Source organism: Micropterus dolomieu, unplaced genomic scaffold, assembly GCF_021292245.1.
Source record: "Micropterus dolomieu isolate WLL.071019.BEF.003 ecotype Adirondacks unplaced genomic scaffold, ASM2129224v1 scaffold_200, whole genome shotgun sequence".
Classification (NCBI taxonomy): domain Eukaryota; kingdom Metazoa; phylum Chordata; class Actinopteri; order Centrarchiformes; family Centrarchidae; genus Micropterus; species Micropterus dolomieu.
The window spans coordinates 13251-72278 of NW_025744192.1; the positions used below are offsets into that span (position 1 = coordinate 13251).

The 59028-nt window shown below is 45.0% G+C and overlaps 3 protein-coding genes and 2 long non-coding RNA genes across 9 annotated transcripts in view; 4 read left to right on the forward strand and 1 right to left on the reverse strand.

Annotated features, from left to right (window-relative positions):
- The window catches only part of lmbrd2b (LMBR1 domain containing 2b), a 13189-nt gene extending 2803 nt beyond the window's left edge, over window positions 1-10386 (reverse strand). Inside the window, exons 1-15 of one of the 5 annotated variants that reach the window (XM_046043326.1) lie at window positions 10227-10386; window positions 7789-8091; window positions 7595-7707; window positions 6815-6913; window positions 6571-6738; window positions 5374-5584; window positions 5224-5298; window positions 5033-5146; window positions 3013-3196; window positions 2695-2876; window positions 2199-2332; window positions 1552-1657; window positions 1362-1459; window positions 1181-1284; window positions 1057-1103 (exon numbers count right to left, since the gene is read on the reverse strand). In XM_046043326.1, coding sequence (XP_045899282.1) covers window positions 1057-1103; window positions 1181-1284; window positions 1362-1459; window positions 1552-1657; window positions 2199-2332; window positions 2695-2876; window positions 3013-3196; window positions 5033-5146; window positions 5224-5298; window positions 5374-5584; window positions 6571-6738; window positions 6815-6913; window positions 7595-7707; window positions 7789-7962 — 1809 coding nt within the window. In that variant the 5' untranslated portion in view covers window positions 7963-8091; window positions 10227-10386. Of the gene's footprint in view, window positions 1-1056; window positions 1104-1180; window positions 1285-1361; window positions 1460-1551; window positions 1658-2198; window positions 2333-2694; window positions 2877-3012; window positions 3197-5032; window positions 5147-5223; window positions 5299-5373; window positions 5585-6570; window positions 6739-6814; window positions 6917-7594; window positions 7708-7788; window positions 8092-9300; window positions 9730-10226 lie in introns of those variants that run through there. The other 4 variants (XM_046043323.1, XM_046043321.1, XM_046043325.1 and 1 more) reach the window with 4 other exon arrangements.
- LOC123967265 lies at window positions 9354-13410 on the forward strand. The gene is made up of 4 exons (XR_006824221.1): window positions 9354-10100; window positions 11977-12162; window positions 12539-12663; window positions 13338-13410. It is a non-coding gene; the product is annotated as an uncharacterized LOC123967265 (long non-coding RNA).
- Window positions 13411-17067: 3657 nt separating this feature from the next.
- Window positions 17068-20470, forward strand: ppp1r3b (protein phosphatase 1, regulatory subunit 3B). Its single transcript, XM_046043328.1, has 2 exons — window positions 17068-17225; window positions 18849-20470. The coding sequence occupies exon 2, from the start codon at window positions 18878-18880 to the stop codon at window positions 19718-19720; it is 843 nt and encodes a 280-aa protein (XP_045899284.1). The 5' UTR covers window positions 17068-17225; window positions 18849-18877; the 3' UTR covers window positions 19721-20470.
- A 3721-nt stretch (window positions 20471-24191) lies between these two features.
- On the forward strand, window positions 24192-49000 carry mfhas1 (multifunctional ROCO family signaling regulator 1). The gene is made up of 3 exons (XM_046043320.1): window positions 24192-27628; window positions 45831-46098; window positions 47083-49000. The coding sequence occupies exons 1-2, from the start codon at window positions 24637-24639 to the stop codon at window positions 45959-45961; spliced, it is 3123 nt and encodes a 1040-aa protein (XP_045899276.1). The 5' UTR covers window positions 24192-24636; the 3' UTR covers window positions 45962-46098; window positions 47083-49000.
- A 7030-nt stretch (window positions 49001-56030) lies between these two features.
- On the forward strand, window positions 56031-56993 carry LOC123967261. The gene is made up of 3 exons (XR_006824220.1): window positions 56031-56455; window positions 56553-56708; window positions 56830-56993. It is a non-coding gene; the product is annotated as an uncharacterized LOC123967261 (long non-coding RNA).
- The last annotated feature ends 2035 nt before the right edge of the window (window positions 56994-59028 follow it).

The following is a 59028-nucleotide window of genomic DNA, read 5'->3' on the forward strand; positions in this document are numbered from 1 at the left end:
GGGGGGGGGGGGGGGGGGGGGGGGGGGGGGGGGGGGGGGGCGTGTTTCTGATTGGTCGAGTAGAGGCTACTCGCCGTAAGTCGAGCGTTTCGGGTGTTTTGCTTCTCCGGCTCGTCTCTTTTCAACATTTACAGACCAATAAAATATTCACCACACCTGCATTAGACTTGTAGCTCGGACACAGCAGCCGGTGGGTTTCCAGCTGGAACTGGGTCCAGAGCTCTTCTGTTTCCATCAGGTCTGTGTTGCTTTCTCTGTGCAGGAGTCTGTTATTGCATTTGTTTGGACTCGTGTGTCTCTTCATTGTTTTTCTTTATATCCCAATCAAACCTGAGGTTCATGCGTACATTTAGCTCACGGATGGTGACGTTACTAACTAACGATGCCCGTCCTCTGGTCTTTATGTCAGCTGCTTCATTTGGCTTCAGACCGCCGTGGAAACAAACACAACAACGGGCTGAAGAGCCTTTTAGTTCCTTGAAAAGTAGATCCTGGGACTAAAAGTCACGGCTACTTTTGGTGGAAACGCGGCTGAAGTGTCCAAATAAAGTCGTTGTTCTTCCCTCAGAACATGAGCTCTATTCAGCGTTTCCACGTGACGTCACGCTCCAATGAAAACGCTTGAGAACACCGAGTGAAGCTAAAGTCACGCTGCGTGCCGGAACTAAGTCAGTCGGTCCGTCTGAAACTAGAAGATAAAGTGGACCCGGGTTACGTAGGAGACCAGCGAGTTCATCTTTATCCAGACGGCTGCGTCAGAGAGCAGAGACAGAGTCTGACCCGCTGTGTTGGAGACTCACCTTTAGCTCACTTTAGCTCAGTGACCCTGACGTGACCCGAGGAGCCCGACAGGACCGCTAAACTACCTCACACTGATCCTGAATCCTGTCTGGAGCTCGTTCAGGAGAAACATCCTGCATTTATACTTCTCAGTGTTGCTGAGCAGAAAAGAACACAGCTGAAGTTTAGCTCAGAAAGGTTTTAAGGACCTTTGGTTGGATGTGGACGGAGTTAAAAACTCTGTGTAGCCTGGAGGAGCTCTGAGTTTTTACTCACCCTGCGTCTGTTCTCTCCGTCTTCAACCCGCTGCCGCTTCCTTTTCTCTGTAACAACATTGATCCTTGAGGTTAGAGTTTAACCTGCAGCGTTTAACAGGCCGTTCTTTACTAATCAGTCTTACCCCGTCGGATCAGCTCCTTGCCCTCGTCGATCAGGTCAGAGGTCATTTCACTGTCGCCCACAAACTGCTGGAAGCCCAGAAGGTTCAGGCAGCGAGTCCCCAGACTGAGGAGAGAGTTATTATTATTATTAGTGCTGCGGTGAGCAGCAGGCCTGAACTCTAACAGTCTGTGTGGTCTCACCTGAAGTAGGTGGCGATGCAGAGGATCACGATCAGCATGGGGTAGTAGATGTAGAAGCCGTTAGCGATGAAAGAGAGAACACGCATCGATCCCATGATCTGGAAAAGAAAAGGCGGTCAGAGAAGCAGCAGCTTCACAGCTGAGCCCGCAGCCTGCGTCAGACTGCGCGCGAGTGACGGAGGAGGCTCACCGAGGTGTAGGCCGTCGGCTCCTTCTGCTGGTGGGAGATGGCAGAGTCCATGTGGATCAGACCCAGGAAGTTCAGACACAGAGGAGGCGTTAAACGGCAGAACAGCCTGCGGAGAACAGAGTCACAGTCTGTAACAGAAACGTGGTTCTTTGACCTTGTTACACGAGTACAGAAAGGTTTGACAGACCCAGCATGCACTCATACTTCCTACATGAGTAAAGCCTGCTGCTGCTCGCTTTATCTGATGACGGTCGGCTTTCCTGACTTTCATCGAGACGTTTGTTTGTCCTGAGGAACAGCTGCTGAATTCAAACGACATTATTTCTCATAATGTTCTTTTTCTAATTTACCATTCTAGTTCAATTTTATGGAGTTTTATATATTATTGTAGTATTTATGTCGCTTGTCTTCTTCTCTTTTGTGACGCTTTGTTTTGAGCATCGAGGAAAACAGAGGACTTCTCTCCACTCTGCTCCCTGTTAGATATCCTGAAAGGTGCCTCATAAATAAAGATTAATTCTGTGGATCTCTGTACTGTATGTGTATATTTAGCTGGTTAGGTTTCATTTGTCACATTACGGATCACATCGCAGTCCTGAAACTAAAGTAAAGAGGCCGAGCGGAGACAGTCAGAGTCCGTCACTCACATGCCGCTGAACTGGAGGCTGTAGGCGTCGGTCTGGTGATGGGAGGCCAGGTAGTAGTAGTTGAAAACCCGGATGCGGAACACAGTGGAGTAAACGCAGGTACACAGGAAGAAGATGGTGATGAAGCACGCCATCTGGTGGAGAGAGGGGTCATCACAAAGCAGTTAGATTAAGTGGACACGTCCCTCAGTGTCCACTGCGCATCACAGGTTACTCTTAAACTGAGACTTCTGCTTTTTTCAGCCAATTTATTTAAAGATCACTGTGAGCTGCAAACCGTGTGGTGGGAAACTACAGCTCAGGACTCCCACGGTAACTAGATTTAGTCCTGGTTCCTCCGGTTGTTCCTGAATTCAGTGACAGCTTCTTGGTAAAGCTGCTGCAGAGGAAACACCCTCACAGCCTGCTGAGGTTTCTGAACAGACCTGAGTTCAGGTCAGCTGACTTTAACTCTGCGCTCTAATCTGCACCCTCTCATGCCGTCTGCGTGTCCCACCTCGATGTACAGGTAGTTGTAGTCTCGCTCAGCCAGCTGGATGAACACAGCGAACAGGGACAGGACGGGCCGGGTGCTGAAGAAGGTGCACTCGGACCAGACCACGGCCACGCTGAACAGAGTCAGGATCACCGACAGCAGCCGGTAGAACCAGCGCTTCAGGAGACACTCCCAGTACCACTCTGTCAACCACACACACACAGAGGACATCAGAGTTCTGTGGACGTCTCATTCGTAGTTACAGGTTCTGAGAACTCGTGAAAACGACGGTACACGTAGGAAAGGTGCGCCGGCACCGGCGTGCGCGCTCAGACCCACCTACAGTCTGCGTGTACACGTATCTGCTGAACCGGCCGGCCGGCTCGGAGGACGGGAAGCTGTGGACGAACTGGTGGGTCGAACTGGTCTCGTTCTTGGCGACGTCCTCCAGATGGATGGCCTGCTGCAGGAGGATCTGCCACTGGACCCGAGTCCTGTTGTGTCTCTGGACCGCGTAGATCACCTGCTCACAAACACAGAAGAAAATACAGCCGGGATGAACTTTACAACCATGGACAACTTTGAGATTTATTCACCATGGTGGCAGATTAAACGCCCTCGGAGGGTTCCAGATCGGGGTGTGACGATTCACTCTGTTTATTGTTTCCACTCAGGAGCCCAACATGCTGCCACACAAAATCTTCTACGCCAATTTCACCCTCAGTCTCCGTCATGCTGATATCGTGGCTTCAGATCTCCTCACAGCTCAAGTTAAAGAAGATCCTGCGTTTGTGTCTGATGTCGGTGACCTTTCTGGCTTTACTGGACCTCAGTGCTGCATTTTGTTTTATCGTCTCAAGAGGACGGCAGGCATCTCAGATCTGCCTACTCTGGTTCGATTATCAACCACAGAACGCTGTCTGTTGGTCCGACATGATGACTCGGTCCTCCAAACAGCTGATCTGACCTGTTGGAGTCCTGTTCCACTTCCTCCCCTTCACAAACACTCCTACTGTAACTCCGTCTGTTCCTGTTTAGGCCACAGTTCTCTTTCTCAGCTGCACTTGGTCTAAACGTTTTCTAGGGTCGCAACTCGTGACCATTTACCACAGAGAGCCAAAGTCCCTCCCACTTCGGTGGACCACCAGGGGACCTTACTTTGGAAAAAAATATGTGCAGAAGTCTTTTTGACTTCTTTTTGGACAGTAACACGAATAAATGCATAAAAAATGTCATCTACAGTGATAATATACATCAGAAGAGTCGAGGACAACACAAGAAAGTTACACACTTATTTCCACTGTGGTCCTGAGACAACTAATGTTTTAATCCCGTTTCAATTGTGCCCTGAATCACACCCGTGATGATGATGCTCGATTTCAAATATACATTCAAAAATCAAGAAAGTCACAGTTTGATGTAAAACCTTTGAAGTGTAAGACTGTGAAAATAAAATTACCAAGAGCACAAACCCAAAAGTCGTGCACACGGGGCTGGGCAATAAATCAATAATCAATTATCGCAATATAATTTTCCTCAATAAGAATATAGCAAATGTTCAACATATTGTTAATTAATGTTTGATTTGATTCATTTGTATCACAAACGAATTAGCACTTGTTTTTTATATTAAGATTTTTATTTTGTTGAGGGAAAAGGGACTGAAATGTTCTAACTCAGATGTGTGAAGTGATCCGCTGTTTGGCATCAAGTGTTTGTCTCATTCTGACCATAAAGAAAAGTTTAACAACATAATTAACCATCTGGTTTCTTCAATTTTCACTCAGGAGCAAAGATCAGCCTTTAAACTTGAAAGAAATAATAACTTAACATTTATGGCGATAATTACGGATATGGAATGATATGATATGTGTTTAGCGTGGTGACATTTTTGGCATGTCGCCCAGCACTACGCGCACGTGACGTAGTAACTTTTCTCTTAATGACTGAAGCTAACTTCCACGTGCAGATGATGTGATGAAAGGACCAGGAGTCGCTGGATTAAACACACCAGTGAGAAACATCTGTACATGGAGCAGAGCTCAGTTACCGAGCTGGTTTCAAGCAAGCAGTGAACGTTAGCTTAGCATTACAGCGTTAACATGTTGGTTCATTGAGCGGCTTTCTTTACCGTTTTTATGACAAACTGCGACTTTCTTAACGGACAAAATAATCTTTTAAATTAACAAACGTGTGTAACTCAAGGCAGTTGTCTCTGCCGTGGAGTATAGAACATATTTTTCCAGAAACCACAAGCAAGAAAGCAAGAACACTGTTCAAGGTGACGTCCTTAAATCAGGACTTCAGTCTGGCCTGCAGACCCCTGATGTACAGGTGGACCCCCCTCCCTCACGCTCACCTGCTTGTGGAGCTTCACCAGGCTCTTCTCGCTGGGATACGTGTTCTGTTTGTCATCAAAGTCCTCGTAGTCGTCCATGTTCCTGCCCATCTTCTCCTGGTAGTCCACGGGGCACTGAGGGGACGGGTCAGATCAGTCCACCTGATCTATCGGTCATGAGGCTGTTTGTCATTAAAGATGCGTTCACTGACCTTTCTGAGAATGGTATCGATGTACTTCCTCAGTGGATGGTTGTACTTGATGGATTCACTGACCTTCCTCACCTCCTGCAGTGAAACCAGACGTCACAGTAAGAACAGTGAGTTGAGCTCCACAGATCACAGTAACCTCCTGATGCCCACCTCCATCACGTCCTCCAGGTTCTCCTCCGCGTCCGCCTTCTCCGTCATCAGCTTGGACGCCTTGAAGTACGTCTTGATGAGCAGGTGTCCGTGTCGCGAAGCGTTCCAGTAGGACCGGGGGATTTCCACCAACCCGTACCCGAGCAGCAGCACCAGCAGGAACAGGCCCCAGGTGTTGGCCGCCGTGATCCCGATGGTCTGGAGCTCGTACCTGAACCACACGGGGAGGATTAAACCGAGCTGCTGTCACACAGAGAGACGCCGTGTCCTTTTTCTAAACGCTGTTTTTGCGTTTTCATGTACACAGAGGTTTTATAACTATGTTTATAAAAATACCCGTGTACGTGCGGACTAGGCCTATAAGGGGACCCTCTGTTGGAGCTGCCACTCAGGCTACTTTGATGACCCTGTTCAAACAGCTGCATAACAATCATCCAGAAAAAAAGTTCATTTTCTTCTGTAATTTAATTCAAAAAGTCAAACTTTAACAGATTCTAGATTCATTTCACATAAAGCTAAATATTTCAGGTCCAAAATATATTCAAAATTTATAATATGGAAAAGTTGACCAGAGATCAGCTCTAATCAGCTGATTATCTGGTGCTTTTTTGAGGTGCACCTGTCTACCTGGATGGACATGAGTAACCAGCTTACTGTCCATGCAGACACATCATACCGTGATCCAGCACTACTACTAATCCCCAGCAGGTGTCTCCTCAACTTGAGTCACACAGTATAAAATAAAGAAAGGTGTAATTATCTACACACTACACATCATGTGATTCACTTTACGGCTCACTCGCTCACAGCTCTGTCCTGTCAGCGAGCGACGTGAGCAGAGCAGAGTTTCAAACTGTGGCTTTGTGTCTCTTTCTGAGACGTTTTGCAGCAGAACCTCTAAACAGCTGCTGCTGGTTGAAAACATCAGAAGAAGAGATTACCACTGACCTGCTCTGTGGATATCAGTCAAAACATTAGAGGAACCGTCGGGAGAGCTGTGGTGCAGATAATAAACCCTCCCAGCAGAGCTGCTTCAGGGGCTGAGGGCGCACTATGAGCTGCGTACCGTCACATATTCTAAATAAATACTGGATCCTAAACGTGGGCAGGACGTCGGTAAGAGACGATCGGTCACCTGACCGTCTGAATCACGCAGAGATATGAATATATCAGACGTTACGCCGTCAGTCGACTCACCAGGAGAGGTGCCACTCAGGATGAACGGCCACGTAAATGAGCAGAGAGCCGAAGATGAGCAGGTAGGTCCCGTAGTAAATAGCATTCTCTATCAGCGCCGTCTTGATTTTCCCAGTGATGGAGAAGCCTCCAGAGCGAGCGTACGACTGCATGAAGGGCAGCAGCAGCCTGGAAACACAAGAGCAACCTGTAAGAGCTCCACGCTGGTAACAACAACAACATGTTGAGGGTTTATCGTACGGACCATGTGAGACACTGGGACGTCCAGTACACCACCCTCCAGAACACCGGCATGATGCCATCGGGGATGTAGCTCCAGGGCTTGTAGCAGGGCTTCGGAGCGCTGCTACAGAGAGGACAGAGAGGAGGTCAGACACGGCTCAGAGACTGAAGCTTCCCGTCTTCGTGTTTCTGCCTGTAAATGCCGGCTCTTTATTCTCACAGCAGCCTGACACACTCAGAGAACTTCCCCTCGCCACTTTCATTATTGATTAGGAAGCTCTGCTGCTGTTTCATAACATGTAGCAGTGACTGAGCAGAGGATGACGCGACATTTAAGTTCTTCCTGTTCGCTCTCACGCTGCATGAAAACACTTCTGCTGGATATTCATTTATTCAACGTAAGCAGAAAATATACAGTCGGGTTATTATAGTTTCCCCGGTCTGAAGGAAAAGACTGAAGTGGATCAGTCAGTGTCTCCTGTTTTATTAAACTGCGTTATATTCTGCGTCCTTGAGAGGCCAAGCAGATTTTTATCTGGTGTTTTACCGTCTGCAGCTAATCTAACAGCTGTGTCAGGGCATCCTGCAGTGTTTTATAGAGGAGGAGCCTCCTCGCCTGAAATAACGAGCACCTCCTCTGACGTTACAACATGTTCAGGAATTATGATATTTAGCTTGTTAAGCTTCAGGGGGACGAGCAGCGGTGCTACATCACACAGCAGAAGGACGAGACTGTCGGTAATCTGGGATCTGCATTGATAACGAGACCTACATCAGCTCCTCGGCCGAGAGACGCACTCACCTTTTAGTGGGCGCGACTGAGGCGTTTGCTGCTGTGTGATTGGACGGCAGCGGGGTGACGGTGGGAACAGCGGCGTGCTCCTTGTGGTCTACCTTACACTGGTTGTAGATGGTCTGTAAGGAGAGAGAACACACGGGTTCAGGTCTTTGCAGAGTCCGGTGAACCTGAGCGGCGTGTGGCCGTGGCGTACTGACCGTGCTGACGTCCAGAGGTAAGATGAAGACGATGAGGAAGCACAGGTACCAGGCCAGCAGCGTGCCGAACAGCACCATGCGCTGCTGCTTCTTGAAGTCTCCATACCGGTGCAGCAGGAACAGCGCCAGGAAAAACACCACCACGATCTCGATACCCAGAGCGGCCCCGCTCATCCCGCTGCGCTCCTCTCAGGGGCCCGACACAAACCTGCGAGACGAGCAAGTCCAGGTCAACTCCTGTCAGGTTCTGTTCGTGTCCGGGATCAGGTGACTCAAGGACACAACTGGAGCTGCACGAAAAAACTGACATAGCAATATTTTTACAAGGAAGTTTGACCAGATGACTTTAAATCCTGTTTGAAAAGGTGATTTTATCGGGAAAAGGAACAGAACATAAAAATAAATGAGTGCAAACCATCCGTCCTCGAGCTTTAATGCAGTGAGTGATGTTACATCCCACAAACTTCTCTTGTAGAAAATGAGAACTGTGCAAGTTTTCATTTTGTGTCCAGCAGCAAAAAAAAGTTATCGCACAAGGGCACGTAGTGATGACGATGCTGAAACGAGTAAGGCTGCACAATATAACACCGGTCTTGTGCGATAGTCTTATTGCAGAACAAAGCAATGCCAAACAAGTCAAATTAACTCAAATAACTCAACTTATTTTGCAGCTGGATACAAAATGAAAACTTGGACAGTTCTCATTTCACGTTTGTCAGATGTGACATCATTTACTCTGATTTAAGAGTTCCTGGATACACAGTTTGTAACTAGTGAGTGACGAGCAGCCTCTGCAGCCTCTGCAAACCAGCAAGCCCAATATTATTCTTGGTCATGTGATCAATTCTTTTAGGATTATTTTCCAATAGAGCAACTGAAGTAATCTGGTGAAACTTCCTGTATTTTTTCATATCGCAATACATCGCAGAAAAGAAAAGTATCGCAATGTTGTGCAGCTTCAGACACAACGCGCTGACTTTCTGCTAAAGAACCCAGACGAGTACACATGAAGTTGTACAGACCGAACTAACTGGACCATCAGGACGTGGGGACATTAAATTCTGCTGACTGACAGGAGCCGAACCCCCCAAACAAATATAGATGATTAAAATCGTTAGTTGAGCCGCTGCTGTGAGCTTTAGTTGGCAGGATATGACCTTTACAAACAGATGTCAGGTCACTGAACTACAAACTAACGGTGATGGAAACAGAGAGCAGAGCGGCTGCTTTCTGTCAGCTGCTGGTTTCACAGCTGATGCACGCTTTTTAATTCTCTGCGTTTGTGGAAATCTGATGTTTTCACGTCTCAGATGATCATAAAAACATAAAGCCATGAAGCTAACACATCTGCGCAGCTTTAACTCATAACAAAACATTTAAATGAAAATATCAGCGTACGGCCACAGCAGCATTCAGCGTTACAGCTTGGGAAGCCGTGACTGATGCGCTGATGATGATGATGATGAAGAAACAAGCTGCTGCTCTTCATCCAATTACTGCAGCTACACATACCGAGAAGAACCTCGACGTCACCGATTCATTAAGAACGGGACGGGACTGTCCAACTGAAGCATGCGGACCTGTGAACCATGAAAGGGTCTTTTGTGTTGTTCCACGGGGAGGAGGGGGGGGGCACCACTCAAATCACTGCGGTGACCCTGGGAATCAGGACTTTGATTAGATCTCAGCGAGGGACTGAAGTTACAGAACAAAGGTTGCGATTCATTCAAGGAGGAAAGTAATTGGATTCTGGAGACTTGGCGTCGTGAAGGAAAATCTGTTGACGATGAATTTCATCATTTAAAAACGGCTCAAGAGAAAAATAAATAACGATTCTTTAAATTGTTGGTTCTGTCCAGGCGAGGTGGGGCAGGTGGAACCGGCAGGAGAGGCTGCCTCCAGGTGCACAGGTAAGACCGGCAGGACAGCTCACTCTGAATCACACTTCTCCTCAGGTGAGGCAACCCTGATGACGTCACACTGACATCACCAGGGTTATGGTTAAATGATCGATTAGCTCTCCTCGTGACGCGTTAACCCTTTAAAACCAGCCTCCTGTAGTCCCGAAACCCTGTCCCTGGTCCCACAGAGGGGGGGTCTGTTACTGATCCAGTCCAACTATACTCCCTGTAGTAATAATAATAATAATGTGTGGATTGGTCACGTGCCGCGATGTGGGAGCCGCCTGGTCAGCTGGGTCATGCTGTCACCATGGAAATGAGACGGAACCGGGCTGTGTTAACGTAAAGCAGCCTTTCGGACCGTTAAAGCATTATTACGCGTTTAAATACTGCGTCAGGTGCGAGTTTCAGGTGAGTAAACACACCCAGCTGTTCTTCGTCAGCTTTAGCTCCGCTGCGTCAACATGACAGCTATTAGCTACTGTTGGCTAACTTAGCGGCCGACGGCGGAAACGCCGCCGGCTCGTTGAGTCTTACCGTGATTTATTTCTTACTCCTCAGCCGTGAGCGGCAGAACGAACCGTCCACGAGTCTCTCGGGTTATATTCCGCCGTGTTAACCATAAAATCAGCGCCCGTTTCCTGCCCGCTTCAGCAGCATCGCTCACATCCTGGTCTCTGCGCCGGGAGGAGCTCGCGGGAGAGGACGGTGACGTCAGATCAGGCGAACCGGAGGCAGGGCGCATGCGCGGCAGGACGTGTGGTCCAGACCTTTTATTTATTTATTTATTTATTTATTTTACTGCAGCGGTCAAAAGTGATTAAAAACTGTCCACACGGTCTGTATTACCAGCATGCATCTCGGCCAAACAGTTAATCTCACCTCCTAAAGTCTCTCAAACCACCAAACACTTCATACACGTCTCACAATAAAAAACTATTCTCTGTCAGAGAGCTTTCATAACACCTGCAAAACACGTCACAGCACGGCTGCGCAGCACAAACAGGAGTAGTGCACATGTAAATATCTGCCACCTTGTTCTTTCTCTGCAAACAGTTGGATTATGTTTCTCTGCTCTTCTGTTATTCTTATAAACTTGCATTTGGTCACTCCGTATTTACATATTTCCACATTTATTTATGTTGACTGTATGTTTGTCTGCCTGTAGCACCTCATCACCACAGCAAATTCCTCGTAAAACACTACTTGGCAATAAAGCTCCTTCTGATTCTGATCCCGATCCTGATCTTGATTCTGATTCTGATCTTGATTCTGATTCTGATCCTGATCCTGGTTCTGATCTTGATCTTGATTCTGATTCTGATCCTTATCTTGATTCTGATTCTGATCCTTATTCTGATTCTGATCCTGATTCTGATCCTGATTCTGATTCTGGTTCTGATCTTGATCCTGATTCTGATTCTGATTCTGATTCTGATCCTGATCCTGATTCTGATTCTGATCCTGATCCTGATTCTGATGTCCCCACCACTTTTTGAATGAGCTGATTTTGTCCCCAACATTATTTGAAAGCATGTGGGAAAAATGAAACAGAAAGGAAACATGCAGTGTAAATATGGAGGAACATAAATGTGTATTGGCAAAAAAAAGTGACTCAAGCTAAAAAGCTGATTATTTCATTATATTTTGAATTGCCACCTGAATTTTGTGTTTCCCTTTAAAGCCTAGAAATAAACCCGACCCTGCTATTGTGCATCTTGTGAGCTGAGTGTATCATCATGTCCCCACCACCTTGATTTCATTATAGAAGAACAAAATATTTTCACTGTACTGACTGCACTAAAATATATCTGACAAGAAAACATCAGAAATCTGCTTCACTACCCTCAGTGCTGCAATACAGTTTTATTTCACTTGTTTCCAGTTTATGTAAACATGACATGTATGTAAATATTCTGCTAAGATGTTCTATATATTCCAGTCTGCTTGCTGCAGAAATGCAGGACATTTGCCATCACTCTGTTCTGCATGTGTCTTTAACAGTTTTGGACTCAGTGCTGCAGATATCTAATGTTTTGCAGGTGGTTTAAAAGCAGAGTTCATGGATTCTGGAGAAAGTGGTCACTGAATGCATTTTGAGTGAAAGCAAAGAGAAATGGTTCAGAGTTTAGTCCACGTACAGTTGTTTTGTTAGCAAAGCTGCCTCAGCCCAGGAGCAGCCTCTGAGTACAGAATCTTTTATTAGCCAAAGGTCTGAAAGGCTTTAATCGCTCCATATTTAACAGAACACAAAGCTCTTCATGCTCTAACAACTTTCCCTTATCAGCCCTTTAGATCTCCACTCCTCTGTTATTCCTCACTGGAGCGTTTGTACATTAACCTCCAGCAGAGAAGGACGTGCTGATGATGTGTACTGCAGACCTGCTTCTTCTCTCGGCAGTTTCAACCGCTGCCGCCCCCCGCAGGATCAAACATACATCACCAGTCCACTGGTTCATATTCTGGATATACAGTCAGTATATCATTTACCCAAGTACTGCACTCACATATGTACACATTTAAAGTACTAAAACTAAAGTACTTGGCAATAAAGCTGTTTCTGACTTGAGGGACCATTTAATGCTGCTTTATACTTCCACAAATCCCTCAGAGGTGAATACTGCACAGCCTACACGCTGATCAGCACTAATTGATTAAGGAATTAATAAACAGATTAATTAACAATAAAACTGTTAGTTGCAGCCCTGCCTGCCTGTAAAAGTGACTGTTGTGAGTAATGTACTGTAAATATTATACTATATATAATCTAATATTTTTGATGTTCTTGTCTTGCTGTCTACAAATGTTGTTGTTTTTGTTGTGAGTTTTTCTTTTTTTGTACACTGTAGTTTGTCTACTGAGAGAAATGTAAAACCAGATTATTCATATTCTGAAGCTGAAGTCCTTCAGTTGTGTCCGTTAGATGGAAGGTGAGTGAACCTGAAGGTGTCCTGGAGTCTGCAGATCCTCACAGGTAAAATGGCACATTTAAAGGCATTCAACTGCAAATTAATAACAAAAATAATAATAATAATAATGTACTTATTTTGTGTTTTGTGCTCATTTATTTTTTCCCCAAAGATAGTGATATATTTTTAAAGTTTTTCTGAACAAGTGAAATTGTTGTCTCATGATCCAGCCCGTCCTCACCAGAGAAACAGCAGCTTATAAGGGGACGCTGGGGACACGTCTCCATTATATGTGTCCAAAAAAAGTAACTTAAGCTAAACAACAAGCTGCTGATTGCTGCGTCATGATCTGTTTGATTTTTATATTTTGAATCGTCACCTGCCAGCTGAATGTTGTGTTTCCCTTTATAAAGACATTTCCACCATAAGTTGGTGCAGAAAATGTCTGAAATTAAGTGTTTAATGCTCAAAATCTTCTGGGGGGGGAGGGGGCTCAGACCCCCAGATCATAAATCACAGTGGTGAATATTAATTCTAATATCTTCTTTTTTGTTCACGTTTCGGGAGCGAGTGTATCGCCGCACTAATCTGAGCCCTTAAATTTCGATGCCTTTATCCAAAGCGAGCTGTCGATGTCAGAGGTCTGGTCTCTGGAGCAGAACAGTCACATGTTGTTTTGTCGTTCAGGTGTGACGACGTGCTGCCTGATCTGAATGTGTCCTCTTTATCATCATTACAGTAATAGAGATCTGCACACAGCACCTCTGACTGCTGGATTTCTTTATCTGCTGGCGTTAGAAGCTCAATCGGTCAGTATTTCAGAAGGCGCAGATGAGGTAAACACGACAGAGATTAACCTGAGATTAATGTTTGACTGCTGCCGGGACGCTTTCACCACAGAGCCGCCTGGTTTCATGAGGAAAGACCTATTTTCAGGTCAAACATGAGGCGGCTCAGTCAGGGACGCAGGCCTTATCACACCTGAACTTTCTCCTGCTGAACTTCATTGTTTGGTTTTGCTCCTGAACAAATATTTACTCAATCAGATTATTTACTGACTTTGCTCCAAATGATTTGCAGGTCAACAGAGTCCAAAGCCTTTTTATATTTATACGCCTCTTACCCATAAGAGCTGTTACATAACTTGGTGTCATGCTGCTACGGGTCTTTCTGTCCACGTCACTTCATTTACTGTCCGCCGGGGAAATTAAAAGACAACTTCAGGAATCTGCTGAGAAACCAAGACACCTGAAGGCACCACGGCAGCTCTGCAAACGGCTGCTGCTCGTCTATAAATATCTCAGTGGCCGACGACCAAAATACATGTGGGACTGCCGTCTCTCAGGATCTGAACCCTGTGGGACTCTGAGGCCGTCAGGTCATCATCGGGCCGCTAACTGTTCCCACAGTCCAAACATTTAGTTACCGAACAAACCTTCAGAGATTACACAACTTTATAATCTCATAAACACTCATCCTGAACCACCTCCTGTCCTCTGTTTCAATAAATCGTCCTGAGTGTAGACGTGTGGACCAAGACCAGTTCCCCACATTACATGACACACAATAAAATGTGGAACTAGATCAGAGGTGCTTTTCAAACTGATCTGAAAGATCCACATTCCCATTAAAAACACCCACATACAAACACTAAGAGCTGAAATCAACGTAAGCGTCTTTATTCAACACTGCTCGTTAACGGTAACAACACATTATTGGTTCCATTTGAGGAAAAAACTTTTACATCCAATCAAAGTTTGGATGTTAACAAATAAATCAGACGATGCAAAAGCAATTTATTGATATTCCCAAAGTTCTGGTCTTGACTGGTCCTGAAATAAAACTTCCTCAATGTCCGAGTTCTACAACACTAGAACTGATGCAACAATTAGAAAAAACACAGGATTAAAAGTAAAAGTCGTGGATGTGCTGCAGCAGGTGGGTCAGCTAAGAAGAAATATGTTAATGCCTGAAATTAATTATTAAAAATGTCTTCGTCTGTTTGTTTTCCCTCCTACAAACTGTGTGTACTGTCTGTAACAGAAAGCCACATTAATTAATCATTTAACTGTTTATTAAATTAAATGTCCAAAGGGGGCGATTGTTTCCTCTGGGCCCCCGGCTGAGGTGCCTGTCCCAGATTACATAGATTACATCTCCACAACAACAGGCGCTGTAGACATAACCTTGGTAGCAAAGGAAACATAACATGTTTGAAAACTGAACTGCGTCACGGTGTCAGATTGAGGGAGGAGGACTTCAGAAACCAGGTTAGCTTACAGTCTTTAAGACCCACAAACCCAGATCCTGGGAAAGACGACTGATCAGAGGTCAGTTGTTGTGTATTTCTCAGCGCTCTCACTGCCATCTTTCAGCTTTCAGCTTTAAGGGCACTTTGCTTGTGGGAGGAGATCCTTCAGGAAGTGAAAGCCTCCCTCACGTTCTCACAGACGGAGCTGGAGCTTCGAACCTCTCCTGCTTCAACAAGAGAAGATCTGGTTCCACGTAGACTGGACTATGTGCAGGGTCTCAGTCTGCTTCCCTGATGTCACACAGCCTGGCAGATAATCTCAGGGTGAAACATGTTGGGATTAAAGACGCTCACATCTGTCCACCCCTTCAGTCTAAAGGTTCCGTGCTTTTATTTTGTCGTACGCACCTCGTTCTGCTGCAGCTGGTCCTGAACTCTGCAGCCAAACAACAAACTTTCAGCTTCCTGTCGCTGTTAGAGCACACGAGGCGTCACATGGTCGGGGCTCTCTGTATTTAAAGGGTTGGGATTAGGTTATCTTTGACCTCTGACCTCTGAGAGCAGGCTGCGGTCAGCTCAGGGTGTTATCTCTTCTGTCTGACCCAAAGCCCCCGAGAAGACGCTTTCAGGAAAAAGTCACGATCATTTCACCAACGTGCGAGGCCCCTGCAGCTCAACCTCAGGGGCCCTGCAGATCAACCTCAGGGGCCCTGCAGAACTACTAAGACACTATGGATTAAACTGAGTACCTTTTAAAACATTTGCTGATCCTGCGGCGGCCTTGATTGTAGGAGTTGCCCCCGTATCGGACTCCTGAAGGAGAGGAGTCAACTACGACTCCCAGGATGCACTTCTCTAACAAACATCCAATCGTAGAGCTTCATCTAAAAGATTACCCCTTTAAATATCTGCAGCTTAAATCAGTTAATTCTTTAAATTCTGTTTTGATGCTGGAGGGGTTCGATAACCATCCCCCGGTGTTCTGTTGCACAAATTCACCTACTAAACATTTTAAATTCACTTGGATTCACAACCTTTGACTGCCCTCTCTCCACGCTGACCTGAAACTACATGTAAATCATTCATACGGGTGCTCGGAGCAGGAAACCCGAGGTCACATCATGCTGAGTCCGTGTCCCCTTTCTTTTTTACTTTCTTACCGGGTCTCTCAGCTGAACCGGGTCAGGTTCCTCTTCAGATGCAAGTGTGGAGAGGCTGGAATCTGAAATGTGAGATGGCAGGAACAGTAATAATAGAAGCTGTAGTGGCCCAGCAGCTGGTCCTGATAGTGAAAACAGACACTCTGCAGCAGCTCCAGTCTGCTCTGCCACCAGCCGTTCATTCATTCATTCATTCATTCATTCATTCATGTCGAAAAGTTGATACAATGGAGGCCGGAAGGAAGAGACAAGCATGCTGTAAAAGTTACGCATGATGAAAATAAAAATACAAAGATATAAAGTCAAAAGTAGGTTTGAGAATTGAAAATGAAATAAGTCACGTGTTTGTTTAGAATTATTAGTAGAAATCAAAGTTGAAATGAGATAGTTTGTTGTTGCTGAAAGTGATTTTTTTTAATCCGTATTTCATAATTTAGAGTTACTAAATCAAAATTAGCCGATGGCATTATAAGTAAAAATGTAATAATTCTGGACCTTATTTTCCCATGTGACGAAATGGGGCAACATTTTTTGAAACTGGTCCAGTGTTGAGCGAGTGTGCTGATATAAAGTGAGTCCACTAAAGGGTTTGTTTTGTTCTTATCAGCATTATAGAAAGGATCTCTGCCGAGAGAGACCTTCTTTTAAAGACTGAGATCCTTTTTGTTTAACCAGGAGCAGTTGCTGTGTCGCTCTGTTCAACGCCACCAGACTCCATTCATAAAAGCAGCAATTGTTTGAAAGATACAAAAGTTCCACTTTAAATCAGACTCAAATTAATGTAATTGATTAATTGATTTTCTATCTAAGAATTCGGGGTGAAAATAAGACACGTGATCGGGCTGGAAAGCTTCTTTTGACTCAAACACTGAGGACACATGTCCCCCGCAGCGGAGGGAGGTTGACTCCCCAGGGGGTTCATCCATAGGGTTCACCTCGGACACGACGACGCTGCGTGCCCCACGTCGATCACTCCCTCACGGCTCTCTCTGATTGGCTGCGTCCAAGTGTTCACGTGAACCGTTTGTGGGCCTTTAAGGTCCACAGAGGCCACGCGCGGATTATGTGCAACAGTTTTCTGGGGGGATGAGAGGAGAGGAGCGCGCGGCCACGGCTGTCAGAACAAAGCTTGGATGCGTCACGGTGGATCCGCCGCGAGCGTTGTAGAACCGCTGCGTCACGTCGAAGGTTGCTGCTCCAGGTGTCTCTGCGCCAGGTGAGTCCTGCACGGTGGACGCCGCTGGGCTCGGGTTCGGAGGCGGCGGTGCGGGTTCGGGTTCTGCGGGTCCTGGTTTCTGCTTGGAACATCTGGGCCAACTGCATATCGATATGAATTTGCGGGGCTGCGTGACCTGTCACAGCGGTGTGTGGAGGCCGCGCGTGCACAGGTACCAGGACCCTGCCGAGATGTCTTACAGTGGCTTCACCTGTGTAGAGAGTACTGCAGGACCCTCCAGGATCCCGAGGGATCCGGGTTGTAGGTGGACCGTTTACCCGGAGGCGCCACTGTGTGTTTCAGCCCGCTGGGAGTTTTCCTGGTGCGTGGCGGTGCGTGGCGGTGCGTGACGCCGACAGTGAACACACGGCTGACCGTCACAAAGTCTCTGTCAGGTGCGCACCCAGATGCACCCTCAGCTCTGCCCTCCTGCTAATCAGTTCTGGCTTTTTAACCAGTGACTGAAGTGGATTTTAACACTCTAGTGAAGAGAAGAAGTCTTTACTGTGATCAGCTGCCTGATCACGCAGGGCAGGTTTTACTACATAACCGCATGAATCATTTTAATTTAAATATACTTTATGTCGCCTTTAGTTTATGTTAAATGTGGCTCCCATGGGAGCTGCCACTGTTGTGAGTTCATTCAGTCTGAAATTTCCGAGTTGCCTGGAACGCAGCATTCGACCTTCATCCGGACTCGGTGTGAAGCTTCCGTTTCTCTCATTATTGTGACTTGTTGTTGTTGTTGTTTACGTGATGTCACCTGGTGCCGCTGGGGTCTGTAGGAGAACCGGGTCGGTCTAACGGGTCCGGGTCGGCAGAGGTCCCGGTTTGTCCTGGGCTGTCCGGCCGAGAGGGGGAGAGAGAGGTGGGGTAATGTGTGGTGAGTCCAGCTGGAGACCCGGCTCCTCAGGTGGTCTGGGTCCAGTTCTGTTTGGCGGCTTTGAATTGAAGCAGTTGGGATGTGAAAGTTCAGGAACATTATAAATCCTGAATGTGAGGATCTGGTCTGTTTTGGTTTTCAGGATTATCCTCCTGATCCTTTTGTCTGCAGCCTCGTCAGCCCCGCCCCCCTTTAGAGTAGACTACATTATTTGATCCTGGTCCTGAGTTTGTTTGGTTTTTTAGAACATATTTTGTTTAATTTTCTCTAGTTCCACGGCTGAACACCACCTGAGCACCAGGTGGCCCTGTTCCTCTTCCTGTTCCCCTTTTTTTTTTGTTTTAATCTTTGAGTGTACGTGCACGTCTTCAGCTGTTATGTGTCTTTATTGTCTGTAAGGACGGCTACTTCTCTGCACTTTGAGTCCATGACTAGTTTCCCCTCTGGACCTGGTCCTCAGGCTCTGAGTCGGTCTGTGGCTGAAGCGCTATGTGACAGAAACGCTCCTGTGATACAGTCTGTAGCAGCCCTGAGCCTTTACGTCCAACTTCTCCAGTCCTGATACCTGTGTAGATCCCGAGTACCGATCCAGTTCCTCACTGAGGAGAGTCCTGCTCTTTGGCTCTTCTGGAACGGCTTCATTAAGTTGGCTGGGTTTCATATTTTCATCTTACTGTCGGTTTTACTGACCTTCTGTCTGTTGAACCAGCTGATTCCTGTCTCTGCTCTCTCTCCCTCAGCGTCCTCTGCTGTTCCCTCCTGACTCACCATGCCGATCGACATGGCGTTGCCTCTGTTCCTGTCCAAAGAGGAGTTTGTCTACAGGACGTCTCCCAAAGCACGCAAACCCGCTCTGAGCTCCTGCCTGAGGTTCCAGCACTCGCACCGCGTGGATCAGACGGAGCCCGAGGACGCGAGGCCGTCCATGAAGGACTCGGGAAAAGCCAAGAAGCAGGTGACGTTCGCCGACCACAGAGGCCTGTCCCTGACCAAGGTGAAGGTCTTCTCCGAGTTCAGCGACCCCATCGACATCCCCCTGAACATCCAGGACATGCTCAGCTCCGCGCTCTCTCTGAGGGCTGAGGAGGACAGTCTGGTGCTGGACTTCGCTCAGCCCTCCTCGGACTACCTGCGCTTTCGGCAGACCCTGGAGAGGAACTACGTCAGCCTGGAGCACTGCGTGCTGAAGGAGAAGGTCTTGGCGGGAACCGTCAAGGTCAAAAACGTGTCCTTCGAGAAGTCCGTGAAGCTGCGCGTCACCTTCGACAGCTGGCGGACCCACAGGGACGTGGACTGTGTGTACATGAAGGACACGTATCCCAGCTCCTACAGCGACACCTTCTCCTTCCAGGTGTCTCTGCCGGAGGAGCTGAGGCCTCACGAGCGCGTCGAGTTCGCCGTCTGTTACGAGGTGGAGGGACGCGAGTACTGGGACAGCAACCAGGGGGACAACTACGGCATCGTCCGGTCCTCCATGAAGAGGGGCCGCCACCTGGACTCCTTTCACTCTGAGATTCACTTTGAGCGTTACGGCAGCCCCACCTGTTCTCACGGGCTCTTCCCTGACTGGCCGAGTTACGCGGGATACGAGAACCTCGGGCCGTACTACTGAACAGGAAGTCAGGAAGCAGGCGTGTTCTGGGGGGGGGGGTTGTCTTTTTTTTTTTGTTTGTTTTTTAAACCTTGAGCTTCTGATTAAAAGTCGTGTTGCACGTCACAAAACTGCGGACATGAACCACAGATCTGACCTGACTGGTTTTTACTCCGGGTTCCTCACAGAAACCTCTCGGATCATCAAACAGTCGCAGATGAATTTTCTGCCGATCGACTCGTGGACACGGGGTTTGAGCCGGGCGCCGCTCGGCCGATGGTTTAATATTTCACAGGAGCTGTTGCTTCAGACGGTTTCTCAACGTGACACAGCTGAAGTTTATCTACTTTCACAACAATGCAGAAACTACACACGGAGTTACACAACGTCACGTACGACAGATTTTAACTTTGTGTCCGGTTGGAATAAAATGTCTAATTCATGTAACTTTAATTATCCTTTTAAAGAAGCGGACTGGTTTTACTGGTTGGCTGTGTTTGCACAGGAGAACACAGAACGTGCACGTGTTCGTGGTGTTCAGTGAAGCAGTTTGTCACTCAGAGCGTCTCTGTTTGCACGTGCTCAGTGTGTGAGTGGGTAGTTGTGAAGTGATCATCAGTGTTAAGTTAATTTAAGAAATGCTGCTCAATAAAGTCAAATGTTTTAAGTTGTTCTGTCATTAAATGTTTAATTGTGATGTAAAACCGTCTGCTGTCTGACCACAGGGTTAAAAAATATTAAAAGGACAATAAAATTATATATATTTTTTTATAACTCGAGTTTGAGTTTTGTTTATTTGCAGGTTGAAATCGACCAAAAGGGAACGAGGGAGATAAACAACGATAACTTCTCTTAAGACGTCCTTTAGCTAAAGTTCAGTAACTGAACATTCAGCTGGAGGTGCAGCGTCTCTAAGGAGCAAGTTTATATGGAGAAAATAAAAATGTAGCTGTAATACGTGAAAGGGAAAAAAGACATTGAAGCTTTCAGAATATGTATTTTGTTTGTAGTTTATTTGAAAGAGTTGATAAGGTCTATAAAATGACTCTCTGTATGTTGGAGGAAGATTTTATTCATTTTCTCACATCTGAAAACAAACGTTCCTCAGCTGGAGCTCAGAACCTCTCCTGCTTCAACAAGAGAAGATCTGGTTCTTCATAGACCAGACTGTGTGCAGGGTCCCAGTCTGCTGCTGTGGCCTGGCACATAATCTCAGGGTGAAACCTGCTGGCATTAAAGACTGCGAGCTCAAATCTCTCCACCCCTTCAGTCTAAAGGTCCAACCTCGATCATCAGACTTTTAGCTTCCTGTCCCTGTTAGAGCGGATAATAAAACTCTTCACGTGGTCGGACTCTCTGTGTTTCTTCTTTGACCTCTGACCTCTGAGAGGAGGCTCCGGTCAGCTCAGGGAGTCCAGGAGGGTTTCATGATGTCATCAGTTCAATTCAGCTTTATTGGCATGAATGTAAAACAACAATATTGTCAAAGCTACAAATAAATTCCAAAAAACAATTCAGTTCATACAGTTCATTCAACAAGTAAATAAAAGAGTAAAAGTGTGTTTGTGTGTGTTAAAAAATAAAATAATAATAAATATATATATGTATATTAAAAATAAAGTAAATAAAAGAGTAAAAGTGTGTTTGTGTGTGTTAAATAATATAATAATAAATATATGTATATATGTATATTGTAAATAAAAGAGTAAAAGTGTGTTTGTGTGTGTTAAAAAATAAAATAATAATAAATATATATATATGTATATTAAAAATAAAGTAAATAAAAGAGTAAAAGTGTGTTTGTGTATTAAAAAATAAAATAATAATAAATATATATGTATATTAAAAATAAAGTAAATAAAAGAGTAAAAGTGTGTGTGTGTGTGTTAAAAAATAAAATAATAATAAATATATATATATGTATATTAAAAATAAAGTAAATAAAAGAGTAAAAGTGTGTTTGTGTATTAAAAAATAAAATAATAATAAATATATATGTATATTAAAAATAAAGTAAATAAAAGAGTAAAAGTGTGTGTGTGTGTGTGTTAAAAAATAAAATAATAATAAATATATATATATGTATATTAAAAATAAAGTAAATAAAAGAATAAAAGTGTGTTTGTGTGTGTTAAAAAATAAAATAATAATAAATATATATATGTATATTAAAAATAAAGTAAATAAAAGAGTAAAAGTGTGTTTGTGTTTGTAAAAAAAATAAAACCGTGTGTGGTGTGGATTATCTCTCCAAACACCTCGCTTTTCAGATAGTTTAACTTTCAATATTCTTCCACGTGCAGCTTTGATGTGAGTTTAAACAGGATTCATCAGATGGGAGTGATGAACTGCTGTCATCACTACGTCTTAATCCTGATTGGTGCACAGAAGCATGGGAATCCCGCCCACTTTGAATCGATGAGTTCTGAGGAAACTAAAAATACAGAAATCTCAGCTGAGTAATAAAAATGACCAAAGCTGTTAGTTTTCATGAGGCATCACGATCGCACAAAGGAAGAAGGTTCATGTCCTGCGAGCTGCGAGCCGTTGATCTCTTCCAACAGGACGGGGCTGTGCTCTTATTATCCACTGGCTGTGTGTCACGTCAGCAGCTGTGTATATTTAACCTGCACGTCTCACATGATAACCTGGATCTGGACCGTCCTTCAGCCGGCTCTGTTTGTGTTTGTCCTGCAGGTGAAACAGACTCACTCATGGAACAAGATTCCTTAAGAGAGGCCAGCAGGGAGCGCTTTACACTCAGGCAGAAGGAAATAACAAGACAGTTAAACTGATTTTCATGTTTAGAAAGTGAAATGAACAAACTGACACACACAGCTCTGTGTCTCTAACGTCCTGATCTACAGAAGGTTGTTTCTGAGAGGTGAAAACTAACGACACCAGTGTACAAATACTCTGTTACAGGGAAAAGTCCTGCAGTCAACATGTGAGCAAAATGTACTTAAAGCATTTATTTTGTGCACACAAGGTAAAGCTTTGTAAACACAAACGTTATCGTCGTGAGGAACCAGGTGGTTTTATCGTGGGGTAATCTACTTTATTATTCTTATAAACACACGCTTCTGTCTGATTGGTCTAGTCAACAACGAAGCTGAAAACACCTGTAAACCTGTAAGTTGATCCTGTTTCAGGTGTTTTTATTCTGTGTATCCGAACAAACTCCCAGAAACCTGCAGCTCGGTTCTTTTAAATCAAGTGTGAGGCTTTAGATCCACATCTTGTTTTTATTTCCTTGTTAGGCTACTTTATCTTTTATGTAGAGCACTTTTTTAAAAAGGCTGTACATCAAAGTTGCCTTGGCTAAAGCAGCATCATTTGGATATATAAGTAAAGTACAAGTACCTTGAGTAGATGTACTCAGTTACAGTGAATGAATACTGCGTTAAACACATTTCACATGTGAAAAGTTCACAGTAGGTTCCATTTAAAATGTAGTTTAAGATATTTCTTAACGTGAAACAGTAAAATCTCTCCCTCTCTGTCTGAACACCTGCTCTTATTAAACTGCGACACCTGAGGACTAAAACATTAGTCCATTAAAACAGAAAATCACTTCTTGCACCAGATTATTAAACGTTTATGTTTAAAAAGGTTGTGAGAGTTTTAATATTCTGCATGTTGCTGAACACATTATTACCAAGAAGATCAGAGTGATCCTCTGTGATTATTTTATTTGACCTTTATTTGACCAGGTGAGTCTCACTGAGATTAAAATCTCTTTTGTAAGAGAGACCTGGTCAAGACGCAGCATAAAAGAACATAAAGGCAGAATGCAGCTTTATAAACAGAACAAAGACCAGTGTTCAGCTGCTCCATCTCCTTCAGAGAAACAAACTGTCTATAAGAAATAAGTTTCAACAGGAGGCTGAACCTGACTGGGAGACATGATTTTATTTGTGTCTCAGCTCAAAGCGGATCCTGTTCTTCTGCCTACATTGTCCTTGTGTTTCTCCAGATGTCCCTGTCTTCTCTGTCTCCTGTCTGTCTGCTGATCTTTCTAACATTTCTGCTCGCTCTTAGAGGCTCTGAGGACAGAGGACGGACTGAATGTAAAGAAAGTGAAGAGGGTTGTGATGTTGGGCTGCATACATGAAACAGTCCTGTAGATGGAGACAGAGTCCTGATCCACGTCGACCTGTGTGCAGAACAACAGGAGAATGAGCTGACTGTGCACCAACAGCGATTTCAGATTCACTATTTCCTTCTTCAGCGGGTAAATAACATCAAGACAACCTTTAAAATTACTGCCAGCCATTTATCTGATGTTTTTAGCCTGTAAAGTTTTGTCCATTTAGGCTATTTAATATTATATTTGGGACTCTGTTTCTTTTAAAACCATAACTGTGTTTTTTACATTTACTCCTGGATTGCGGTGCTGATTTGAGGATATTTCAACCAAATGAGGACACTCACTTTCCCTCCTCCTCCTCCTCCTCTCCACCCTGCAGGAGGGAGGAGAAAGGGAGGGGAGAGGGAGGAGGAGGGCTCAGAGATCTGACGCAGTGTGAGCCTCTGCTGCCTCACTTCCACTCCCCGCTCCCAGGAAGAGACCCAGCGGCTCGGAAAGCCCCCAGAAACACAGAGATACGCCCGGGGAGAGAGACCCGGAGGACGGCGTGTTGTGGAGATGAGGACGCCCGTGAGGGAGAGAGCGCACCCGCGGCACCGGACCTCGGAGTCGGGATGAAACCCGGAGCTGTATCCGCGGCGGGCTGTTCTCATTGTGTGCTGAGTGGCGCAGGAGAAAAGGATGCCTCCGCGGCCACAGACGCTCCTCCTGCTGCTGCTGCCGTCCGAAAGCTCGATTATTTCCCGACATAAACTGCCTGGTCCCTCCTCTCCGACGGAGCGATTGTTGTTCAGGAGCGCGCTGATTTCTGAGGCACACCGGCCACCATGCTGCCCGCTCAGTCCCCATGAAAACTCTCAATGAAAACAAGGAGGAGGAGGAGGAGGAGGAGGAGGGGTCCTGCAACGCCATGGAGGACAAGGAGAACAATCTGAAAACGGCCAGGTTGTGGAGGGATGCCGCCCTGCGCTCCAGGAAGCTGCGGAGCAACCTGCGCCAGCTCACCCTCTGCTCCAAAGACAACCAGATCATACTGCCGGAGGATATCGCCGAGATAGAGGTGCTCAATCTGGGCAACAACTCCCTTCAGGACCTGCCAGACGGGCTGGGATCCACCCTCAACAACCTGCGCATCCTTGTCCTCCGCAGGAACAAGTTCTCAGCTGTTCCCCGGGTGGTGTTTGAGCTGGGGCAGCTGGTGGAGCTCGACATGAGCCACAACTGCCTGCGGAGCCTCTCTGAGGGCGTGGGTCAGCTGAAGGGGCTGAAGAAGCTGTGCATCAGTCACAACAAGATCCAGAATCTGCCGGCTCAGATTGGAGCGCTTCAGTTTTTGGAGGAACTTGACATCAGCTTCAACGAGCTGCACGATTTCCCCAGATCGTTCTGCAGCCTCACCAAGCTGCGGACTCTGGATGCAGATCACAACAAGCTGAACCAGTTCCCTCCTGAGATCCTGGCCCTCAGCGAGCTGGAAGAACTCGACTGCTCCGGGAACAAGTTTGAGGCGTTACCAGCAGACATCATGAAGCTGCAGCCTGTCAAAATCCTCTGGCTCAGTAGTCTCCACATGTCCACGTTACCCGACACCTTCTGTCACCTGCACAACCTGGAGAGCCTGATGCTGGACGGGAACAACCTCACAGGGCTGCCTGCTGCTTTTGGTCATCTGCAAAGACTCAAAATGATCAATCTGTCCTCTAACGACTTTGAGGACTTCCCCCAGGTTATTTTAAGCATCACAGGGCTAGAGGAAATTTACCTGAGCAGGAATAAACTGATTCATATTCCAGAGGAGATAGGGCAGCTGGTGAAGCTGGCCAACCTTTGGCTGGACAACAACAACATCACGTACCTGCCGGACTCGATCGTGGAGCTGCAGCAGCTGGAGGAACTCGTTTTACAGGGTAACCAAATAGCCATACTTCCAGATAATTTTGGGAAGCTGTCCAAAGTGAACATTTGGAAGGTGAAGGATAACCCTCTCATCCAGCCTCCGTACGAGGTGTGTATGAAGGGCATCCCTTACATTGCAGCCTATCAGAAGGAGCTCGCACACTCGCAGCTCGCCGTCAAGCCGCGGCTGAAACTGGTTCTGATGGGGATGAAGAACGCCGGGAAAACCCGCCTCAGGCAGAGCGTGGTGAGCAGGCAGCAGGACGTTAAAGAAATCCAGGGAAACAAAGGAATCGAAGTCACTAACTGGGTGGCAGACGCCGATCGCTGTCTTACATTTCTGGTGTATGATTTGTCAGGGAAGCAAAACTACGACCTCATCAAACCCTTTTTTCTCTCCCCCGGTGCTCTCTATATTCTCGTTGTGAATCTCAAAGCGTATTCGCCCAAATACTTTTACGCCCACGTCGGGTATTTCCTCCACCTCCTCAGTGCCAAAGTACCCCACGCCGTCGTGTGCTTGGTGGGCACGCACGCTGACCTGTGTGGAGAGGTGGAGGTGGAGGAGAAGAGTCTGGACATTCACAGACAGATCGGCCTGCAGGAGAAGAGGGACACCCAGAGTCTGAGGAGCCTGGCTCTGCAGGTGGACCAGGCGCTGGAGCAGGGCTACAGCGTCCGCTGCTCCAGCCCTCACGTCCTCTTCTACGGGGTCTCTGACAGGAACCTGAGGCGGAGGAAGGCCCAGCTGCAGTACATGCTGAACCACCGGCTGCAGATCCTGTCTCCTGTGCTGAGCGTCAGCTGCACGGAGACCCAGAGGAACATCCAGAGGCTGAGGGAGAAGCTCATGTCCGTCGCCGACCACAGGGACATCTTCCCCAACCTGCACCGTGTGCTGCCAAAGTCCTGGCAGATGCTGGAGGAGTTGCACTTTAAGCCCAAAGACCTGTGGCTCTCGTGGTGGGACTCGGCCCGTCTGGGCCTCCAGGCGGGGCTCACGGAGGACCGACTGCAGAGCGCCTTATCCTACCTGCACGAGAGCGGGAAGCTGCTCTACTTTGAGGACAGCATCACCCTGAAGGAGTACGTTTTTCACAATCTTCCACGATTCATTGCAATTCTCAATGTCTTCTTCCAGAGGGACGAGTCCACACTGCTGGACAGACTGCTCTCTGAGGGGGAGAGGGGGGACAAGGGGAGGGTGAGCCTGGTTATAGAGGACGAGAAGGGAGAGAACCTCAGGGTGACCCACCTGCAACACCATGTGGAGGGCTTCCTCCAACACGGCCTTTTGCCCTCCAACGTCATCCGCCTGCTCCTCAGGCCGCTCATCCAGACCCAGCAGGACCTGCATCTCATCATGGAGCTCCTGGAGAAGATGGGGGTCTGCTACTGCATCAACAAACCCCGCAGCAAGCCTCTGAACGGGGCCACAGTGTGGTACAAGTTCCCCAGCTACGTCAGCAGCGAGGAGCCCCGGGCGGAGGCCTCGGCTGGTGGTGGCGGAGGCCTCGGCGGCGGCGGCGGCGGCGGCGGCGGCGGCTCTCTGCCTCTGTGTCACTTCTTCTCTGTGGAGCAGCTGCACATCCAGTACAGCTTCCCTTTCCTGTTTCCTCCCGGACTGTTCGCACGCTTCAGCGTGCAGATAAACAGCCACGTGGTGCAGAGGTCGGACGGCAGGCACCAGATCTTCGCCTACCGAGGTAAAGTCCCCGTGGTGATCAGCCACCGGCCCTCCAAAGGGAAGCTGCAGTCAGAGACTCTGTCCATCGCCAGCCAGGCCTCGCTGCCCAACATCTGGACCGCGTGGCAGGCGGTCACTCCGCTGGTGGAGGAGCTGAACGTGCTGCTGCAGGAGTGGCCCGGCCTGCACTACTCTGTACATATCCTCTGCTCCAAGTGCCTGAAGAGAGGGTCGTCCAGCCCACACGCCTTTCCAGGTAAGAGAGCTTTTATTCCTCACATCAAACGGCACATCAGTGTGTTCACCTCAGCAGGACTGTTCACCGCTCTGTCCTTCATCAGCCTGTTTCTTTACATCACGTGACCTATAGATGCTAAGCAGCTGCTAATTATTCTCGATTAATCTGCCAGTTATTTTGTCTATTAAATGTGAAAAAGGAGTCTGTTATAATGTCCCACAGCCTGAGGAGAAACATTTAGGCTCTCTAACCTCTAAAGCCGAATCTATATATTTATTATTTTGCTCTCAAACCCAGATATTTACTTTTATAAGATGTAAGACAAAGAAAAGCATCAAATCCTCTCTTTTAAGAAGCCGTACTTGAAGAATGTTTGCTTGAAAATGATTTCAAAGGTTAAATTATTATCAAAATCGTTGCTTTTAATTGTCTGTTTATCAACTAATCGATCAAACAGCTGTTTGTATTTAGTAAAAAAGTCATTTTTAAAAAGGATGGTGTATCTATAGGTCACATGATCTAAAGACACTCAGTTAAATTAAATGATCTTGTGCAGCGCTGACCGAGTTACGCCCTGATCATGAAAGATGCAGAGGATGAGTTCTTCTGCCGGGAAGCTCAGTCAGTGTCCGGGAGGGGGGGGGGGGTACAGGCGTGACCCCCCCAGGGAGACTGAGATAATCCTCTGCAGCTCCTGATGCGGTTGTCATGGCAACCTGACCTGCTTTTACTGTACGTCTCGGACGCTGTAATGTGATGTGAAGCACCGGAGCCTTGCCTGGTGAGATGATGTCATCGCTGTTAGCGGGCGGGTCGGCCTCGTGCTCGCCGCAGCTTTCTGTTCTTTAAGTGACTTCAACCTGAGAAGATTTGACCCTGTTACGACGCAGGGCCTGAAGCTTTAAACAGCAGTATGTGTAGTGAAACCCTCTTCTTCTCCTCCTTGCTGAGATGTAGATGGTCAGATTGATTCCTCTCTCATGTCTCCACACTAAATGTGAAACTGCAGCTGGTCAGGTTAGCTTAGCATCAAGCCTGGAAACAGGGGGAAACTGCTAGCTTGGCTCAGAATCCACCTAGCAGCAGCTCTGAAGCTCCCTGATAAACACTTTACACCTGCTTTGTTTAATCTGCACACAAACCAAAGTAAGTAGTCGTGCACAGAACCTCCCTGTTTCCAGTCTTTATGCTAAGCTAAGCTAACTGGCTTCACATTTATAATCAGTCTGAACGTGTTGCTCTCAGAGAGAAGGAGAAGAGGAGGATTTCCCAGCTGAGCTTCTGTTGCTTCGTTTTATTTTGCTGCTGATTTGTTTTCGCCTCCCCGTCTGGGTCCTTCTCTGTGGGTTTGTTCCCGTCTGTTGCTGGTTTGAATCATTAGTGGCTGGCCGAGGCCTCAGACTCAGATGTGATTACACGATGCGGATGATATAACACAGCAGAGCTCAGACTGTAGCCGCTCCTGAGGTCACGACCACGGCATTTTTTCTGGAGACCAAAACCTGCAAATAGACTCATTCCACTATTTCAGTCAGTTTCAACTCCTGAGAATGTGCAGAAGGCATGCAGCTATTTTAGGTTTAAGAAGTCAAATAACTCTGTGTATTTAGCCTCTATAATGATCAACAGTTGCATGTTTTGTCTGAAGAATGTGCGGCAGACAAAGAAATACTGACTTGTTTCTGCGTCTGACTCTGGATGAGATAAAATAGTTTTAGTATGATTACAGCAGAGATGTTTAATGAATCATTTTATAGCCCGATTCTTTTCTGCAGCCTGATAAGAGTTTGTTTAAGAGAAAGAAATTCCTCACAGAGAGCCCTTTGTGCTCGGGCAGCCAACCAAATCAGGAAACGCTTTGGAGTTTCTCTGGCGTGGCATCTTTTTAATCACATATTCTCTGCAGGCAGCAGAGGAGGACGATCCTCAGCGTGTCGTCTGATGCGTTTCATAAATATTGAAGTTTTAAATTCATATCAAAGTGTAGAGAAAGTTTAAGGTGAAGGTGGATCCAGGTGGAGCAGGTGGTGTTCGTTGGTGGATGAAGTGTTCCATCAACAATAATCAGGTGAAGCTGTTTATTGAGTCAGACTCCGGATGAAGAAAACTTTCCTGAGTTGCTGGCTGACACTCGAACTTTCACTTTGTTTTCTGCAGAAACAGATGCATCAAAATCAAAGTTAATTTCCAGTGAAACAGCTGCAGCCGTCTCTGCAAACACTAACACACTCGCAGACATTTACTCTGCACACAAAGACCATCTGATTAAACAGATACGATGTTAGAGTTGAAGGTGTTTATCAGTCTTTACTCAGAGTTAGCAGGTGATTTAAACTCCTTCCTGATGCAGCAGGTGTTCACAGAGGATCTGCTTCTCTCAGGGTTTGTTCAGTAACAGCAGTATCGAGCTGTGAGGGATCATTTCAGAGCTGACGTTAACAACACCGTGCAGTCGATTACCTTCATCACTGATTTAAAGATATTGATCGTTGCTCAGTTTGTATCTGAAACCTGTTGAATGGACTTTTCTTCCTCATTAAACGTTTGTAGATTTTAATTTGTTTACATCCACGTTCACTTGTTTCAGTCTTCTTCCATCCTGTTGCCGTGTTGTTGTGTGTCTTTGCTAATTACTGCTGGTTACTGCACGTGATCTCGTGGCTCCGAGGCTACCAGAGGTCAGACCCTGCACAGCTTTAATATTTCAGAATAATATTTCCTTTTGTGTTGTTGCCTTCAGAGCGGCCCTCAGGTTCACGGTGGAGTGCAGCGTGTTTCTCCAGGCCTTATTTGGACATGATATTTTTGGCTGCTGATGCAGAGTTTGGGCTCCACTGAGCCGAACAGACTAAACACAGCTTGTCTTCTGTGGAAGTTTTAGATGTTAGAAAAAGCAGCAGCAGCAGCGAGTCTCACTGTGTGACTGTTTCCTGTTTTTACCTGTTTAGATATTTACGTCCTGAACCTCGGGCTCAGTGCGACGCTGGTCTGAAGCTCAGCTGTCTGTGGACCTGATGTCTTCACAGGAAGCTTCAACACAAAACCACATTCAGCCTCAGCAGCGTAGATCCGGACTCAGTACTGGATCAGTGTTTGGGGTCGGGGGGTTGGTCTCCAGACATTGATGCATTTCAGGTTCTGATTCTTTATTACATCCCACTCCTCTCTGCGTGCAGCAGCTGCTCATGTGCTGACAAACAGCTCTGAACTATTGATTAGCATCGGATCCAGGGATGCTGCATGGTTGATGCTGCAGCTACACATTATTTTCATTCATATTAGTATAAATCTGCAGATTACTTCACTAATCGTCGTGTTGTAGAATATGCAAGAGTCCGAGGTGCCGACAGTCCAAAGCCTGAAGAGAGTCGGTTATCATATGAGATGGAAAGATGAGAATCTGTAATGTGATTATCAAACTGTAAACATATAAATGTGTGTTTACGCTGCAGCACTGCAGCACTTTCACTCTCTTGCTCTGGATCTCCCCTCTCAGCGCGGCGCCCCGCTGCTCGGCCGGCTCCTCCTGATCCAGTTAAAGGATCAGTCGGGATTAAAGCGAGTTACAGACTCAGTAGATGAACAGCGAGGCGGTCGAACGCAGCAGAGCTGATTTTAACTCTCGCTGTAACCCGACCGAATACAAACAGAGGAGCGGACTTACCTGTCCCTCAGGTGTTGCAGTCACTGTTGACTTTCTCCTCCCACAGGAACGCTCATCTTGTGGTTTCAGCTGCAGGCTTTTTCATAAACCGCCGTGAGGCCGGTCTGAACACGTCCAGTCTCTGTCGCTGAGAATCAGACCCGGAGTCTCAGCTTCAGCCGACACAAGTCATTAAAGAAATAATAAATCATTTGATGTGAGGCTGACAGGTTCCTGCTGTGGAAACACAGTGTAGTTCAGCATGAAGAGAAGGAGCTGGTCTCACTGATCATCAGCAGCAGGGTGGAAACATGTGATTCACTGCCAGTGGTTTATTAATGTAGTTGGTACAAATGGAAACGCACGCCCTTATCAGACACAACAGAAACCCTTTAAATAAACAGACATGTTTTCGTACTTAAAGACTTTGTAAAATATTTGTCTGTTCGACAGGCTTGTTAAAGGTTAACTGGGGCCTACCTCAAACCTAGTGTAGGGTGTCTGTGGGACTAATGGGGCGACACTTTTGGAATTGGTCCAGGACTGAGTGAAACAGGGCTGCAGTGTAATCTTTTGTAAGTGTCTGACAGCATTATGGATCCCTACAGAGACAGAACTTCCTGCAGGTTCATCCAGGTGCTGAAGTGAGATTTAAGGTGTGCTCAGAGTTTCTTTCTCAGCAGGTGAAAGAAACTGGAAACAGACTGCAGGGAGGAAAAGAAAACTTGTGTTTGAGTGGAGGGAGACGTTAAGTGAATATGATCCAAAAGAAAAACAAAAGGAGGAAAAAAATAAAAGTCCACAAATATAAAGTTTATCCTCCGAGTGAAATCCAGCTGAGCTGAGTTTTATCTGTTAATAAAACCGTCCTCAGGCTTCTCGGCACATCCTCTCATGGAGCATTGCTCTGGCACTTTGACCAACATGGAGCTCCCTGAAGATAAAAACCTGATATGATAATAATCATAAACAGGCTCTGTGCTGAGCAGAACTCAACTTCACTGTGAGACACATGATATTATACTGAGGGGATGAATCACGGGGCCCCGGGCATAAAGCATCTTCTGTTTCAGAACTGGACCCGTTAACTAACTGACGGTCTGCGGCTCTGTTACAAACTGCTCAGAGGTCAGATCCACGTCTCGCTGCTCTGCGTTCTAAAAGAAACCCTGATGCTGACAGACTGCCTCAGGAATTCAGTTCAGCTCACACAATCTGCTGTTTGATCTTGTTGATTAGTTATAAAGCCCTAAATCTGTCACCTCAGCGCAGTAAAAGCTCTGCAGCAGCAGCCAGGAGCCTCTCTCTCTCCCTGGCTCTGTGTTCCCGCTCACTTTAACACCTACAGGACCTGGACTCCCTCATCCAGGTTTCTGAGCTGAGGTGGACCACGTCAGTTACATGAAGCACCTGCAGCCCGGAGACAGTTGTTCTCTCTGTCGTCTCCTGCTGATTTACCTGATTTACACGTCACTTTGCACAAAAGCATGAGCAGATGTAGATGTTATAGTGACTGCAGGGTGTTCAGCAGACACGTCCCGCTTGATATTCATACAAACAGCTGAGAGAGGTTGTGTAAAGAGGAAGCGTTCGCTCCCTGACACGTTGTTTCCCAGCATTCAGCAGCAGAATGTTTTTTTGGGCAGAGGAGTTGCTGTAATCAGTGTTTTAAAGCTGGAGAGCTCCACTGGTATTTCCTTTTGGCTGCAGCCAGCATCTTTCCGAACTTTAGTCTCAGTATGGGAAGAAAGCGAGAATTTTCTCTGTTTGATCGATTTCTAATGCAACAGAAACGAGTCAGTATTTTCTGACTAGATACGCTAAGCTGCTGCTGTTACGTATCCCTTCCTGTGTCACAGTGTTGGGCCTTCACTGTGAAAGCAGACGTTCACATTTCGCGAACATTCAGAAGGAGGAGGTCTTTAAACACATCAGCAGAGTCAGCTCTCAGTGTGTTCTGTTGTTCTCTGGAGCTTCTGGTTAGCGTATTTATCTGCGAGGTGTGTTGGTGGGTAATCTCGTAGAGAGGATGACAATCCTGTTACATCACCCCGGGGTAAGCCCGCCGTATTATCTCAGACATGTGACTGCGGCGGCAGGTTCAGGATGTACGCAGGCTTTAGAGGGCAGGTCTGTGATGACGGTGCATCATCAGCTGACTCTACCTGAGCTCAGAGGAGGACCGACAGCTCCACACTTGTCTTGTGGGTTCTGGCTCGGAGTCACACTGTTACTGATGTTGAAACGGGACATTTCATTGAGGAGGAGGAGGAGGACGTCTGTGTCCGACTGGCTGCTTTTATTCATTCTTCTTCTTCTTACATAACAGTGATTCTGATGTTTGTGTTTGCAGGAAGATCCATGACATTAAACACACACGGCAAAGTCAGACAAGAGATCTGCATCCTGTAATGACGATCTGCTCCCACAAAGTCCACAAGGCTTTGAATTAGGGCTGGGCGATAAAACAATAATGATAATTATCACAATAAAATTTCCCTCAATAAAAATATAATGTTCAATATATCGTCAATAAATGTTTGATTTAATTCATTTGAATCACAAATAAATTGGCACTTAATTGTTTTATTTTGTTGAGGAAAAGGGACTAAAAAAAATATTTACTAATCATATTTGTTGAAAAAGATTTTATCATAATAGTTTTGAATGTTCTACTTCAGATTTGTGAAGTGATCCCCTGTTTGGCATCAGCAAAAATCCCCCTTTAAACTAGAAAGAAATAATGATTTGATATTTATCGTGATAATTATCGATATCGATTGATGTTTTTATTGTAATAACATTTTTGGCCATATCGCCCAGCCCTAGTTTAAATGACATAAAGTTCACATTAATCCCTACAGCAGGGACCTTTAACACCAGAGACTGCTGTTCACTTCCTGTCAGTAGTCAGAGTTGGTTTCATGGAGTCATTTTAACTCAAAGCAGCCGAACCAAGATCAGAAAACACTCAGGTGTTGTTCTGAAGAGCTACGACGCCATTGTGTGGTTTGATTTGAGGGAGGAGGAAGCTGATGGAGACACAAACGTTACGTGTTGAGCAGCAGTTACAATACAAGATGTTGTAGCCGCGGCGAGTCAAACATGAACCTCCGTTTTCATCAGCGATGACTTCATCATGAACAGGATCATTTCAGAAACATCCTGATTCGTATTTTGAGCCGCGACAAGCCAAAGAAAAAGGAAGTAAAACCTGCAGCCAAATACATTTTAAGGTCGACTTCAAACCAGGTCTCAATTTATTCAGTGGGGAATTAAGTTTGGACTCTTGAACCGTCAACTTCAGGTATAGATTGCAAAGTTAGTTTTGTTGGGTCCTTTCGTGAAAATAGTTCAGCTGACTGTAAAACTAATTCCCTACATCAGCGTCGTCCGGCCCTTTTTTGCAGAAAAGTCTTCAGATGTTAAAGAGATCAGTTTTGGGGAGCAGCTCCTGAAGGGTCCTCAGAGGTATACTTCTTCTTAAAAACAGCATTTTCATTCAGAGTCAAGCGGTTTCCCGAGCTCTGAGTCCTGACAGCTAAATAGCAGCATGGCAGCAGCAGGGAGACCACAACGAGGTGTTTGGCTGCTGAAGGCCTTTCTGCTCACCACAATCAGCCAACAATTTGTCAGCACACCGCCCAGTAAATCAGGAAGCTCTGACACTGTTATTATCGTCCCTGCAGCTCCTCAGAATAGAGCTGCCGTTAGTTTCGTCACGTGACGAGGCTCAACCTTTGCTGCTACACAGAGTGATGTCATCTGAGTTTCTACTGTTTACTGATTGTCATGACGAAAGATAAAACTGTCTCTGTGATGACCTTCCACAGTGAGGATTATAAACCTGTGCAGGGTTTGGTGTGTTTGTTTAGTCGTCATTCTGATGGGAAAGATAGTTTCTGTTGTAATCATCCGTCTGTCTGTACAGGCCTGCATGACTACAGTGACTTAGTGCTGCCAGAGGTGCCTGAACACATCCTCTGTCGACACTGTTACTCAGACCTGTACCTGAAGGCGCCACACAAAGGCCCCTTTCAGCTCCACATGTAGAACAGTGTTTCCCACAGAATGACAGACAACTTGGGCGGCGGCCGTGAGGGCTTATTTCTTATTTCATCATTTTGATGTAGCCTATCAAAACAAAACCAACTTGAAACGAGTGACATCTGCACAGTTGTGTTCACTGTCGCTTTACCTGGTCCGTGCTTGTAAAATATCCACCGTGTCCTCGACTTTTAACGTATTAGATAGCAGAATGCTGTATTGGGTCACTAAATATGTCTGGCTGGCCTGCCTTAGTAAAGTCTATGTGTGGGAAACACTAGACTTTTTAAAAGATGACTTTAAATACAAACATGCACAGAGATCTTTGTGTATTTTGGAGGCGCATCACAGCTTCTGTAAATAGAAAACCTTTGATACGTTTGCTTGTGGGTTGAAGTCCAGTGTTTCCAGGTTGTTGGACGTGAGCTGCTCCTCCTCTTCAGAGGATCTGGTTTCTCAGACTGAAAGGTCACGGACGTGTCGCTGCAATACACAGCCAGCGTCCTCAACGTGAACCGACATGAATGTGAGGATGTGCAGAAGCAAAGCTTCAGATCGTCTGTCAGTATCAACACGCTGCTGGTCGTGTTAGCTGACCAGACTCTGAGCCTGCAGCCCGGTGAATCACCCCAAAGAAGGCTGATGATTATAATGAGTGCAGTCCAGTCATTATCAGGGTTATGTAATACCACTGTGAACACAGACTGCAGCGTTTTGACCCTCAGAGTTCCACTTCCTGCCTCTGTGGAAGTAAACAAACTCCTTCTGGACGGACGCCCATTGTTCCTGTTGCGCAGAATAAAGAATAGAAAGTTTTTCATTTCCCTATGTGCTGTTTTCCTGGAAGAGCTGCCTGAAAGAAAGCAGGACTGAGACTAAAGAAAAGCCGGATTCATACAATGAAGAGTGTCGAAATACAGTCAGGACGACACGTAGACACAAATGCAGCCTGTTCTTAACTTAACTTTTAGATTTAATGAAGTCAGGCAGCATTAGTGTGTGGCAGATCCCTGCTCAGCTGCAGCAGGCAGATTATCTCATTACACAGCAGCTGTTAGCAGCTGGACTCACACAAACACACTCAGTGGATGGTTATTAGCAGCAGTTTTCAGGGGAATCCCGGAGCTTTGAAGCGACAGCAGAGGTCCAGATGTGAGGAGGGGTTCAGGATTGTCACAGTATTGCAAATGAAAGTTTTCTATTTTAAGATAAGATGAAACTGCGAGGGGGGTCGACGACTGTTCATCTGACAGAAAGCTTCTTAACAGTCACAGATTTGTCTGCAAAAAAACTTGACTCCTCAGGGATCCGTGCCCCTGTACATGTGGCTGATGCACAAACATCATCACTCAGTGTTGCTCACCGTTACTGTGCTGTAGTTTAGGTGGGGAAGCATCTTATTAGCAGCTGAACACCTAAATGTGAGATGTGTGTACATCGTACGCAGATGATACTCCGATATATCTCCCTGCGTAGCCCAGTAACCCTTCTGCTCTGTCGTGTCAGTTTTTATCCTGGTGATGCAGGTGTATTAAGTCAAAGCTCTTCCCTGGTCCTGTTTTCACCATCTGAAAAATCCTCAATCACCAAAATGTGACCAGTTTTAAGTTTTAAATCTGCAGAAGTTTGTTTGTTTCCTCACAGCTGTTAAAATACCAGGAACAGAGAACCCAGCTCCACACCTTCACCTGGGTTTCTGTTTGATTTGGGTTGATTTTAAGATTTTATTGATAACCTTTAAAGGCTTTTCATGGCTTCAGATTACATTTCAGAGCTCTTACCTGCTGGCTGTTCCTTATGTCAAGACTTTGCTGTCGGGGTAATTAAATCATTGTAACATATCATAAAACATTATGATTGTTTAGTAGTGAGTCATAATGATTTGCTTCTGTAGTGAGTTGGATGGTTTAAAGAGCACTTCCTTGTAAAACACTTGGAATCTTTGAAGAGTCTTTGGAATTTAGATGAGCCGACCGTCAGTCATCAGCATTTCAACCCACAGATGTTTGTTCTGGCCTTGAAGCGCCCCTAGCTCAAACCTTAATCCTTCACAAATGGGTCTCATCTCTGCTGCCTGCCAGCTTCTTGTCTCAAACAGAAATCAACACTCCTGCGAGACGACGGGAGCCGTCTCAGACACACAGGTACCTGGACTCAGTCTCTGGGCTCTGCTCTCAGAGTTATTTTTGGTCCAGTTTCCTCTGCTGCGGATGTAGGCCACACATTCCTGAGGATCCCGTGCTCTGGCAGCACAGCTGCTGATCAGAAGGGATTAGTTTAATTTGCCGTGTTTTTAAGAGACTGGTCACGATATCTGGGACTGTTTTATCCCGACCAAGGCCGAGTCTCAGAGCCTCATCCTGCCGGCTCATTCTGCTCCATTTCACAAATCCTGGTTTTATCTAGCAGCAGATCTCACACACCCTGTCTTCAGCCCGACTGTTTCTGCAGGCAGCAGTGACACAACTTTTCACTAAACTGAATACCCCACCAGCAGTTTGTTTTCAGGATTTTTCATCATTTTATTCAATGAAGAATTACTGAAGAGGAGAAAAGGCTTGCGAACTGTTGTAGCATGATGTCCTCCTGACTATAAACCAGCAGACAGAGCAGCTTCAGTAAACCTGGACGGTGACAGGAAGCTAATAAGCTACGCTAGCTGCCAAGATTCTTTGGTTCAGCTTCCCAGATGGGGCTAATTTGTGGTTTCTGTGACTGTAAACTAAATATATTTGGTGTGACAAAACGATACATTTAAAGGAGCCACCTTGGGCTTTGGGAAATTGTGATGGGATCATTTTTCACCATTAAACGATGCATTGATCTTTGGAGAGACTAGTCGACATATTTTTTGCAGCCCTGGTGTGGTGTGTTGCAGATCGCAGCCTCTGCGGGTCACCAGCGCGGCTGTGGAGTCGTGTTTGGACTCATCGTCCTCTACAGACCGCAGAGAAAGATCAGACGAGTTGTTCAGACTGCTGCACGTCACCGAGCAGCGACGCCACACACAGCTGATCACCAGTAGGTTCCTCAGCTGGTTCGTGTGCACGAGCCGACTCGATGTAAGAAGCATGAAACAGTCTGCTGACTGACTTCAGAGTGTGTGACGTGGTTGATCCTCTGTTTCGACACACTGCAGCGTTAATCCTAATGGCCTCTGTCTGCCGTGCAGCAGCTGCTCGTGCCCTCTGCTCCTCGTTCACGCTGCTCGCCGCCTGCCACGCTGCTCAGCACAAAGAAACTCTCGTTAAATGTCCAAAATGCTCCAGTTTCTCCGCCAGCGTACGCACACCTGCAACCTGAGCTGAGGACTATTTGTAGAGCAGCTGGGAGGCGGTGAGCTCTGGTTTCTGGCTCAGTTTGAAAGGTCAGCCAGGATCGTGGCTGACCTGGTGTGTTTAGAGACAGGAGGCACAGATTCAACGGAGGGGGGGCACTTAAAAAGGACTTAACTGGGATAAGACTCAAGTTTGACTTACATGCTTGAGAGTATCAGAAGTCACCAATCAATCGCCTGTCGATAACCTAATCGTCTTGTTGTTTCTGCACTAGGATGAGTGTTAATACACACTAGAGACAAAACCAAACACCAGCTCCCCACCAGTTTCTAATACTTTCTTGGAAGGGAAGAGCTCGAGAGGTCTTTAAATCCTGCAAACTAAAAGACCTACAGATCACAGAGGCTTTAGCTTGTGTCGCTACATATCTTAGTCGGGCACGCCTTGTGTTGTTATGTTTCAAGTTGGGTGACCAAGATATGCATCAGTTTTATCAGCCAAAGGCACCATACGTGTTCCAGGACAGCTTTTACACACAGTAATCATTTAAATATGTTTAGATTGCTTGTGCGTCCGCAGGTTTTCATCTTTCTTACGTGTAAACACACAGAGACATAAGGGTATCATTTCTGTTCCCTAAAGGTACGCTGTAAGGTTCGGAAATGGTCCTCAAGGTGTTAACAACAACAACTGGTTTTAACAAGCTTAATGTCCAGGCAAAGATGCAGAACATCAGTGATCCCTGCCACCAGGACATAAAGGGGTGGTGGACACATGTTGCTCCTCTACCTCTGACATGTCTAGCAATTGTAAGTCGCTTTGGATAAAAGCATCAGCTAAATGAATAAATGTAAATGTGTGTCTGGTGTTTTTGTGTTTGAGCTCCGACTCTGTGCACTGACTGGGGCCCAGTGCACCATGGGAGCAGCAGGTTTACAGGAGCGGGGCTCTCAGTGGGCCAGTCGTCACGCGAAGGGTCGGCTGAGGTGGATTAGACCTGATTGTTCCCTGAAAGCTCCTCAGTGTGACATAAGCTGATTTCAGCTCACATATGATCCTTTGTTCTGGACCCGGTCCTCCGTCTGACCCGGTTTGCGTCTCGCTCAGCGGGTGAGCAGATTTAGGTCCCAGGTCAGAGTGAAAGGAGAGTCAGGATCCTCCCCCATCAGTAAGGAGCCGGAGAGCCTGACGCTGCTCTGCTCGGCGCTACAGGGACAGGTTTCTATTTTAGGGTGAAGACTGTAAATATTTAAACACAAAGTGTGACGCAGGGAGGAGGAAGACCTTTTTATTGTTTCTGTTCCCAGTGGTTAAAAATCTCCGTCTCTGTTGTGCTTAAAGTCCCCAGAGAAAAAAAGGCGTTTTAAACTCCAGATTAACACGAACAAGAGAAACACGCAGGTTTGATGAGGATCCTTGAATATGGCTCTCAAAGAGTAGCGACCCGGATATGTAGGCCGTCTGCAGAGGGACATTTTACAGTAAAGTTCGATCCAGGTTTTGAATTTGTTTAAGACACCAAAACACTGCAGAGGCCGGTTCATGACGGCAATTATTTTATCTTTCAAATAGCGAAACAGTAATCACACATAATCACAAAACTTTCCTTATTAACAAAATATCAAATGTTTGATTTAATTCTTTTAAATCACAAACGTTAAGATATTTATTTTGTTGAGGAAAAAGAGACTGAAAACAGATTTTATTTTTTTTTAAACAAGTGACCGTCTGGTTTCAAAAATCAGCCTTTAAACCTGAAAGAAATAATGATTTGACATTTATCCTGATATTTATCGATATCGACTGATTAACAGTTTAGGACATATCACCCAGCCCTAGTTTCAGATGTCTTGTTTTGAGACATTTGAAAAGCTGGAGCATCAAAACTTTTACGCAAAGAGTTGCAGATTAATTTTTGTATAATAATCTGCACTTTTTAGCCTAAATAAGACGTTAGCAGTGTAAACCTACGGGCCTGGTTGGCTTGTGCCCAACAACCCTGGAAGCTCACATCTGAGCCTCACAATAGACCAGGAAGTGAGGTGGGATGTCTGAGCTGTTTGGAAACAGGTTGTGAATGGAGCAGACTTCTACAGATTCTTTCCAAACATCCCAGTGGGAGTTTCCTGGAGACGGAGAAGTGGCTCGGCCCTTTTATGGCCGTGGGTGAGAGGCGGTCAGGCGGAGAGGAGGGAGTTCAGCCGAGCTGAGCAGGAATGTAAATGATTCCTCTGCTCGTACCTGCTGCTGGTGTTTGAGGAGGGGGGGGGGCACATTCCTGCTCCTTGATGTCAGGTTACTGTGACACTCCTCTCAGTCACAGTCAGGAGGAGGAGGAGCCATCAGGCTTTGACCTAATTCAGGACGCACAGCTGGAGGTTTGAGCCGTCAGCTGCTTCCACTGATGAAAAACACATCTGATTTCCAGCAGCAGAACATCTGCCGACAGGAAAAGAGTTCGTTTTCACCAAGCGGCTGAAAAATTAAGCCGACGAGGGAGTCGGGGTGAAGTTTAATAAAACTCAGCTGTTTCATTTATATTAAGGCTCAAAGTTCTGTGTAATTAAGAACGTGGCTGCTTTGAGTGACAGGTGGGTCACTGGCCAGATGGCGACGGCGGGAGACGCCCACGCAGAGGCTCCATCCACACGAGTAGGTTTCACGTTAGAACTTTCCCTCCCTTACAGACTAAATCTGCAGCGAATCTGAACACCTAAAACATTGAAGTCTGGAAACGCCGCTGGGCCCGTTTTGGTTTTAAACTCCGAGGCAGCGTGTAAATGCCGACACGTGAACACGTTTGGCTTCCTGATTGGCTCTTACCAGTCACGATGCTGCTGACAGTTTTAGGTTTGTTGTTTTTATTGTATTTATTTGTTGTATTCTGCGCTGTGTAAGTAACACTTCCACACTTCACTGTGCATGTCGCCGTAATGTTGTTGCCACTACCGCCCAAACCAAGACCAAGACCGGTTCCCCACATTACATGACACATGATAAAATGTTTTTTGTCTTTTAATGACCTCTCCTCGCCGTGTCTTCTTCTTCTGTGGTGGTTTAACAGCAGCCACTGCAGAATCTTCTCCTCTAGCTGTTTATCTTGAGGAACCAGCTCCTAATATTTACACAACAGTAGTGGGTGCAAATGTGATTTAATTTGCATTTTCTTTTACCCGAGTATCTTGAAATTAGGTTAAAATATGCAGCTAGAAACCAAACCAGTGTCTGTAGCTCTGAGGGTATCTGGCTCCAGTCCAGCAGAGACGGATCGATGCTCCTAATGGTTTAAGTGCTGCTGGAGCAGAAAGCCGGGTGTGTGAGCGGCGTCTAATGCTGCTGTGGTTTATTCCATTAGAAACAAAGCTGCTTCTTATCTTGTTAGTTTAGCAGGGAGCAAACACGGCAGCATTCAGCGTTGGACGTTTCTCACGCCATGACTCTCCTGCTTCATCTGTAACAACCAGCTCTGCTGGACTGAGCGACACACTGACAGGATCGTGAGGCTTTACTGATGTCTTAGGATCGCAGGTACAGACGAACATTCAGCACACTTCAGTATTTGTCTTCTTACTGGACAGGTTTTTAAGTCCCGCCCTGTTAAAGAGGCTTTCACATGAACAGATCGATGAATCTCACTGTGAGTCAACACTTCAGTAGCTCCGGTCTTTGAGACGAGCCGTTAAGTTTGGGTGTAACCCCAAAAGGAGGAAGTCAGGTGACGCTGTAGAGACACAAAGTCCACAGAGGGAGGAGGTCGTGGTGGATGGAAACCTAAATTCCACATGTAGATAATCACATAAGATCCACATAATGTTTCTCCATATTCAAACCACAAAAATACTGACAAAGAAGATGTGCAATACAGACGTTCAAAATAACCCGTCACACAGCCGTTAATGTCTAAACCGCTGGCAGCAAAAGTGAGGACACCCCTAAGTCCAGCCAAACGTCCAGCGGTTTAGACATTAATGGCTGTGTGATGTGTTATTTTGAGGGGACAGCAGATTTACACTGTTATACAAGCTGCACACTCACTACTTTACACTGGAGCAAAGGGTCATTTCTTCAATGTCGTCACATGAGAAGATATTTACAGATATTTACAGGAATGTGAGGGGTGCACTCACTGTTAGAGACTGTAGCTTGTAGCACAGGGTCAGCTGGAGGCTAAACAGCTACTGGCTCACTTAGGTCTTGAATAAACAACTGCACATGTTGGTTTGGGATCATAAACACTTTATTGATCCCCGAGGGGAAATTCTTGCATCACAGTTGTGTCAAAGCATAAAAGAATAGAAATGATAACAGAAAGATTTTTATTAATAATCTAAATAAGAGTGTGGAAAATGTTCAGTATTTTAGAGTATAAGAGAGAATTTTAATGATAAATAATTATAAATAAAATATTAATAATCATGTTAAATAAGTAAAACTTTAGCTAACTTGTTAGCTAGCTTATGTTAAGTTGTCTCTTTGTTGTTGACAGAACAAAACAAACGTGGCTCATGTGCCTGTTAATCTGAGATCACACTAGCTTTGGCCTTGAAGAATTATTCTGGAGACTCTTTGTTGATCCGCTCTGATCATCAGGTCTGCAGAGGCTGAAGGTAAACGCACCTGATGTGACTCTACGCTCGTCATTAGCTCGGTGGGATTTGTGTCCCTGTCTTTAGAAGCTGGACCTTCCTGCTGTCAGATGGTTTTATTTTCCCACAGCAGGTGAAGATATGAGATACTGGACAGTAAAAGCAGGTCAGTCTGCGTGCGGCAGATGATCCCAGATCAGACTGATGCCCTGAAAAAGAGGTATTTAGTGTAATCCAGGCGCTGCAGAATCACGCCGAGCTCTCGGTGGTCAGGACCGTCTCCGTGCTGCTGAGAAACACGATCCAGTTATTTGAGTGGGTCAGCAGAGACGAAATCCTGCTGCTGGCTGCTGGCTGTGATAATCCCACCGCCCAAAACCTCCAGGACAGTTTATTAGAAACTGTTTCAGTGTCAGAGAGGATGTGTTTGTCCAGGTGTTTCCTGCCACGTGGTGACAGACCGGCCTCTGAATCATAAAGGATCACCTGTGACTTCACTGTGTGTCATTTCCTGATGCTGCCTTTTAAATGAAATGTAGTTCTTTATCACATCTCAGAAGCACAGGTGTCATTCACACCGGGGACGCTGGGGACGCCGGGGACGAAAAACAGAAACAATAAATGTTAACTGAGAAAAGTTTATTTGCACAATAACAAAACATGCATTGCAATTTAAATATAGAAGAAACAAATGTGCGTGGTCCAAAAAAGGAACTGAGAGATGGCTGATCTATATATGACAGATCCACTCATCCATCATGAGCTGATGAAGAGGCGGATGTTTGGAAATAGATTTACTTTACCTCGATGTATCCCGCTGTGCCTTGTCCAGTCTCTCTTTGATAAACTGACCTGAAACACAACCCGCTCGACCCTGTGCGGCTACGTAAACTGTTAGGTCGTGCCCCGCCCCCTCCGATCACCTACTTTACGTTAGTAGCAGAACTTGACGTAAGTCATTTTAGTCCTGTGTAACTAACGTAGTTATTTTAACCTCAACCGCGATCATTTCCTAAACCTGCGACGTTTCACGACGTTAACCGCTAGTTTTATTTTGAAAGTCCAACCAGACATTAAATCTTTATTCTTGCTGACTTCACAGGGCTTCAAACGCCGTTAAAAAGCCACGCCAAGCGCCCATTTGTGACGAGTTGGGATGTGAACATGTTGCCTAACGAGGAGCAGTGTGCAGCCACTGTGCAGCGCCCGGGGCCTCACTGAGGGGCCCCTTCGGCAGAGGTCCGTGTTGGACTTGAACCGGCGACACTGCGGTTCCCAAGCGGACCGAGCTTCTGCCGCCTTCTCGTTAAACTGGGGGGTGGGAGGGTGGGGGGGCACTGAGAGAAGGCTGGATGGAGGCATTAAGCTGGCTTTAACCCTCATTATGTGATGAGGAGGGAGTGATGAAGAAAATAGGTCTGATGTGTTTGTTTTTCTGAGGGGTCAGCTGACTCTGTGAGGGGTCACTCAGGAAGTCAGTGGATGTTTGCTCTCGGTGTTCAGTCTCACAAACTCGGACGTCGTGAACACAGAGACACGGACAGGAACAATGGCTGGCAGGTCACACGGGAATCAGACAGCTGCCGGCAGCTCTGTGCCCTGAATTCAGGCTTCAGGCTTCATCCTAAACCTTCTCAGGGCAGAATATCAGCGAGGGCAGGGGGGCGTTATCAGCTCAGCTTCTTCAATCATGTTGTTTGGTGATTTTGTCTTTGTGGTGAGGATAAAATGTTTTCCCACTACGTGAACAATAAAAGTTTTCTACATTTTCAAGCAGGAAATTATTTTAACAAACAAACAAAAACTCATTGTGTGTGTTTGCTACACAGAATGTGCATCTGAAAAAATATGATGCAAAAGTTTGCTGTGAGCAGCAGAAGCAGACTGAGAGATTAAAGGCTCAGAAACGTTTGTTTGTTTTAGAAATTCTTTATTCTGAAATTCTAATAGTTTTAAGATGCAAGATCCAAATTAATCCTTGTATTACAGTAATTTCTCAACAAAATAGGACTCAGGTTTTTTGTTTCTGCAGACTGAGACACAAAAACTGTTTTAACTCCCTAAGTTGTTCAGGATCAAACCTGAGCTGTAACCTGAGTGTTTGGTTAGCAGCCTGGAAGACAGAGTTCAGGGTGAAGTGGTGACCCTTTCCTCTTTGACTTGTTTAACCACCAGCTACAACTCAAAATACCCGTCCCCACTATAGACTGTGGCCCCCGCGGACACACAGATCTGACCTCAGATCCGCTTTGATACCAGGACTCAGCGCCCCCTGCTGGACTCTGTGTGGTGGGACTCAGTCGGTCAGTGGAGAGTCGCTGACATCTGGTGGATTTATGCAACATGTTCACCAGGTCTGAACCAGGTCTGAACCAGGTCTGAACCAGGTCTGAACCAGGTCTGAACCAGGTCTGAGCCCGTGCTCTCCTTCCAGTCAGCAGGCTGAGTGTGAACTGGACTGTTTCCCACAATGCACTGCTGCTGGGGCCTGTCACAGCTGATAAATGATGAAATAAAGAGCCAGTAAACTTTTATTTCTGGTTCCAAGGTGCTTCACAGAATTCAAAACCATGAAGGCATTTCAGGGAGTGAGCTAGACAACAGATCTGGGTCCAGTGTGCTCCAGAACCTGGAGGCATGTCTGACGTGTCCGCGTTGTGTTGCAGGTGAGCTGCTGAGCCAGCCGCGGCCCGACGGTCTGACCGAGGTCATCTGCCCAAAGAACGGCTCGGAGCGGGTCAACGTGGCCCTGGTTTACCCCCCGACGCCCACCGCGCTCAGCCCCTGTCTCAAGTGATCCGAGGGCCGGCTCGTCTCGCCGCTGCACCACCAGAGCCTGCACCTCCACCTGTGACTGTCCACGCCTCCCTCATCAGCCTGCTTCACCCCCGCCCCCCCCAGCTGAAGGCAGCTGACCGGATCCCTGCTTCACACGTACGTACTCTAACCTGCAGCCACACTTCTTCTTATTTCACTGCTTTATCTCTTGTCCTGCTACAAACACGTGATATACAAGATGAAGAGAAACTGACATCTGACTTAAACTCCTGTACTTTAAATATAAAAGAAACACATAAGAAAAACACAATTACACGAGAGTAGATCATTAAAGAGATCAAAAACAAGGAGGCGTCTGGAGACCTTTAAAGAGTCTGAACGAAGAAGTGATCATTTTAAATTGAGTTTAAAGGATGAGGCCAGCTGATGATCAGTCCACGCCGTTCTTCCTCCAGCTGAGCAACGTGTCGGCTTTTAGTTTGTGTTTTTAAAAACTTTGTTAAAGGACGTCGTGTTTTTCCAGAGTCGCTGCCAAACTTTGCACCAAACAAATCCACCTCCTCCTCTTTGTGGCTTCCTGTTACTCAGAATCAGTTTACATAAAATAGATCAAAATAAAAACAGATGTACAAAATAGACTGTGCACAATATAATAACGATAATAGTCTTTCATACATTCAGACGAGTAACACATCAAAACAAACAGCAGCACGCAGATTAAAGCAGGAGAAAGGCAGCAGAGTGTTTCATCAGTTAAAAGCAAAAGCATGAAAGTAGTAACATCTATAGCTGCAGCTTCTCTTATTTGTAAATGGAGTTAAACCATGAGGTGCTTTAAAAAACAAGTAAATGAACTTTAAAATCAGTTCCAGTGCAGAGAAGCTAAAAGCAGAGTGACGTGTTCTCTCACTCTGGTTTCAGTTAAAACGTTTTCTCTTAGCTGCAGCCTGTTAATGTTTTAGGTATTGGAAGTTATTTACATGCATCAAGCAGCTTTAAAAACTTGGATGTTAGCGCGTCCTTGAATGGAAAAGTTCTCTACGTGTTTACAGACTCGTCGTTGCTGCCTCCCAAATCCTTGTCTGCGGTCGAAATGGTCGTCCTGAAGATTTAATGCGCTGTTTCCTTCTTGTGTTGCAGGACGTTGGCGCCTGACGTCTCCTCACGAGACATCGAACAGTTTTTAAGGAGCGTGACGACCACAAACTTCACCGTAGCATCAAGCGTGGCCTGCTGCCTTCACTGACCCTCCACCAGAATCTCCTGCCTCCTACTTTTTAAATCTGAAAAACAGCTGCTGAAAAGGTGACGGACTCTAAAGGAGAATAATTTTTAACACTTACTGAGGAACTTGTTCAAATGTGGGCCAGGAGACGACTCTGAGGACTGAAGTATTCTGCAATATCTTGACGTGTTGGACCTGAGGACGGCCCTGAAGGGAGCGGGACTGTGTGCTGGTGTAGATATTTCTCTGTGAGGACATGTTGAGGCAGAACGAAGTGTGGGGCTGTCGCTGTGTCACTAGCTTAGCTTTAAATTTTCTGGAACTAACAGGATGTTCTTAAACGCACCGCCAGAGGTCACTGAACCTGCTGCACACCTGGTTTCACGTCTGTACAGTGAGCTGCAGCCGGTTAACTTAGCTTAGCATAAAGACCGGAAACAGGGGGAAACAGCTAGCCTGGCTCGGTCCAAAGGAAACCAGGTCCACCTTCCGACTCGTCTAAAGCTCCCAGACCAACCTGAGAGTTTGGTGTCTAAATCAGAGCTAAGCTAGTCAGATGCTAAGTGACACAGCTGCAGCTCCATCATGTCTGCGGTTCACACCAAACTCTATAATGCCGGTTTCACACACAACAAGAATTATAAATTAATAAATTCCCATCGTGTTTATTGCGTGAGTTTGACGAGTGACAACGCTACAAAACACAATGAGCCATTAGTTCAGCTGTGTGAACCCAAAATAATGATTTAGCTGTGATTTAGTTTCAATAAACGGATCAAAATGAAGCTGAATTAACGACATCATGATGCCGATTTGTTAAAAATATGAAGTCATGCTTTGTCTGGACTGGTCAACATGACAAACTAACAACTTTTAAAATGCCTGTTTTCTGAATGGAGTTTGGATCAATCAGGGCTATTTGTTTCATAGCAGCTGTAATCGAGTAACAGACATATTTTCTGAGCTTACCTGGTAGTTCATCTTCCTCGCTTATTTTGTCGTCCCATCTGTATAAATATGAAGTCGTCCTAACACAACAGATGAGAAGCGCGAGTGAAGATTTTTAATCCAAAACATTATAAGTAAAAAGTTGAGATTTCAGCTCACACCAGGGAGCGTCGCCTGTGATGCTCCACATGGTGGCGCACTTCACGTTGCCTCCAGCGCGTCCCGTGTGTCGCCCGGCAGGAAATCGCACCGCGTTGCGTGTGAAACCGGCGTTAACGCGACGGCAGCAGTCAGAAAAGCCTCTTCCTGCTCAGAGGTCGGGTTCAGCAGGAGACGGCGTGACGTTAACTGGCGAGCTTGTTAATCCGAGGAGGTCGGCGGGATCTGTACAGATATTTATCGACCCCGTCTCCCCCGACCCCGACCACAGAGTTTCATTTCATCAGACTGTTTCAAGCAAAAGGTCTTTGTTTCATTCTGGATGTTTTTCACTGTTAAAGTCGACGTGTGTTTGGAGGGAGATGTAAATAATATCTTTATTTTTGTATGTGGACTCGAGCTTTGACTTTATTTCCAGTGGATGTTGTGCATGACTCACTGTGAGAGCACACAGGGTTTTATATGTAGCTGGTTCCAGCCTCTCACGGAGCAACATGAAGTACCAAATACAAATAAACCGGCTGAAGTACCACGCAGCGCTGTGTTGTTTATTACCAGTACCACACAAGTAGGCTACATGAAGAGTGTCTGTGGGTGAAACTCTACTCCTGAGCATTAATAAGTAGTATACGCAGTACATAATGCAGAGTACTTTCATGTGTATTAATGTATTTGTCAACAACTTCTCCTGTGAAGCATCTGTGTATAAAATAAGGCTGCAACTGATTTTTGTCATCATTGAATAATCTGCCAGTTACTTTCTTACAAAAACAAGCATCGGAGTATTTAGAAAAGCGCTATGTAAATATAATTTATTATTATTAATTGATGGATTCATCTTGTGTCCTTTTAGAAGGTTGAAACAAGAGAATATTTGATATTTTTGCCTTTTTCAATTAATGACTTATTAAAATAATTGGTATTTTTTTGTTGATCAACTTGTGGAATAATTGTTTTAGCTCTAATACGTTCACATAAATAGTGATTGGTGATGTAAAAATGACAATTTTCCCAGAACACTATTACAACAATAGTGATTTATTGACGGCCCCTAAGGTGAGCTGACCTCACTGATACTGCCAGCGGCCCCGTCCACACTACTGCGTTTTCCTATTAAAACGGAACCTTATGCTGATTTTCACCTCCCGTCCAGAACAAAACGTGAAGTTTGAAGATGGACGAAAACGGAGACGCCCGCGTTTGGCTCTCTGATTGGGTCTCATAAGTCATGCAAAGCAGAAAAACGATGCTGCTGATAGTTTTCAATTTGGTATTTATATTAAAATGTTTTGTATCGTGCAAATAACACTTACAGCCTACACTGTGCATGTCGCAGTTTACTTTGCGGCGACTCTGTTTCCGCAGCCACAGTGTCTTTGTCCTCCCGTGTTAGATTCAGTAACAGTCCAAGCTCGTTATTGGTCCGTGCAAAAAGAATCTCGCCAGTTAAGCGTTATGTGGATTTGGATTTCTCGACAGAGGTTACAAACACCTCTACGTCATCTGACTTGAAGTTCAATGATAGTTGATGTTTCTGCTCCATTTTCAGTGTATGTTTAGGCTAGACTATTTAGAGATAAGATAGGATTCCTAAAGTTAGTTAGGATTTGCTTTGCTGTAATAACCTACCAAACAGGGGAAAATCCTTTCTTAGACTCTTCCTATCTGAAGACTTAAGACAGGAACTTTCTGTAAAATGGCCCCTGGTCTGATTCTTTGTCTGTATTTCTTTATTCTTTCGCCAAATCATCTGTAACTACAGAATAGACCATCTGTTTCATGTTTACACCGGCACGCACATGCACAATGTACATGAAGGGCCACTAGATGTGCGATTTCAGTCGTTTAATACAGATGGAGATCCATCCATCTTCATCTCCTTATCCGGGGTCGGGTCGCCGGACAGACTGAGATCAACTCTGATAAAACGCTAAAACCCTACTGATGACGGAGATCGTATTTAAAACGTAGTGTGAACGGGGCCTGGGTGAAACTGAAAGTGCAGCTGGATCCATGAGTGATTGTCAGTTTTAAGTTGGATATTCAACAAACTTTACCGCAGTGTGCACAGTAACATGCATCAGTTGTTGGTTTAAGAAGGACTGAAGTCATGTTGTCAGTGGAACACAGACATTTCTCCCTGAAGAACACGGCCCTAACCCCTTTGTACACGAGTGAACCCGAGCAAAATCATCTATTAAATCTAAAACATCAATTTATAACCTCACAATGTAGTGACCTTCTGATTACAAAACTTCATGAGGTGTCAGGAAAGGGCCGACCCAGTCTACCTAATGTTTCTGTATTTATGCAAATTACTGAATTTGAGCCAGTTTTTTCTTGTGGTGTCTTTAAAATTAGGAAATGATAGTAACGTCTCCGACTAAAATATATGTACGTATATTTCAGGATGTGGTGCTTCCCTGGGAAAAATCAATTTGGATATAAAATAAACTGTTTTCTAAATATGGCTTTCCAAAAAAAAGTGGACTCTTGGCTCAAGTTGCCCCCAATGAGGGGTAAGTGTGAGCCACATGGGGGTCCGGGACATCAATGTCATTTCACGATGCAAACTCAACAACATTTAATCAGTGAAACATTGCAGCTATGTCTCCATGTTGATTCAAATCCACAAGAAGAGTTGAAGCCTGTCTGTTTTCCATTTATAGAAGCATGACATGATGGTTTCTGGACAGAAATGCATAATGTCACATCATTTCAGTGATGCATTAGAATGCAAAGTAAAATATCTGGCTGAATTTCTCCCAGACCCCAACCTGCCATTTTAACAAAATTGTAACGTCATGCTAACAGTATGGCCTCATATTGTAACTTCCTAAAGCACTAACACATGCGTAAGATTTTCTCAAGCCTGTCTGTAATTGTTCAGACACAAGAATCAGGACTCACTGAACATGAAAAAATCACTTTGAACGGTTTTTTACTTAGAAACAAGGGGAGGCTCAACTTTACCACTGGCTCCAATCACCCTGCCCCGCCCTATTCCTTAAACCTTAGTAGTCACTATTAAAAGTTTGAGAGTAGCCTGTAACGTTCACCCAAAGTAACAGATTAGCCTAAGCAGCCTTTTTCAAATAAATAAATTGATTTATAAGTTATACAAATAAATCAGCACTCTAAAGTAATAATGTGTGGAAGAAATACAACAAGTATGAATTATGTTCAATATTTAGGCTACACTATTTGTTTATTTATTGAGTTTAACTATCCTTAAAATGACAGTTAAAAACTTGGACATTTTATTTTGGTCTCTGTTTCCGGTTTTCACTTTCTTGTTCAATTTCCATTTTACAAGTTGGATAATGGAACAGGCCGAAGCTTTGGTGCACTATATTTTATTGCATGTCTTCATTCAATGCGACAATAACACAGCACAGTGCTGACATTGTTTAGGCAGCAATGAACTCACATTGTTCAGTAAACATTTGCATTAGTGCAAGTAGGTCAATGAAATTAGGAAATACTCCCCTAAACTGGCTGTTTTCATCATACAATGTGAACAACTGCAGATGAATTATACTTCATGTACAGTAGTCTGAATCAGTCATCAGCATAGGAGGAACACAAAATCAAAAACGTGTGAATGTGAGGACTTTTTGAAGTGAAAACTTTACCTTTAAAATTAAAACAAACAAGTAAACATGTTTCTGTGTGTGGAAAGAAACAGACGGGAACATTAACAGAGAAATAACTTTCTGATCTTGGTTCATGTCTTCCACATTGAGTAAGGAGCTGCCATCTTTGTTTTGATGAGGACAAAGACTCTGGAAACAGAAGAAAAATGAGGCTGGACTTGGAGCAAAAGTTCTCAAAAGAGTTGTGAAAGTCCAGACTTCTTTTCTTCAGGACTAACCGGAGCCTCCAGCTGTCACTGCTAATCCATAAAATACATCCGCCTGATTTCAGAGGATTTCTGTGGACCTGAAACATCCAACATCATCCAGGAGGTAGGACTCACTCCCAGCAGCAACCTGTCATGGTTTCATGTAGCGCTGGGTTATAATGTTCTAAAGTGTCTTTTTATTGCACAGACTGCGACAGCCTTCATGACAGATCAGTGAGGGATGTAAAGGACACAGTCATGGCTGGAACAGCTCAGCGTCTACATATGGCTGTGACACTAAAGAAAAGTTTAGTTTTGAATCTAAAAACCTGTAAACAGCGGCTCCTTCTGTTTGTTGCTGCTTGTTTTTATCAACACTAACAAAACTTTAAATTGTCTCCACTTTGTGTCAGAACACTGTGGTTCCATGGAGCATCTATGTAGCACACAATATAACAAGGGTTTTCTCATGGAGAGCTTTTAAAATGTACAACCTTTTATCAACACTAAGAACACACAAAGCTCTTTTACCAAGAAAACACTTGGAGCTGTAAACAGTTTCCAACAGTTTCAACCAGTATGCAGACCTTTTTACTACAAATCTGTGTTTGTTGAGCTGCTTTCAGAGTTTACAGCCTGTTTTTAAAGGACAGTATCTCTGGTTTCAGTGTCTCTCCGTTCACATGCAGCACGACTCTCTGAAGAAACTCATAAGTACACTTCATGCTTTCTGGGTACTCAGCCTGGAGGACATACTGCAAGTACAAGTACATGAGTGTATCAGGGCAGCACTCAGTCCTCTGCAAGTCAACCTGTTCCTCTGAAAACAAAAGTCTAGTGAAAGTGCTTAGTGCTCAATAAAAGTTGCTGTTTAAAGCCTTTGGCTGAGGGAAGTGCCCACAGTTCATAGCGGTATGACGTGAAAAACGGGGGTTATAAGGGGAAGCCCAGAAACGAGAGAAAAAATAAATTGTGTTATAAGAGAAGAAAAAAAACGTAAACAAACAAGCATCAACACCTACGCTGATGTTAAAATTACTGAGTTTTCTTAGCTTAAGATGGAGCATAGAACACATGAAGTCACAAATGCAATCACTTTATTACACACTTCGTTTATTCAACCATTTATTTTAGTTTTTGCTTAATGATGCTGTTTGACCAACAATAGTGTACTGATTAATTACAAATATATATTGATATTTCCCTCTCCTCCACTGAGAGCCTGCAGGACTTAAAAATTAGGCAAAAGCATAAAATACAAAGTGTGCAACGTGTTTCAGCGCCGTCAAGGTGAAAAGTGACATCAGTAAAGTGTGTGAGGGTTCAGGGCTTAGGGCTCAGGGGGGGACATTGGAAGTGTTCTGGTGTCTAAACAAGATGGATCTTCAACATTTCTTTAAATCTGGAGTTTTCTCTAAACCCAGCTCAGTGTCAGCTGCTGCTCCATCATTTCCTCTCATCTTGGATTGAACTCAATATAGAAGTCGAGCTGCTTTTAGTTTTCAGAGATGGATTTTCGATGATTAAAGTTGTTAAGTCAGAAAAACCAAGGGAATAAAAAACATTGAGGAACTATACTCTTTGGCTTTTATTTAAATTCAGATGTAACTGCATGTAGAGATCACAACTCTGTTTAAGGCTCATTTTTGATCATTTCAACGTTAAGTGTTTTAAGTGCAATAAGAAAAAAGACTGGAGGAACACTGAACGCAAAATACATGAAATATAAAAATATATAAAACACTAAAACCCAGCACACAAGCAGGCCTTCAGCATCATCATCGTTATTAGTTATTAAAGTCATCGTCAGCCACCACTTTTAAATGAAAGACTCATCAGAAGCTCTTTAACCCTCCTCCTCAACATCTATTTGACCACAGCAATATAAACCTCCAGAAAAAGATTATAATTAAAGGTATTAACCAGGTTTATGTGTCAGGTACTTCATATTTCTTTGTTGACTACCTAAATAGACCTTTAAATAAAATATAACCACTCTCCCTCCCCTTCTTATCCATCCAGAAAACTTATTACACGACAATAGAAAAATATGCAAATCACCATGAAATCTCTCTGATTGACCTAAAATTGAACAGAAAGATCTGTTTGGTGTTTTAATGGCTGGATATTATTTAAAGGTACAGATTTTTGTTATTTGTAACATTTGGAAAGAAAGATAGTTCCTGTTATCGAGGATGGTAACACACGTAACACAATGTCAAACATTTTGAAGGCTTTTCCTTTTACAACAGAACATCATCAGAAACGAAAACAGTTCTTTCTTTACAAAAGAAACGGCTAAATAAAGGGAAATTTGAGCATTGTGTCAGGGACTGCTGTATGCTACTGTAAATGTCATTTATGTGATTATGGATGTGAGACAGTAAAAAACAAAGTTACATAGTCACCAAAGTGAGTCTGACAGAATAAAAACGGCATATTATTTTTCCTACAGTCCAGTCTGCACAACTGTGCACACCATGAGCAGAAAGTGTGAGTGAACTTTGCTTTGCCTTTTTAGTAGTACACTCCTGCCAAAATGAGTTTGTCATCTCAGTCATATTCTTTTTGATTGGTGGTGTTATGAAGAGCTCAAAGGCTGATTTTATGTCTTGGACATGGCTGACAGCGTATCTGGTGGGCTGGAACCATTTTTATGGTCCACCTTGTGGTTGGAGTTGAGAGAGGGACCATAATAACTTTACAATTTTGAAAGGTAACGTGTCTGCTGGTGACTGGAGGGACAACACTAAGGGTCTCAGTCACATCAGGGTCCTGAAAGGCCTGTGAGAAAACCTCAATGACAGAAGACCAATGTGAACTTATTTATTAGAGACATTAAACATTGAATGGGGCCAAAGTCAACACAAAGATAATCGGCTGGTTAACTAAATTATAATTACACTTCAATGTAGGAAGATGAAGTCAGTCCAAAATAAAGCGTTCACATCAGCTTAATATTCATCAAGTCAAGTCAATTTATATATATATAGAATCATAATTAACTATTTGCCTGAAGGGGACTTACAATCTGTACAGCATACGACACTCTGTCCTTCTAACCTCAAACCCCCAAACAGGAAGAAAGCTCAGGAGGAGCAACAGAGGAGGGATTTCTGTCCCAGGACAGGAAGTAGATGTCTGCAGAGACTGTGTAGAAGGACAGAGCAGCAGCAGAGCAGTCCAGATCCACTGATGATACTCTGTCACATCCAGAGGAACACACAGGGAGGATGGTGGACTTGACTTTGTGTCTGACAGTGGAGCTGATCTCAGAGCAGTTCAGACTGCAGCACTGTTGGGATTCCTCTGTCAGTCACTGCTGGATGAAGCTCTCCTCTCCACTCTACCTCCCAGTAACATGGCCCAGTCAGAGCCTCTCCACACACAAGCTGATGCTGCTGCTTCAACCTCTCTGGATCATCAGGACACAGCTGATCCTCTCTCAACACCTCCACCTTTCTGATCCCTCACACTCTGACAGAGATCACTTCCAGCTGATGAGAGAAGAAGACAGAGAGCAGAAGTCATAAATCAGAGTTTACAGAGACTCCCTTCATCAGCTGTCAGTCAGTGATGCAGCACATCCAGTATAAAGACCAGCAGGGACTTCAGTCCTGTTCAGACCAGAAGTGGAGCGGCTGTGTAGCGTAGCCAGCTTCCTTTCAGCTCTCATGTTAACGTATTAACACACTGAGACCTGCAGAGACTTTGGCCATCAGGGGCCATATTACAGAAAGTTCCTGTCTTAAGTTTTAAGTTGAGACAGGAAGAATCTAAGATAGACAATATACAGATACACAATTTGGTATCATAGAAGCAAATCCTAACGGACTTATCCTATCTTATCTCAGGTTAGGAAATCTTAAACACTTTATAAAACATCGGTTATCAACTTTTATGTCTGTTACCTAGCAACCGATGACACTTTTCTCATCTCGCTGAGCTACACGGCTTTTAATCGCTGTTTTTTGACTGAAACAAACATTGAAAATGGAGCAAAAACAACCAAGATCATTTAACTTCAAGTCAGATGAGTTAGAGGTGTTGGTAAGCTCTGTCGAGTAATCAAAAGATATTCTTTTTGGGAAATTTACATCAACGCTAACTCGGGAGATAAAAGAAAGAGTGGGCTAAGATAGCGGACACAGTCTCCACCGTATCCGGCATCCAGCGGAGCGTTGAAGCTGTCAGAAAGAAAATGACTAGTGATACGAAGAGGAAGGCAGCTCTTGTGTCCAGAGAGCAGAAGACCGGTGGTGGCTCCTCCTGTGCTCCCTCGCTGACCCCAGCAGAAACCCATATTGTGGGTCACCTCGGGAAAGTTAATTAAGAAGGTAATAACGGCTGTTTTGTTGGATTTGTTTGTTGGCTGTTTCTACATTATCTAGTGTCACATAGTCTCAGCCTTTATAACGTTGCATATTCATACAGGCATTCCTGCTAGGTATGAAGTTGGCCTAGGAGTGGACAGTGCGGTGTTTGCCCACATAGATATCCAGCTGTCTGACCTAAATGACGAAGATGTGGTTTTGGAGGAGCAGAGCAGTCCTCAATCATCAGCTGTGGTCACACTCACAACACCCCCTGGTAAGTTCAACTAATAATAACTAGGCTAGAAGATCTATAATTAGCCTACTAACTAGGCTAACATGCTTATAGGTTTAGTATTACCCTAATTATAACTGGACTATCTAATTTCATTTTGCAGCAAAAAAAATGGAAGCCATCCAGCATGTCAGACACCCTGGCCTTGCTGGAGATAGAAAAGGAGAAGCTGGAGCTGTTCAAGGAGAAGTTCACACTAGAGAAGTGCAGAGTAAAACTGCTGTGCAAAAAGTGCAATAGCGAAATATAAGCAAGCCATTTTTTAAAAATGTATTTAATATATGCCTAGTATAGTATTATTATTATATTTATAACAGATCTATGTTGTGAATCTACAATAAATTAGTTTATCTGCTATCCTTCCGTATATTTATCTTGTTGTCTTGCAAAGAAATCCTGGATTAGCTGCATTTCTTCAGCTTCATCGCTTCTGCTGGGTCTGCGTCTATCTCAGGGTCCGGGAGGTTTGCCAATCTACATAGGTTGTGAAGCACTGCTGTGGCTTTGATGAATAAGAGCACTTTCTCTGGTGAATACTGGAGGTAACCTCCACTTGTGTCATGGCATCTCCATCTGATATCTCAACAATATTTACAAAATGAAGCCCATTTGAGATGTTTAGCCTCCTGTCAGTTCAATAACATTGAACGGCTAATACCTGCTCTTCCAGAATCCAAACAGACGCTCGTGTCTCGCCCTGCATTTTCTGTGAACCTGTTTTACCTAATAGATAAAAAATAAATTGATAGCGGTCTACCAACAAAATTATAGTAGTCCTACTATTTAGATGACACAAAGATGTTTATAAATTACCACATATCTGCTGCTGTGCGTTCGTTTCCCACTGGTGTCATTAGGAATGACTTTAAGGGATACCCAGAGTCACCAAGCAGCAGATATGGCAAATGTTGCCAAAATGAATCCCCCCTATTCCTTATTTTGAACAAAGAGATTAAAAATATTGTAAAGCTGTGTTATGGTGCTGTTTCAGGAGACTTCATGGGACTTATGAAGCTAATTGTCCCTGATTTGAATAACTTTATATTTAGGCTGCTAAGGTCCACTAGATGGTGCTGCAATGACGGAGATAAGGTTTGTAAGTTGTATTGTTTAGTCGGGATGGCCCTGACATATTGCTTGCCTTGTGTTGAAGATGAAAGCATCGTGAGTTGCCTTAGTCAAATGCCTAATCATCATGTTACGATCCCCTATGGTTTGGATGTTGATAGCATGGTATCCTTTGCGGCACACATATGTTGACTCATCCTCCCCACTGGGGGCTTTGATGGGAAACAAAGACCCATCAACCAGTCCAATTACACCAGGCATCTGATACTTGTGGTACAAAGCAGCCTTGATTGCAGTGAGTTCATCCCATCTTGGAAATTGTATGTACCGATCAGCCAAATTGCTAATTGCTGTTGCCACCTCTGTTAAATTGCGTGACATAGCGGGCTGTGATACTATATGTCAGCCACTTCACTTTGGGGCGGCATTTCCAACACTGGTCGTAGTTGCTCGACTAACCGATCATCGCTCGGGGTAGCCTGTATCTACTAATGAGCGTTTTGTCATCAAATCGCAACACATCAGTTATCTCAAAGTTAGAAGAGTTAATTTTACGAAGTTAGGGTGCTTCTGTAATATACTTTCCTTATCTAAAGTTAGGAAAGGAACATTGACTTAGCAACTGTTAATCTGTAATGGCTTTTTTCCTAAATCAGTTCCTAACCCTTATTACCATGGTTACCAAGCAGTTAGGATACAATCTGCCAGTTATGAACTTTCTGTAATACGGCCCCAGGTCTGTTGACTCTGCAGGTTTCACTCAAGTCCACAGTGGAAATAAAGTGCTGAGAGTCACTGAACGCATCATGACCGCAGAGACAGAGATATTCACTGCTCACTGTAATGACCAGAACAAAGAAATATGACCACATTACTCCTGTTTTAGCTTCATTACACTGGCTCCCAGTATGTTTTAGAATTGACTTTAAAATTCTATTGATCACTTTTAAAGCTCTTCATGGTCTCTCACCTTGTTATATTTCTGACCTTTTAGTCCCATACGCACCAGCACGTACCTTGAGATCCTCGGGCAGAGGTCTGTTGTCTGTTCCAGAGTCTCGACTGAAAACTAAAGGGGACGGAGCGTTTGCTGTCAGGGCCCCGAGGCTCTGGAACAGCCTGCCCGAGGAAATCAGGTCGGCTGAGTCAGTGAACTCTTTTAAGTCCCTTCTTAAAACATACTTTTATAGGAGAGCCTTTCCCGATCTTATTTGACTTTATTTTATCCCTTTTA

Excerpts from the sequence above, each read along its gene's own strand:
- ppp1r3b (XM_046043328.1), top strand. The coding sequence starts at position 18,878 with ATGCCGATCGACATGGCGTTGCCTCTGTTCCTGTCCAAAGAGGAGTTT.
- mfhas1 (XM_046043320.1), top strand. The coding sequence starts at position 24,637 with ATGAAAACTCTCAATGAAAACAAGGAGGAGGAGGAGGAGGAGGAGGAG. Across the intron at positions 27,629-45,830 it reads CAGCCCACACGCCTTTCCAG|GTGAGCTGCTGAGCCAGCCG; the intron begins GTAAGAGAGCTT and ends GTTGTGTTGCAG.